Here is a 70,980-nt window from a genome sequence, read left to right on the forward strand (position 1 = left end):
AACTCAATTTTTTCATTTTCATTTTCAAAATAACGTGACTCATAATATTATTATAATAAAATTAAGAATAAAATATGTTTTAGATCATTATAAAATTTGAAAATTATTAATTTGATCATCCTAACAATTTAGGTATTAATTTGTTACCACAAAAATAAAATATTTTTAATAGTCTTCCGTGGTAACGAGAAAAAAAATACTTAAGAAGAGACAAAAAAAAAATAATTTTAAAAATTTTTAACCGTAAAAAATTATTTAATTCATTTGAGAATTTTATCGGTTACAAATTATTTAATTTATTTATAATTAAATTAAACATGTAAATCTATCATTAAATTATCGTCTAATGAAATTATTATTAAAAGATTATTAAAAATATATTTTATTTTTAGAAAGATGAAATTAATAATATTTGTTTTATGAGAATCAAATTAATATTTTTCAAATGTTAGAATATACTTTACCCTAAAATTAAATTAACGCCTGTCTTTTGTGTTTTTTACGGGTAACATAATCATCGGATTTTCACATTTGAACTTTTAAAATCATTTTATATATCATTTAAACCACGCTAGAATGGTTTTTTATCGCATCCACTAGTCGTAACATAAGTATATTTCTATTTGGCTTATTGGCTATGTTTGCGATAAAGTAACTGAGAGGAGATAGTCAACTGTGAACCACGGGAGCACACACTGGGCTCGAGGAACAGTTTTTGGGACTCGCACATCGCTCACCTCTCTCCTCATTCATGCAATGCTGCTGTCTGCTATGAGTTAACCACGCCCAAAAATTGAAAACAATTTGCAGTAAAAACTAAAAGCTGTCAAATTAGTTAAAATTTAAATTTGTTAATCATTATTTTTGGGATAGTAATTTTAAGAAAATTTTGAAATATTTAATATATAATAATTTTTTTACAATGATTTTAGTAAAGATTCTTTATCTGTTAATTTTTACCTTCATATTTAAGACATCAATTACTATTTTTTCTATAATTTAAACAATAATATATAAATGTGAGAGTGGGGCAATTGACCAAAATAAGTCTATTTAGACTATTGGAGAAAATTAAGTTCAAAAATTAGTTAAAAATTGAAAAATTAATTGCCAGTTTTAAAGTTGAAAAATTAATTTATTAAATTTTAATTATTTGATAAATTTTAGTTATTAAAATAATTAAAATATATAAAATGATAAAAAAATAATAAATTATAATTTATTTAAAAGAGTAATCTAGAAATTTGATATATATATATATATATATATATAAAGGATAAAAAATAAAAAAAAATACAAAAAATTAAGCGAAGTTAGGATATTTAAAAAAATATTATTTTAAATAAAATTTTAAAAAACATTAAAAGTTATTAAAAAAAAATATTTACTGAATAATTAAACAAGTTTTTCAATTATTAAAAAATAACATTTAGCTGAAATATCTTAAAAAAATATGGCCTTAATATACAAATTTATTTTAATAGTAACTTTAACTTATTTTTGTAAGTTTATTTGGCAGTATCTTATAAGTTTTTTTTTTTTTTTACTTCCCTCTAGTCCTTATTATTGGAATACTATACCAGTTTGAAATATATAATAGGTAAAAAAAATTCTCAAAACACCTTTGTTTAATGATAACTCTTAAAATAATCTCATATAAAATAACTATTTTAATGTATGTACATAGAGAACTGATACTTCTTTTCATTATATCATTATTATGTGTGGGGATTTTGATACATTTTGTGTGTGAATAAAAGTGGTATAATAGGGAGGCCATGCCCCTAGGCGTCGGGGAATATTTCTAAGGAGGGTTGTCAAATGTCAACCAAGCATAAGGGCACATGGAATCGGCATCTATGTAGGTATAGCAAGTAAATTCAAACTCCTAAGTACTCATTCCCTGTCTCGAATGTGACGGAAAAAAAATATATATTTTGATCGGAATCGAGGTTAGGTTTTCACTTATAAAATCGGGTTCCATGATATAACTCTCTGCCTTTAAATTTTTTGTATTAGAATACACACACATTAAAATCACATTGAATTTTTAATATTTGAATAATTTAAACTATTATAATAATTAATAACTAACTTGAAATTATACATTTAACAAAATATATATTTTTTAAAAATATTTTTGTTGTTTATTAATTTTTATATATTGTTTAAATTAAAATTTAATAAATATTTTAATTTATGCTTTATCTAAAATTTATTATTATATTATAAGTGTAAAAAGGGCGGCAAGTTTCCTACTAGTTTCTTTAAACCCTGATAAATTTTGACGGGAATGAAGTTGGATATTCAAAATTTAAATCTAAGCTATCATTTTTAAACCAACCATATTCATTCCTTTGTTATTTGGCCCCTACTATATAAATTTCGTCACCGTTTTGTCTATCTAATAAAAACATGTTGTAGATAACATGCCATCTGCATTCCACACGAGGGATATTTGACAATATTAAATTAGCAAGTGAGTCTACTTAATTGGCTTGTTCACGAATCGATTACTCTTTCATGCTACATGTTTAGATGAAACTCGATAATCTATTATTGAGTATCTTGTTGGGTGTCCATGTAACAAATTAAACCCTAAATACTTATCCAAATTAGGCGTAGATCTTATTTGGGTAATATAGTGATTTGTTTTTTCTTTATTCCCTGTCGCAACATGAGTACATAAGTTTGGGGTTTTTCCATGTTAACCTTCAAACTTGGAAGATAATAATTTTTTTTGAAGATGTTAGCTGCAACACTACCTGGCCTAAAAAAAAGCTGTAATACTACCTTGAGAAGGCTTGGCCTTAGTAAATAGTAGAACATCATCCACAGACATGAGTTTCGGAGTTGGGTACCATTTGTAGAGATATAACATGTAAAGGAAAAAAACTAACTCTGTATTGTCTAATTACATATCATATTTTAATTTAAATAAAAATAAAATAAGATGATAATTTTCATCCATTTATGAAAAATAATATAAAAAATTGATTTCACAACTAATTATGGATTTAAATTGTTGTAAATCTAAATTATGTCATTTTTATTTCAGATGATCACTCGATTTTTATTAAATAGGTGTATATTTTATGAGTGTCACATATTATCAGGAATAAAAAATAATAATTCAAATTTGGTGGATGAATTTTTTTATTTATAGAAATTAAAATAAAAATTAACTTATTTTATGGAAACTTAAAAACATACTTAAATCAATAAAAAAATCAATCAATCAATAAATATTTATATAATTGAGTTACTTAGAGTGATGTTACGGTGTGTAGTGTGTGTAGAGTGTAGAGGTTTCCTGGGTCCCAAAAGATGCCACCAATCCCAAAATTAACTAACTCTCTTCTAGTGACACAAAGCCAATTGCAGCAAATAACACAAGAATTGTCATGCATTTGGCTGGTTTGTTTGTATTAAGAAAACTTCTATATAAGGCAAACTCATCTCATTGCATTGTTGTATTGTATGTACGCGCCTTAATTTTCTTTTTTTCCCTTGGCAGTTCTGAGTCCCCCTCCCCACCCCACTTATATTTTTCCATAAACGAAGAGAGAGTAATGGCAATGGCAACTGTTGTTGTAAAGAGACCAAAGAGGTCACGCTCAGAGCCATAAATGAAGGGGGGGCTTTTGATGGGAACAGAACACAACAGCCGAACAAGCATGTGCTTTGTGGACAAGTCAAAATATGTAACCAAAACATTTACCTCGTCTTTCTTTCTTACATTCTCATTCTCCCTCCTTACCACTGTCTCTACTCCTTAAAAATATTTGCGGTAAACAAAAATAAAATAAAGAAAGTAAAAGTCTTGTTATTCATTGTCTTGAGACATTAGTTAAAAAATAGGAAAAATTATTTATTATAGAAATAGGAAAAAGTTAAAAAAAATATGAATAACATAATTTTGTGTATTTAAAAAAGAAATTGTTTTCTTAACTCATGTTTTATGGAAATCGATTAGCATTTGTGAAAAAGTAGAAGTTATCAGAATCTGACGCGTTCTTTGGAATTGGATTCGGTTTCAGATCAAAGAGATCTTTGATGCTTGAGTGCCAGGAAATGTAGCAAATAAGGACTTATGATAAGTAAGTAGATCACAATCACATGCACTCGCTTCGTTGGTCCCACCGCTCCTCGTCTTATCTCCTGCCATACAAACGCTGCACCATCTCTCATCTCAGTTAAATATTAAGGCTTAAATATTGTCTTATTTGCTGAATTTAGGACGTTTACTTTTTTTACTTTTTTAACTTTTAAGAATATTTTTTTTAGTTTTTAATATTCTGTTTCAATTTTAAAATATAAAATTTAGCCATTATAAAATAAAAATTAATTTATAACATTTAAAAAGTATCACAAAATATTAATTTATTACAAGAGACTGAAAAAAAATGACTTTTCAAAATATAAGAACTAAAAAAATATTTTTAAATTTTAGAAACTAATAATAATATATTCTCAAATAAACTAAAACAGTAATTAAGTCAAATATTAATAACCAATCTGCGCGTGGAAATGGATTCAAGGAATTGCTACTAGAGGCATGAGAGGAGAGGAGAGGAATTGGTGGGGCTTGGTTTGTTTGTTGTTCTATCGCTGTGCTATAAACACTATAAATTACTAACAGAACTAATTAATAACGTGCACAACGTGATTTTTATTAATTTTTCTTAAAGTAAGAAGTCAAAGTCAATTGATTGAATCTAGCTCATTTTTGAAGTGCAGGATTATGAGAAAGCGCGAGAGACATCAGATTATACGAAATGCAAGAGATCTCAAGTTACTCAGGATTTTTTTTATTATTTTATTAGCATAATATTTTAAAACTAATATATTTATTATTTAGATTTTAATATATTATTTCACTTAATTGTTAATAATATGGCGTTTATATCATTCACATGTGATTTATTTTGAAAAGAATGAACATTCTGTTATGTTTACATTTTCATAAAAAAAAAATATTTTACACCTAAGTCCTAGTGCATATGACCTAAACTTCTTACCACTAGATAATATTTTATTCCATATCTTTCATTATAGATATCTAAAAATAATATAATATTTTATATTGCGTGCTCTAGCTCCAACTTTATTGGTGCATGTCTAATTGTCTATTACGCTGATTTTTTTCTTCTTCTTTTGGCAAATATATACTCTGATCATGTATGATGGACATATACAGATTTTTATACTCAGCAAAGTACTATTATAAATACAGATTTTTATAATAATACAAAAACTGTTATTACAGGCAGAGTATTTTTTTTTATGAGATTTCAGGCAGAGTATATATTGCTTAATATGCTAACTCAAAAAAAAATTGCTTAGTATGTTAAACTATATAAAGGAAATTATAAATTTAGTTTGCAATTAACATTCTACAGTTTGTGTAGCCAACTAACTCAATTAACTAAACATATTGGTAGGAAATATTTGAATTGTATTCTTAAAAGGTAGATTTGTTGTTGATAAATTACTTACAAGAACTAATATAGGATTTTTTATAAAAAATTTGTAATATGATTAGACTTGAGAATGAAATGATTTTCAATTCTTAAACGTTATTGCCAAAATAAAAATCAAGATGTTCATCTTTTCATCAAAATCGCGTGTTACTTGTACCCATAAAAAAAAACCTGGATGTTAGTAATATGTAAAGTCAAAACAGCCTACGTTTGGCCACAAAATAAACTAGGTGTTTATGTGGCTGTCTTATATACTACTATATCATAGGCCATAGCTTAGATTGGCCTACAATCTAATACATAATTGGATATATGGGGAAGTAATGAAGCAAAAACCCAAAATTTTCATTTAAGAAATATTGGAACAATCCATTAATGTTGAAAGATAACAATTGCAAGAGTTAAATATTCGGGAAAAAAAATATATCATTCATAATAATTATATCTAACTTAAATATGATTATCTCTAATAAAATATACTTATGATCTCTAACAAAACAATTCAAACAAGCTCAAGTAATAATAAGATGTTAATTTTCAAATTTGAGATTGAATAGAAAACCTCTTGTGCTTGTTTATCTCATACGTGCAGATCATCCCGGCATCCCCAGTGCATGAAAACATGTAATGATCTGGACATCCACAACATAGCAAATCAATTAACTCAAATATTATTTTAACAGCTAGAACGGACCTCAAGTTTGAGAAAAAGTTATATGATTTGTGATTTAATCTATTTTTTCCTTGATGGATAGATACACACGCTAGAAGATTACAAATATTATTCGACATTCTTTTCTTATCTCCATCTTTCTTTATTATTTTAGTTCATTTCTCTCTACATATGTTTCAAATAGCATAAAGTGTCTACACTATACATCATTTTCCTTTCAAATGAAGTGCCCCTCTTAGACGACCTACGTAAGGATCAAGGCCTAACAACAGATGTCATTTGTGACTTTTATCGATGGAGATGGTAAGATAATGATAAATTTATTTCTATTGAAATAAAACAATTAATAGGAGCCAACATGAACAAACTGTTAATTCCTCAAAAAAGGAACTAGTAAAGGTACAATTAACAGCTTGTTTATGTTGACTCCTACTAATAAAGACCAATAATACCTTTTTTAAAGAGGAATACCAACAATACATTTTCTAATATATACTATATTTTTTTTTTAATGCACACTCTTTTTTTATTATTAAAATGCATTTAAAATTACAAAAAACCATAAGTCAGGTTCATTAAATAAGAAGCAAAACTTGTACAATTTTTATGTTTTGCAGCAACTTTCAACTAATAGTAAAAAAAATGTGATATAAAAAGAGCATGTTGGATGATGTATGTTAGTATGTGCACTTCACATCTTGCAGCCACTTGTAACTTTCATAAACGTTAAATTATTTAGTGCCTTCTATGCATAGCTTACCTAAAATTTCAAGATAACTTTAATGACGGGTTTTGAAAATTGTAGTTACAACTTACAATACTTGCATGACTTGTAGGCTAAGACGTAATTATTTGTGTAGAGACATAAAAATGTTATGAGTTTTGACCTAATTAATACTGCATCTTAGTAGTAATGTTTTACGAAATTGGTAAGCGATATAGTATGATTATGTTAATTTATTAGCTAGGTGAACTCTTTAGAACCAAACATTAAATATAAAACTTCTTTAAAAACTTTACATTCAATTACCTTTTAAGGAGAATTGTACGTCCTGTTTCTGCTAAAGGAATGCCCACAATACTAAACACTTAATGAAGCTTAAAGACTTGTTGGTGTCATTATTGACTTTCAAAAGTTTGAACTAATTAACTAAACTACTGACTAATTTTTGGACCAATTATGGTTTTGTGGACTCGATGATTTACCTTTTAGCTTTATGAAGATCAGCTCATTATAACTAGATTGATCAAGTGGGAAGCAACTTAAGAAAGTCGATGCAAATGTCACCGCAGGAACCAGGCTTTATTCAAAAGAACAAGAAGAGGAACTCGCCCTTTAGTTTCAATGATTCTTCCTACTTTGGAACATTATTGTTGCGCAGATCTGCCAAGGAGTGACGTATTTGTTAGCACTTAGCACATGCATCAAATATATTATAAGTAGGCATGACAATTCTCCCTACAATTTGGGGATCCCTGCGGGGACTGCTCCATTCCGAACTCTGCGATCGAGGAAAAATTTCCCACGGGACGGGGATGGGGATGAAAAATTCTCCCTAACTAATTCGGGGATGAGTACTATGCAGGGGATGAGAACTATGCTCCCGTCCTGCAGGGTCCCGTATCCTCACATATATAGAATTTTACTTGTATACTCTCATAACTTATAATATGTATAATATAAATATAAGAGTTAATATAATATTTTACTAGTAAAAAAATACAAAATAAAATTATCATATATATAAGTAATATAAGGATTAATATAGTATTTTACTTGTGTGATTTTATTATTATTATTATTATTATTATTATTGATTTATTTTGGTATTTTTAGTCATATTTTAAACTTAGAATTAAACCTTAAATTTATTATAGTTGAAAAATTGAGATAAAACAAAAAAATTGTATTTTTTTTATAATTTTTGATATTTTTTAATGTAAAATTGGGTCCTCGCGGGAAGTTTAGGACGGAGACAGGGAGCAGAGTAAGGTTCTGGGACGGACACAGGGACCCCCACCCCACGCAGATGTCATGTCTAATTATAAGAGAAAAAATAATGATTTAAATCGTATCTTATATATAAGCGTGTTTTGAAGAAAAGAAATAAGTACTAGTATCCAGTTATACTAGTGACAAACATAAATATAAAATCCTTGTAAAAACCTTAACTATTATTCTAACAATTATATATATATAAAAGGAGGAATTAAGTTATTACCAGAATAATTTTAAAAAAATTATTCTTTATTATTACCATTTGTTTTCTTGAAATCTAATAGTTATAATGAATTATTAATTTAAATTATTAAATTTTAAGAAAATAAATGATGACGATGAATTAGACAATCTCTTTGAGTAATTTGATCCCTCTTCTCTCTATATGTTATATATGTATATGTATGTATGCTGCAAATATATAAATAGGTATTAATACTATGACATACATGATTATATGGTCTTGCTATATACTTGTTATATACCCTCATTCACTCTCTAGTCTCTAGGATAAGTTACTTTTTGCTGCATTCCAAAACATATATAGATCATATAATGCTCCAATCAGTTGGAATCATTTTGGGGTTTAATAGACAAGATGGTATGGCGAATATTTTTGGGAGTGTCATGACCTAGCTAGCTCTCCGTGTACTTAACTAGAGTAGAGGCCATTGGATTTATAATGAGCCAAATAATAATTTAGATAGTTTTGTTTTGTTTGGTCGTACGTTAATAAAAAATAGAAAAAAAATGGAATAAATAATTTTGTAATCTCCTGACCCAATGTTTGAGCTATTATCAGACCAAAACCAGGTAAAGTGGTTTCCAAAAGGAAGATACATATGACTTAAGGGCTTTGAGTCCCATTTTTTTCCTATGTCCCAGTTCTTGTGTCCTGCCCCACAACCCTGAGATTTGTGAAACCAAAGGTCAGATTCAGTGTGCACTATATATATATATATAAAGAAGAAGACTACACAAACTAAAACAGTTTTCGGATCAAGATTCAAGTCCCTATTCAGTATCCACTACATTTAGATTTGGATGCACGCGTACGTACACATAATACATCACACATAACATAAGCAAGCCTAAATACTGTAATAGTATACATCCATCCTATGCACGAAAGGGGGAGAATCTTTTTAGATCATCAAATTGATCGTTATGGTTTCAAAAGTGCATAGTATCATTTTCGTATTAAAAGGCCTTAAATATTATCTTCAACTTGCGTTGGGTATTATCTACAATTAGCAATGTGTCGCCACTCGAGCTTTTCTCAAGAATTTTTATCTTTAAGAGATCCCTCAAATCATATAGTTTGATTATGTTCCTCGCATAAGCAAAAATGACTTAATTAACAATGAAAAACATAAGGAATAAATTCATTATTGGTTGGGAACGTGGTTGAGATATGTTTTATTTATGTGACCCTTCGGAATTTCCATCAATTTGAAGTTGCCACGATTGGACAAGCACCTTATTAGTACCATCCATATATACTCTGGTGTAATGCAATTTGAAAGTGATGCACCGCCCAAAATAGTAACATTGCAACATCAATCTTTTTTTTTTTTTTGAAAGGCGGCAACATCAATCTTTTGCATGTACCCTCCTTTGGATTATTTTATAAGATATGTGTGCTCAATATCGTCATAATGCCAATATGAAAGTTCTATATCTCAATGCCGTTCTCTTTTTAATGATTATATTCCTTTATTTAAACTTGCTTATTTAAAGGGTACACCGTTGTATCGAGCAAATTATTGCAAGACTTTAAGGACAAATCAATCTTCATATGTAGATTGAATTTAAGAGATGTTTGTGTCTCCCACTAATTGCTTGTTGGGACTAGGATCAAGTTTCGGATAGAAAAAGAAAAGGATGCTAGCTAGCTTTGAGAACCTAGCTAATAATAAGTTAATGACTAAACAATTTGGTGTAGCTACCTTTCCAATTATTATTTTCCTTTAACTTGCTCCTTTGTGTCCTTTCAAATTAAACTTTGACCTACAGTCAACTAATTTCGGGGTTCAAAGTAAGATGCTCTATGCACGGGTCTTGTAGCTGCTTTGCACTAAGTAAATACATTATACATTATTAGTAACATTTCAGTTTCGGTAATGACTGACCCCAAAGCTAGCCATATATATGTCTGGTTGATTACCATTAGGTCAATAACGCTTGTTTTTATTATTTTGTTGTTATTAAAAATGTTATATTCTTATAAAGCAATTTTCTACAATATTTTCAATAAATATTATTATTATATTTATTTTTTCCATTACAATATTTATACTATTTTATCTCTCTTTTTTCTATTTCTTTCTTTATTATAAAAAATTATATAAATGTAAATTCTGAATGTGAAAAAGAAGCTAGGAAAAAGAATTAAAGGGGAAGAATCTGCTCAAGCTTTGCATTGGATCAAGTTGGAAACCAGTTCATCAAATAGAACATGTTGTGGTTGTCACAGTTCAAAACAGCACAATGAAATTAAGTTTTTCTATTGGTCGTGGGCCATAAGATAGGAGCCTTTCTTTAAATCAATCATAGGACATGACTCTTGAAAGTGAAACGAGTTCCAACCGTGCCTCACCAGGCCTTTTTATGCCCACTCTGCTGCTCGCAGAATTCTGAAAAGTTTTCAATTTCAACTCTTCAAATTTAAAAAAACAACAACAAAATAAAGCTAATTAAGGATCAGATGTGAGATCACAGGCCTTTATTATTTATATACCATGCGTCTTGACACAAACTTTAAAGATTACTATGTCATAGCCTACATGCACGCACAACTTTTAAAAACTTAACTAGCAATTAGAATCTTAAGATCGGTACTATAGTATAGTGCTACTTCATGCAGCCAAATCAACTCTTTGTACATAGCTCATACATAGAGATACTATTTAATTAAAAGTGCTCTATAATAAAAAATACAATAAACTTGCGTATAATATCTTTCTATCGCGCGTGTACTTGGGTAGCATAATTTAAAAAGTATTTTTTTTTACCCTATTCACTAGGTGTATTAGTTTAAAAAGCAAGATATTTTTGTAGTCGGAAGCCATTAAATTGAATTAGAATTATGTGTGGAAATTGTTCCTGTTTATATATAAACACTTTGTGTCTATTCACATGTTTATAATTAACTAGTACGAAGCATTATTTATGACCATCGGATTGAAGAAAGACAACTCTTCAATTCTAATGAAGTAAAACAATTTTACAAATTGAATAAATTAACAGAACTCATGTTTTAATCTTAAATAAAATAAGACAATTACTAGATTGAAAGCAACAATACAACCTTTTGTGTTTTGAAAATAGATCATATTGGGCCCATAATCAATTAATAGAAGATTAGGTGGTTTCTGCAATTTGTGTTTTTAGTTGATTGAAATTAATTATAATAGTTGAATGCAGGAACGTACGTACTAATTAAATAAGTATCCCTTTGGTGACGTCTTAATATATACCACTATAACTATTACTTAATCAACGCAAAAATGAAAATGAACACTTGATTCGGTGGCTACGGGAGCTTTGTGCATGTGGTTTCTTCTTTTGCTTCTTGATTGAATTAATTTATTGGACGAATGAAAAATGGATAACGTCCCACCACTGAAGTAGCAATGGCTTCTGAAAGAGAAAGGTTCGTAGGAATAGCCATATACAGAGGAAGCAATGGAGGAATGCCTCACATTCAATTATTCATTATTATTCAATTTGAAGCCAAAAAGCACTTAGTTAGTCCGTTATCTTCATGTATGGGACAAATTACTCTTTTTGTCCTTATAGATATTCACTTTTTCCTTCACTTAAAAATATAATTTAGAACCTAATTCAGGTCCTTGTTTGCCCCGACTCTACCAATCGCTTTAAACGGGGAAAATAAACATAGTACCCAGCCACACTTGCATTTTGGAAATTTCTCACACACATCTGATCCTTGTCATCATTTAATAATAATGATGATGAGATGTCCACGGAGTTTGGAACATTGGTGTTGTCTTTTTCTTCTTATTTATATGTATACAAGAAAAAAGTACAGCATTTCTAAAACATGTGAGGTATATTTATTTTTAATTTTTTTTAGTTTTCTTTTTGGTACTGAAATTTTCATTTTTGAATGTTAAGAACTTGATATAGTTTGAATTAAATTTAAAATAACTATATTATTACTTGCGTACTTGAAAATAAATTTCGCTTCGGAAGCCTTTTAAATGATGCGCCATTTAGAAATGGGCTCTAATGAACTAAAATATCCATAGTCATTTGGGTTTGGCTCCCTTAAAACCTACTGCAGCGTTACAGTCCACTATATTTAAGAAGCTGCTATTGTATTCTATTTACACTCTCATTTTGTCTCTTCACACCTCACTCCTTGTTTTGTATTTTTTAGTAACATAAATAAATAATAAATATACTAAAAATCAGAAACAGAAATGGATAAAATAAAATAAGGAAAATTAATAAATAATATATAAACAATCAAACAAAAAATAAATAAAGTAAATAAAAATCATTAAGTAAATAGATATAACTAATCTAAACTTCTTCCCTGAATATTCTGAGTGTGTGCGTCTGCCTCAAAAAAAAAAAAATTATGAGTGTGTATGAGTGTTTATTTTGTTTCCTTTCACTAATAAGTTTTATTTCTAATTTTAAGGTGTGTTCTCTTTTGGGATATTACATGTTTCAGCAATTTAATAAAGTTTTATTTATTTATTTTTTGACTGGCTCTTGAAACTATTTTCATTTTTCAACCATGAAAGGAAGCCATATAATCTTTCGAAACAAAAAAATATAATGTACCAAAAAAACAACAACATTAATTTGATGCATCATATCATTTGAAAAAAAAAACTAAAATTCACGCTGTAATAGGATCCTTCTCACTCCCTACACGTTATTTTGTAGGGGCAAAAAAACCTTCAATTTATTTTGAAACTGCAATTAAATTAGTTTTCTGTTAAAAACTAAAAGAACTCCTGAAAGAAAGGCCAGATTATGGTTGAAATGTAAGAAGAGACTAAAGCCTCACGTAGTTTCTTTATGTTGTCAAATTCCTAACATATCAACCAAACTTTCTTAACAAATTCCCTACTACTACTCTTTTGGATCATCCCCACATTCCAACTTCCAATTACAATATTTCCTATTCTTTCTCACCATCTTCACTTTTACAAACTTCAATTTCAATCTCTTTTAACTCCATGCAGAGTCACTTTCAACATCATCTTAATTCACCCAACACTGTTCTGATATGGCACTGTTTCAGACACGGAAGAAGTCTTCTTCACCTTCTTACGTATCAACCTTGACAATATTAGTATTCATCGCACTATGTGTTTTTGGCGTGTGGATGCTAACCTCCAACTCAGTAGTGCCACCTCAAACACAGAGCGATGAAGACACCTCAACTCGAACAGCTATAGATACCTCTGCAACCACCAATGATGAACTCTCTTCCTCCGAAGATTCTCATGAAACCACCTCGAAAAGCGGAGAAAAAGAAAAGGACAATCCTACTGCTGTGTATGGAGACAACCCTGGTCATCTTCCTGATGATGCCATTAAAGCCGATGATAATAATTCCAACAATGAGCCACAAAAGCAACAAGTTGACATTAGTGACTCACAGCTTTCTGAGGAAAGCTCGTTAACTCAAAAAGATCAAGTCACAGCTGTGATACATGAAGCTGGTTCAGACAGTGATGTGAAAATTTCTGAGCCTGAGAAACAGGATGAAGAGAATCAAGAGCAACAAGATGTCCAAAGTTTTGGCACTCGAGGAGGGTCTAAAACGGAGGAAGATGAAGCAAATAAGGAACAACTGAGGGAGGACAAAGGTGTGGTTGAAGTGGCAAAGAAATATGAAAAGGTACCAGCAGACACGTCACAACAGGATTCTGATGCGGCTTCAAAGGGCACAAGCTCTCAGGAAGAGGAAACTCAAAACCCAAAAGCAGAGAAGAAAGGTGGAAAGTCAAAGAAGCCGTGGTCAACACAAGTTGATCAATCGCAACAAGAGAACAAGAGACAGACGGTTGAATCCAACAGCGATGAGAAACTTGAAGATCACACGTGGTATCTCTGCAATGTCACTGCAGGTGCTGATTATATACCGTGTTTGGACAACGAAAAGGCTTTGAAACAGTTGCGTAGCACAAAACACTATGAACACAGGGAAAGGCATTGTCCTGAGGACCCTCCTACTTGCCTTGTGCCGATTCCTAAAGGTTACAAAACACCCATCGAGTGGCCTAGCAGCAGAGATAAGGTGATTTTTTTATTTATTGATACGTCCAACACACTTATATAGTGGCTCCTTTTATATATCTTCATGGTTAATAATTTTGCATGATTGTATTTTAAAATAGATATGGTACCACAACGTACCACACAAGCTGCTAGCAGAGGTGAAGGGACACCAGAACTGGGTGAAAGTGGCTGGAGAGTTCTTGACATTCCCTGGAGGTGGCACTCAGTTTATTCATGGAGCTCTCCACTATATTGATTTTGTTCAACAGGTAATCACAACTTTATTTTGAGGAGTGTTTGCAACTCTTTTTTTCTAATTCATTCTTTATTATTGGCTAAAATTTATTAAAAACTAAAAAATTGTAAGAATGTTAAATATTGTTGAAAAAAGAAAGACATGAAAACAAAACGCAACATGGAAGCAGCATGACTGCAGTCATATTAGACATGCAGCCTGGTTTTTCATATATTATGAAGCTGTCATATTAGATCAGCAACATACATAAAGGTGGTGTCAAAACTGATAAGATATGATATATTTCTGGTTTGTATTTTGGTTTTGCACACTTTGAACTTATTACAACAAGGCTTTAATAGAAAACTTACAAGTTCCTGATTGGGTAAAACAAACAGCACGTTATGGCTACCTAAAACTAGGCATCATTGGCTTACAGCTTCAAGTTGTTTTTTCTGAGCACAAGTAACATTTAACCAATTTCAAAGTAATCACAAAATCTTCAAAGATATCATATGGCAGTAGAAAAATCTCAACTGCCAACAAATATAAAGTGAGACTACAAAATCTTATTATTTTTTAAAAATTTCAATTAATGGTAGAGAATGTATTAAAAAAAGGTATGTTAGAAAATATACTGTTAATATTTTTCTTATTTTCATAACTGTGCCATTTGTTAGAACTTAATACCCATCAGGCAACATTTATTTTGTAATACAAAGGCCAAAATATGCATTTCATACACTGACATTGCTAAAAAATCATAATTTCTATTTATAATTTCACTCGTGCAGGCTGAACCTAATATTGCATGGGGAAAGCGCACTCGGGTGATCTTGGATGTTGGGTGTGGGGTTGGTAGTTTTGGAGGTTTTCTATTTGAAAGAGATGTTATTGCAATGTCTTTTGCACCTAAAGATGAACATGAAGCACAAGTGCAATTTGCTCTTGAAAGAGGGATTCCTGCCATATCTGCTGTCATGGGTTCTCAAAGGCTACCATTTCCCAGCAGTGTCTTTGATCTTGTACATTGTGCACGTTGTAGAGTACCTTGGCATCTAGATGGTTGGTCTTACTAACACTTCTCTCGAATTTGGATTTTTCAATTCATATTGAATCTTCATAATGGCTTAGCTTTGTGTTAACCATAGTTACTTAGAAATGTGAAACTCTTTTCCAGGTGGCATGTTGCTTTTGGAATTGAATCGAGTTTTGCGTCCAGGAGGTTATTTTGTTTGGTCTGCTACTCCTGTGTACCAGAAGCTTGAGGAAGATGTAGAGATATGGAAGGGTAGGATTACATATCTTTGATTTTGAGAAGATAATTAACTTAGTAATAGTCACTGACCTGTTGTAATTTTGCCCCCTAGAAATGACCTCGCTAACTAAGTCCATTTGTTGGGAGCTTGTGACTATCAACAAGGATGGACTGAACAAAGTTGGTGCTGCCGTTTACCGCAAACCCACTTCCAACGAATGCTACGAGCAAAGGGAGAAAAATGAACCTCCATTGTGTAAGGATGATGATGATCCAAATGCTGCCTGGTAAATAATCTCTTCCATGGGAAATGGACAAAGTGGCGTTTTGACATGTTTTGCATAGTTGATTTGAGCAGTAAAATATATAACATTGCTTCTAATATTGACTGGCCAAATATATTATATTTTCAGGTATGTACCTCTGCAGGCATGCATACACAAGGTGCCTGTAGACCAGGCTGAGAGAGGAGCCAAATGGCCTGAAACTTGGCCTCGTCGACTGCAGAAACCCCCATATTGGTTAAACAAGTCGCAAATTGGGATCTATGGAAAACCAGCTCCTCAAGATTTTGTAGCAGACAATGAACGATGGAAAAACGTTGTGGAAGAGTTGAGCAACGCTGGAATAAGTTTGTCTAACGTGAGAAATGTCATGGACATGCGAGCTGTCTATGGAGGGTACTAATTCAACTTGGTATACAACCACTATACATTTTTATTTGATACGCAATACTCAATATTAGTAATGTGAATGCAGATTTGCAGCTGCTCTGAGGGATCTTCCCGTCTGGGTGTTCAACGTGGTGAATGTAGATTCTCCTGACACACTTCCCATCATCTTTGAGAGAGGTCTTTTCGGAATATATCATGATTGGTGTGAATCCTTCAACACGTATCCACGAACTTTTGATATACTGCATGCAGATAACCTTTTCTCAAAGCTAAAAGATAGGTATGGATGGAAGTAGTGTGATCCTTCAACAATTTTCACTTATACTAGAGAAGTTGCATTATGTTGATTTGGTTCTGCTGTTTTGGCTTCTCAGGTGCAAACTAGTTGCTGTTATGGCAGAGGTGGATAGAATAATCAGACCGGGAGGCAAGTTGATTGTCCGTGATGAATCTACCACCCTCGGTGAAGTGGAAACTTTGTTGAAGTCTCTTCATTGGGAAATAATCTATAGCAAAATACAAGAGGGTATGCTCTGTGCAAAGAGAGGCAAATGGCGGCCTGATTCTGTAGCTTTGTGATGAAGTGGTACTGAACAAAACAGTAAGTGGTTTAATTCAAGGTGTGCTTTGAAACAAAGCTGCGCAGTGGCAGTAACATGTATTTGGTCTCTCATCCACCACCTTCAATGGCACAAAAGTTGTCCTGAAAACATCACGCTATTACTTGCCATATACGACATGACATAGATGATGCACCTCCAAGAAGATTTAGATTTTTAGTTGTCAATATAACCTGCCTTGTTATTCTGTTCTGTGCTTACATTCAGAACTAGTAAATAATCACTTAATTAAGTTATTCAAAACAGAACTATTTTGTTGAATAGCTCTTACGCCCCTAATTTTTCTGTTGGAAGCAATATTTCAGACACCTCGATGTCATCATGCCATGATTTAAGATTTGAGATCGATTCAACAAAACAATAATGAAGGAGAAATATTGCTTAACCATTACCTTCATTTATAAATTGGATTTCTCTTTTTTCTATTTATAAATTTATAAGATACGAGCAAGAACATTGAAATTCACTATTAATCAACTGTTAAACCAAAAATAGAGAGCCAAATCTACCAATTAGAGCTCAAATTCTATGTTTTAGAGCTCATCATTTTCAAGAGTCCTACATTTCTAGGTGAAGAATTCAAGTGGATTTTAAGCAGAATGGCATCCTATTCCTCTAAAGAATAGGCACTGTCGCCTAAATACCCAGAAAACTAAAAGGGCAACAAAACATATTATGCTTCTAAATGCTTGAAAACTTCATTATCCATGAAGGATGTCAGTGCTCGTAAATCTCTAGTACACCATCAACTTGCACTGAGAAGTTTCTGCAATTCACCACTTTGGACGGCAGCACTGAGATCTGAATTGCAAAAACAGTAGCCAGACTATGTGAGTGGTACAAACAAAGGGTATGCAAAGTGAAAACAGAATGAAGGTTAACGGTGAACCTTAGGTTATAAGACAGTGTGGGTTAGCGTGAGTGTTTGCAAAACTGATTTTAAAATGAATTTGTTATTGTAAAGTTGATTTTGAAGCAACATGATTTATGTTTGAATATTTTTATTCTAAAAGCAAGTTAACAGTAAAACTTGGTATATCTAACACAAGATCAGTATGTAAACATTTATCTAAAATTACATAAATTAGTATTTCAATGTGATTGCGAGTGATCCAAAGTGAATTTAAACAGCCACATAGATAAAAGCAGGAAAGCTAAGAACTAACTAACCATCCGATCCACCAATATGCTTGCCATTCACAAACACTTGCGGGACTGTCCTTCTACCTATCAAATCCAGAAGAACACTCTGAATTTGAAACCCATCATCTGCAGGAAAAAAAAACCACCGTGACCCACGTGAAAAGGTTGAACAATGATAACATTTGAACAGGACACAGAAATTGGGTAGCCACGAATACCTCGCAAATCGAGCTCCACCACAAAAGGTTTTTCATTGAGTTCAGCAAGCAAGCGTTTGGCGCGCAAACAGTAGCTATCAACACGAAACAGAGAGTAGGAAAACCCTAATTATTAAGGTAGTATTAATTTAATCTAAATGAAATGAAATGAAGTTGTAATTTGATGCAATAGGGGGAAAGTAGAAGGATCGTACGGGCAATAGGATTTGGAGAAAACGGCGATTCTGTTGGAGTAGATGGCGTTTTGAACGAAGGCGGAAACAGAATTAGAGGCTTTGACTTGCAGGGGTCCAAGCCAAAACAGAGAAACAGCGAACGTGACCATTACGAGTACACTCCACCTTAACCTCATCATCCTTCTCTTTCTCCACGCTCGATGCGTTTCTTCCCGTCAAATACAAAGAAGAAGGAAGGGGGTTTCTTAAACAAAAAGAGGTGTAAAACGCAACGCAAACCCTTCGTTTCCGAATAAAGTTTAAAATATCAAATTCTTATTACTCTTTAAAAAAATGCATTTACTTCATCCAAAAAAATGAGTAAAAACACTAATTTAGTTTATAGTGGTACTTACTATCATCAATTTAACGAATAAGTTTTTTTTTAAAGATTAATTGCACTTTTAATTCTTTAACTCAATTTGTATGCGATTTTGTTTTTCTGAGTTTTTTTAGGCTAAATAGTTTTTTTTTTCTATTTTAAAATTAGGTATGTTTAGTATTACTATTAATTTTCTTCTTCTTTAAATGTTTAATTTTTTTTATTTAAATACTCACAAATTAAATTGATTAAATTATTTTAAGTTTTCTTTTATTTATGTATCGCTAACTTGGAAGAAAATTTTCACACAACATAAAAAAATTCAAAATTTTCCTTTTAATTAAATTATTCAATTTTTATTTATTTTTTGTTAAATTTCCATCTTATCTATTTTTAAATCTATTTCATATTTAAAAAGATTATATTTATATTTTTTTTACAATAGAGAGATAAAAATAATATAAAGTTAAGATGATTAATGACAAAAAAATAATAAATATTATAATAGACTTAAATACGTTTTTATTGTCTATAAAATGAGTGGATTTTAATTTTAATTCTTTTATTATTATTTTTATTCCTCTAGAATTTGAAATTATCATTTTTAATCTCAGTAAATAGAGTGAATTTTAGTTTTAATTCCTATTTTATTTTATTTTATTTTCATCCATTCAATATTTTAATTTACTAAATTTTGTTACTGAAATTTATTTTAATATAATTAAATAATATTTGTTTTAAGTGATTATAAATTTTTTAGAAATGTGACATGCTTATACATTATCACAAACATTAGTGGATTGCCATTTGTAATAATCACATGACCTTGTGTAAAACACATAAGAAAAGCCTTGTGAATCAAAAAATATAATTGGAAGAAGAAATCTTATAAAAAATAATTAGTTAAATTTTTTGATAGAATCTTTTTAAAGTTGGTGAATTTTTTATACTAATAATTTATAACAGAAAAAAAAAACAGAAATTGTTAACTAGTGACACGAGACAATATAAAAAAGTGATTTCATATTTTTAATTTTATGAAAATAAAAAAAAACCCTATTTATTTTATAAGAATTTAAAGCATACTTCAAATTAAATAATATAATTATTTAAAAGAATGAGGTTTTCTTCATTTTGACCAGAACCTTAAATTTGACTACAACTATTGTCCAGGTCCAACGGTTAATAGAACGTAATTCGTTATTTGTAAGTCAAACTTCTGTGGGAAATAAAAGTTAACAAAGTCGCAGTTGATTGAAGGAAGCTTCTCATCACCACACACGAAAGAAGTGGAACAGAAACCCCCGTTTGCAGAAGATCTAGTCTTGTTGGGAGAAACAGAGCAGAGAAGAAGACAACATAAGATGGCCGAGGTTGCTGTGTCAACGGTCGTTACCAAGCTGACGGAGCTGCTGGTGGAACAAGCAGCAGTGGCGGCGGTGTCGGTTTCACAGCTGGCAGGGGTGAGAGAGCAAGTGGAGAACCTGAAGAACGAATTGGGGTGGATGCAGAGCTTTCTGAGGGACGCAGATGCAAAACAAGAAGGCAACGACCGCGTTCGCATGTGGGTGTCGGAAATCCGAGACGTGGCTTTCGAAGCAGAGGAGCTCATAGAAACCTACGTGTACAAGACCACCATGCAGAGCAGCTTAGACAAGGTGTTCAGACCCTTTCATCTCTACAAGGTGAGGACCAGAATCGACAAGATCCTGTCCAAGATCAAGAGCATATCCGACCGGCGCGAAACATACGGCGTCGTTGTAATGACCCGTGATGATGGCAACAACAGTAACGAAAGGTTGAGGCACTGGAGACAGCCTTCTCCTTATTCTGAAGAGGAGTATGTTATTGAGCTTGAGGATGACATGCGGCTGCTTTTTACCCAGTTGCTTGCAGTGGAGCCAACGCCTCATGTGGTTTCTATTGTTGGTATGGGTGGTTTGGGGAAAACCACTTTGGCTAAGAAGCTCTACAATCACACCAGAATCACCAACCATTTTGAGTGCAAAGCGTGGGTGTATGTATCTAAGGAGTATAGGAGGAGGGATGTGTTGCAAGGGATTCTCAGGGATGTGGATGCTCTCACCAGAGATGAAATGGAGAAAATACCCGAGGAAGAGTTGGTCAACAAGCTCCGCAATGTGTTGAGTGAGAAACGGTATTTGGTGGTGCTTGATGACATATGGGGCATGGAGGTTTGGGATGGTTTAAAATCTGCATTTCCCAGAGGGAAGATGGGAAGTAAGATATTGCTCACCACAAGGAATGGGGATGTTGCTTTACATGCTGATGCTTGTAGCAATCCTCATCAGTTGAGGACTTTGACAGAAGATGAGAGTTTCAGATTGCTCTGCAACAAAGCGTTCCCCGGAGCGAACGGCATCCCGTTAGAGTTGGTTCAGTTGAAGAGTCTTGCAAAGGAGATTGTGGTTAAATGTGGAGGTTTGCCTTTGGCTGTGGTAGTGGTTGGTGGTTTGCTGTCTAGGAAACTCAAGTCAAGTGGGGAATGGAAGCGGGTGCTGCAAAATATCAGCTGGCACTTGCTAGAAGAGCAAGAGAAGATAGCTAGAATTTTGGCCCTTAGCTACAATGATCTGCCTCCTCATTTGAAGTCTTGCTTTCTATATTTGGGTCTTTTCCCAGAGGGTGTGAACATTCAGACGAAAAAATTGATCAGACTATGGGTGGCGGAGGGATTTCTACTGCAAGAAGGAGAAGAAACTGCAGAAGGTGTTGCTCAGAAATACTTGAATGAATTGATTGGTAGGTGCATGATTCAAGTGGGAACAGTAAGCTCATTAGGAAGAGTCAAAACAATTCGCATCCACCATCTTCTTAGAGATCTTTCACTCTCTAAAGGAAAAGAAGAATATTTTCTCAAAATATTTCAGGGTGATGTGGCAGGTCAATCGACTAAAGCCCGGCGCCATTCCATGCATTCTTGCCATGACAGGTATGACTCCTTAAAACACAATGCTGGTCATTCACGTTCCCTGCTGTTCTTCAACAGAGAATATAATGATATAGTGAGGAAACTCTGGCATCCTTTGAATTTTCAGCAAGAAAAGAAATTGAATTTCATCTACAGGAAATTTAAGCTGCTCAGGGTATTAGAATTAGATGGTGTTCGGGTAGTTAGCCTGCCAAGTTTGATAGGGGACTTGATTCAATTGAGGTATCTAGGATTGAGGAAGACTAATCTAGAAGAAGAACTTCCACCTTCCATTGGAAACTTGCAAAACCTACAGACACTTGATTTAAGGTATTGTTGTTTTTTGATGAAAATACCAAACGTAATTTGGAAGATGGTGAACTTGAGACATCTCCTCCTGTACACTCCATTTGATTCTCCAGATAGCAGCCATCTACGGATGGATACATTAACCAATCTACAAACCCTACCGCACATTGAGGCTGGAAACTGGATAGTAGATGGTGGTTTAGCGAATATGATCAACCTCAGGCAATTGGGGATTTGTGAATTATCAGGACAAATGGTGAATTCTGTTCTTTCTACTGTACAAGGATTACACAACCTCCATTCACTGTCACTATCACTTCAATCTGAAGAGGATGAATTTCCAATCTTTATGCAGCTGTCTCAGTGCACTCATCTTCAGAAACTCTCTTTAAATGGAAAGATCAAGAAGCTACCTGATCCACACGAATTCCCACCAAACCTCTTAAAACTAACTCTGCATAACTCCCACCTACAGAAGGAGTCTATTGCCAAACTGGAGAGATTGCCAAACCTTAAAGTGCTCATTTTGGGTAAAGGGGCATACAATTGGCCGGAACTGAACTTCAATGGTGAAGGGTTTCCACAACTGCATATTTTGCGACTTGTTCTTTTGAAAGAATTGGAGGAGTGGACAGTTGAGGAAAATGCAATGCCAAGGCTTGAGAACATGGTTATTGACCGCTGTGAGAAGCTGAAAAAGATTCCAGAAGGACTGAAAGCTATCACTTCTCTGAAGAAATTAAAAATTATAGGAATGCCAGTAGAATTTGAACATAAACTTCGGACTAAAGATTTGTTCGACTTCACAAATACTCCAGTAATTGAATCAACTACAGACATTTTGGCAATTGGTAAGCTACTTTATTCACCAAACAAATACAAAATTTGATATGAAGTACATTGTATGTGAAGACAAGAATTTAGAAAACTTACTTTCGTTACTGCAGATTAGTTTCTGGCACAATGTTAGTGGGTGACACATGCCTTCAGCTATGGAATGGAAGCATTTTCAAGTATTGGCACTCCAATTTTCAGCATGCCTGCTTTAGTTTATTGTTGACAAAATACATACTGCTTGATGAAGTGTCAAGCACTGATAACTTTTTCCACTTCTATGCACCCAGGATGTTACTCCCTTTCATCCTTTGGGAATGGCTTCCAATAACTAATTGTGAATGCCATTAGATGTGGAACTTGTGTGAGCAGTACATAGAGCATTTCTCTGAGATTGAACAGCTATGCCAAATTCAACAGAAACCTTTTGCTCACAAAAGGATATCTCAATTACAGGTAAATGGCCAATATTTTTTCAATTTTTTTTTAAATTTATGGTTTAAATTTTAAATGTGGCCAAAAAAGGGTCCCGGATATTCTTTGTCCTGTGTTTTGTTTCTTTCATTCCAACACAACTGAACATCACTAGACACTTACCAAGTTTTGTAATTATATATCTACTAGATTTTGCTATATCTCTTGCAATCCTTTTTTCATTTACAGCAAGTGTTGGTGCAGTATAAAGAATTTCATTGTTATGTAATGCAACCTTCTCGCAGTAACTACAGAAAAAACTTGTCATTATTAATCTCAGTAATCAAGTAAGTTCTGTACCTCATTCCGTTTTGCCTTTGCATCAACCTTCTCGCCCATGAACGGGCATAATGCATTATTCTGTTTTGCACCTCCATTCATTGTTCTACCTCAGACTATAAAAAGCCTGAAACAAGGTAACTTCTTTTTCTTCATAAAAAAAGGAAAAGGCAGCACCTTCTATTGCACTAGATTTTTTGGTTTTCCTTCTTTTGCATTAGATTATTAGTGTGATTAGATTAAGTTCATGCTGAGAAATAATCAATTATGTTTTCACGGTGAGCACGCTAGTACCTATTTTTGTTTTTTTATTAGTTTTTTTTTTTATAGAGTTTAAAAATATAAATAATTGTTTTTAAGAAATTATTCTTTTCTACTCCTGTACTTAATTTCAAAAGAAATTAATTTGCATTTGGAAATAAATTTTAAAAACAGTTTATAGTATTTGAACAATAGATTAAGTATTTTTAAATATATTTATGCTTTTCAACAATTTGAGTCTTGTAGAATAATTAGTTATAGAGTAAATAATTTATGAGTTGATAGTATAAAAGATTTTTATATTATCATTGCAAGTTATTGTATAAGATAACTTTATTTATTTTTATAATAATTATTTTAAAAATTATATTAATTGTGATTTCTTGTTATATCATAGTATTATACATTGACAGTAGTCAGTAGTACATAACTAGACATTAGATTATATATATATATATATATATATATATATATATATATATATATATATATATATTGATTTCATTTAAAAGGTAAATTCAAAAAGAAACATAACACAACATTTTATTTTGCATATGAAGCATAACTCAAAGAAAAGGGAGTTCAATAAAAATTTATTGGAATTCTATTTTATTCAACATGAAAGGTGATACAAATTTTATTTAAACTTGAATACCTACATAAATTCCTACTACTTGAACAATCAATTCTAATTTCAAGCCTGACCTTGAAACATCCAATTACATAAATTTAATTAAACACACAACAACGCTATCAAAAGGATATTCAAGGCACATCACGACACTGCTAATGACTTGCTCAACTCACCACAGAATAGATCAATGGACACTCCTTTTTTTAATGCGGTAAACAAAGTAAAGAAAAGTAAACTGTAGGTGCAACTATCACACGTGCAACATGACAATGATATCACTTCATCACTTGTTAATTCTTCTGCAGTTCTTTCTGATCTCACCCCTTGACCCTGTTAAAGGAGTAATGTTTCCCATCTTAACCATGGACTTGGCAAATTGTTCAAAGAAAATATCGTTGTTTTCTGCATACTGCTTCACTAAATCCGCGGATACTTTATTCTTTGTCAAGAGAATTTCGTCAGAACTTAAGAGACCCTTGTTAGCCAGCAAGTTCTTGTAATAGAAGTTGTCAAATTTAATTGGGGTAACAAAGTCTAGGACAAAGAGATTCTGGTCCCCACCAGATCTTGGACACCTAGTGCGCAATTCAGCAGCATACACTTGATCAAGAGTGAAGTCTGCTTTTCCATTGCCTGTTTGGTTGTATAGTCTTTGCCTGAAGCTGGTGCATCGGGAATTTCCTATAGTGTGGCTCCCTATAACATTACAAATATTGTTTATGCTGGAAATGCAGCTTTAAAATACCAATAATTGAAACTATCAAACGCACGCTGATATAGTCCAAATGGGATTTCACAACAAAATATCATGTTTGATTGTATTTTGTCAAAGTCAAAGTTTGCTCCCAAAGCCCATTTGTTTGAAAGTGAAAAAAAAAAGTAACTTCTGCGTTGGGTAAAATTTTCATACAATGCTAATATATACCTGAGTTTAAGATACAATTTGTTAATTAAAAAAATACAAATTTTTAAATATAAATCACTTCACTCCAAATTGACTTCTAACCAAAATTAATTTTATAAAATCAAGTTTATTTAAAATTGAATTTACAAATTCTCATCCAAACATATATTGGTCTCAAGAAAATAAAGGTGGATGGCGATTTAGAATTGCAGAGTTGGAGAGCAATAGTATAAGGGATAAATTTATGCCTTGTTTACAAATGTTATTACAAAATAGACTTTTAAACAAGTGTTCAAAAGGTGAAATTAGACATAAAAAATAAATTTGTATCATATAAATATATTAGACTAGACTTTTATAAAATCTAATCTACTATTTGCACATTTGTCTCATCATTGCTTTGAGTATCAATCATTTTAATTTTATAAATTATAGTTTTATTTATGTAGAATTTTTTTCGATTGGCCTATGAGCTTATTAGCTCATGTAGAAAGAAGACCTTTGTAAAAACTTTAATATCAAATAAGTTTTTAGATAGGTTTATAGGTCAAATCAAACTTAGATTAAACCTAAAATAAAGTTTATAATATGTAATAGACCAAATTTAGACTAAATTTTTTAAATAATCAAGTCCATTTTTTTTCCAGCTAGACCTAGTCCATTTAAACAAAATTTTGTTCAACCCAACCTATTTTCACTTCCATTGAAAATCAATGAGACTCTCTCGCTTACTTTTGAAGCACAAAAACATGTTTTGCAAAATTTGTGTATGTCTCATTACATTAAAATAAAATCAAGTTTGTTTCCAAAAGTGCATTTAACTAAAAAAAATGTATTCTGTAAAAAAAATAAAAAAATGTAATTATTGTGTTTAGTTGAAAATTGTATAGTAAATTTTACTGCAAAGTTGATTTTGGAATAAAAGTTTTGAAATATACATGATTTTGCTTTAAACTCAATTTTAACCGCATCTAAGGTTAAGTTTGTAAATACTCATCAAAACAAATTATAACCATAAACCTACATGCTTTGAAGGCAAAAAACCATAGACAAATAAAGTACTGGGAGTCTTACCAGATAGAGCAACTAGATCAACAATGTCAAGCCCCTTAAGCTTGAACTTAGTTAAAATGGTCTGGAATGTGTTGTTGGGAGCAGGAATGTTGTTATTTGAGCCACTAATACTCGCACCAAGAGAGTCCCTTCTGCCCAAAGGTACTCCCCAGCTTGGTCCCCCCGTCTGCAGAGATTATAAATAAGGCTTGATAATAAAGTTTTGATAGTCAAATATCAAGATAAGGGTATTAGAGTGCAAAAAAAAAAAAAAGATACTTACAAGAACAGTTGAATCTCTAGCAGCTAGAGCCAAAATGTCAGCACATGACACTGTATGTGGGCATTCCTTCTCTAGTGCAGATTTAATTTCATCAATGACTTCAAATCCTCGGGCTGAATCACGGTTGGGATTTGACCTCTTCTCACTGATAATAGTTCCACTGCTATCTAGCAGCACCGATGCATCACAGCCCTGAAACATTAAACTTTGAGTCATGCATTTGAGCCATATAAGTTCTACAAAAATAATTCATGTACACTCGTGCTCATAGACACAATACACATGTAATAAGTGATATAACGTGACAAAAAAAGATAGAAGAATAAAAGGTGTCAACTAGGTGTATAAACTGTGTAGCTGTCAATATATCATTATACTAAATTCTATAATATGCACATAAGCAAGACTCATAGATCAGATAGTTATGCCACTACTATGAATTTTCTATTTATATTAACTAAGTTATGGGGTTTGTTATCTGTTATATATAGAGACCTTGACAAAACAATCATGGAAATGTAGTCTGAGCAACGAAGCAGCCATGCGGGGTTCTTTTGCCACTGCCTTGGCAACGATGGATTGGACAATCTCTTGAGCTCTGGGGCATGAACCGTCGTAGAATTGAGGGTAGAGGTAACCTCCTATTTTCTTTTTACAGTGACATAAGGGAGCAAAGGCTAGTAGAGACAGAAGTAGGAGAAAGTTTATAGACTTCACCATTGTTGTTCCCTCCTTTCAAGATCACTTGCACAGATCAAAAGAAGGGTTGTTGAAGAAGAGTTTTCAAGTTGGATTGAATGAGCACCGTGATGGGGTATGGTATTTATAGAGAAGAACTTGATAGAAGATTATTGCATGACAGAGAACGAGTTTGAAAAAAGGCCCAATGGAAGGGTTGAAAAAAGGTGGAGTTGGTAACTAACTAGTTTTCAAATCCGTATAAAAGATGAAGAGTAGTTAGCTCTTGGTTCTTGTCATGTTAAATCACCCAAAGCTCCAGTATTTACAAATTGGGTTCGTAGTCTAAATGCAGAGCAACATGCTTTCAGTTTGGTATAAAGCAAAAACACTTGATGCAGAAAGAATAATGCCGTTTTTCAAGTAAATTTCTCAATAATTTTTACAAGGAGATAAAAGATAAGATCAAGAATTATGAGGTAAGATGAATGACACGATCAATGGAAATTAAAAAAATATTATGAAAAGGCAAAATAGTGCAGTATTATATATGTAAAAAGGCCTTAGCTATGGACCCGGTTCCTTTGACATTGTTACGGTATCCTTTCTTTGAAAGTTATACTGGTCTTTTTATTTTAACATCAGCATCAATTCCTTTGTTTAGTTCTTTTTTTAAGCAATATCTTTTGCTTTTCACTAGACAAAATCATGATTAAGGCTAATAAAGTATTACCACCATGGTAAAATAACTTTCATTTTAGTAAACTATTTTAAGGTTTGATTAGTTATTTGTTTTTTCAGTCCCCATGCTTATAAATTCTACATTCTAGTGCCTACATGATCAATTTTTTTTGTGTGTTAGTCACTATTTTTTTTTGCACAGTATAAAACTGACACAAAATGAAGATATAAAAAATTAAATAATTATATTTTATCGTTAAAAAAGGACTAAAACATATAAAAATTACTTGTGTAATAACCAAAATATAGAGACTAAAACATAAAATGAGGACAAATGTAGAAATCAAATGATTAAACTATTTTTTTTACTTGAATTAGTTCTCATTTTAAAATATCAAAGACATATTGATTATATCATTTTTTTTCTTGAAAGGCTTTTGATTATATCGTTTTAACTTTGTCTTTCTCGTTTTTTCTCCTAAATAATCATAAATTTATATTTTTTTCCTTTTATGAATTAAATTATTAAAAAAATAAAGGTATTTTAGTCCCATAGTTTTTCTTTCTTCTAAATCTTATAAAAGTTTATTAATTTCATCAATCATTGCACAAGACTTTAAAGCTACATTTTAAAATAGAGATATTACATCATTGACACGTTATTTTCTGAAAATAATATTTTAATAGTTTTTCTCTAAAATATTTTTTTCCATCATTCATATTTTTTTTATAAATATCAATCATGTTTGACATATAATTAGTGAATGCTTCTTTAGCGGACAGAAATTTAATTGTATTTTTTTTACTGTGTAAATCTAAACAAAAATTATACCCAACTATGGTTGATTAACATAATCTAGTCTATCATTATTTTAGTGAATTTAATAATCTTTCCAAAAAGAAGTATATTTTAAATGAAATTTAATGAAGGCTAGCTATAATCTCACTCGTTCACTTTTAAGACATTCAATCTGAAGGGCTTTATCCCACATTTTCTATTCAAAAGGCACGGACTTCATTAGTACTACCTCACGCGTACGTTTGGAATCGAAGTTTAAAGTTAAAGGAATGGATTGAGACGGAATGAAAACATCATAATCTTTATTTTTTTTTTCATAGTTTTTTTCCCTGTACAATGATTGTAATAAAGTTTAAACTTATGAGTTTATGTATATTATACTAACTCCTACCATTCTATCTAAGCTAACGAACTACTTTGTACATAATTTAGAGTAGAGGACGGAAGAAAATATAAATCGTACGTACTACAATAGTTACTCCTTTTTATTATTATTATTTAGACTATCTTTTTTATATTATATTTCATTTTTCATTTAAGATAGTTATGTCATTTTATATAATTTTTCTTTCATTTCTCTTTCTATATGTTAATCGAGTGAGAAGTGCGCCAAATTATTTCAAGTAATAAAGTAAAACGGAAGTTCGAGTTAAGTCCAGATAAACTTTGTTTGTACTTAGATTGATATACTTTTAATTTCAAGAAATTAATAAATTCAATTAAAGATTTGAGAGATTGGAGATTGAAAGTAAATTGATATAAAGTTAAAATAATTACCTAAAATAGACAAGGACAAGAAAAACAAATACTTTCGGGGCTCTCATGTTAAGATTGACTCAGAATGTAAATATGTTGGAGTCTAGCCTACTAAAACTATTCTTGATGTAATATTAATGATTTTTTTATTTAATATCATTTCAATTATCACCTACATCTACTTGTTTATCCTTATCATGATCCTTCAAGTAAAAGAGTCTACTTTACCTAATCCATCTCTTAATCCCTTAATAGAATAAATCAGTTAAATTACATTATGAACAAAGAAACAATATCATTCTATTCCTAGATATGAATCATTTAGATGTTCTTTCCTAGTTCTAAGAAGATAAACATTTCTCAATGCCTAAATCCTAAAACACATACATGAATATGGGTGATCAGTTCACAATCAATGAAATTAAGCACAAAAAGAGACAATAATAATTAAAATAACATTAAATAGATAATAGGAAATAAATTACATCACCAACATTTGGTTGTTAGACTCTCAACATTGAGGGTTTTAATCTCCATTGTCACGAGAGACTTTACAATTGCAATGAGTTGATGGGAAGAGAAGAAGAATCAATATATGGGGGAGAAATAACTCCTAATGGTTGATTCCCCGTATTCATACACAAATTCTAGCCTTTGCTCTCTATAAGAAGCTCTAATCTTATGGATCTTCAGTGTGTAGCCATATGTCTTTTTTCCTTTGTCTTCTCCTCCTTTTATAGGCATAATTTAACTTAATTTTTATGCAACATCGCACTAAGCGCAACTGCTGCATGGAGCGAGTGAGGCGGTGGTCATGCGCTTAGTGTACGACTCGCGCTAAGCGCATTTGACTTCTTTGCGCTGAGCGAGTGCTACTCGTTGAGCGACTGCGTTGCACTGAGCGTGTATGACGCGCTTAGTGAAAGTCTTCAAATCTTCAACTTCTCTTCCAAGTTTTCTTTTATGTTTCTGTAACAAATATACCATCAAAAGAGTTTAAATTGACCAATTTAACACTTATTGGACAAAATTTCATATGGTGTTAAAAACTCTAATTATTCGCATAAAAAGAAACAATAAAAAAAGAAAAATCTAATAATTTTTATATCATCTAATCGTAAAATATATCTATGCGTAGCATTTATCACTTTACAACCAAGAAGGATGAAAGAAATATTTTATCTTTTTCTTTTCATTTTCTCTTCTATCAAATAACTTACAAAAATTATTTCATTTTCTACTCATTTTTTCATATTTTCATTTCACTTTATTTCATTAACCAAATAAAACTGAGGCCGAAGACTAGTAATTCAATGGAAATAAAAGGTTGGTAGGTGGTTAAGAAAAAAGAAAATAAAAGAAAGGTCACATGTTTTAGCTCTCCTACTAACAAAAAATTAAAAAATTAATAATTAATATTTATTGATAAAAAACTATTTCTATCAGCCAAGCAAATTACAGTTTGGATCCTTCAGTTGCTTGCACTATAACTGAGTCTTGAGTTTAGAAGGCTTCCATTCAACTATCACAACATCGAAAACCTTGCAGTACGTTCTTGTTCTCTGTGTCTTATTAGATGGAGTCTATGAAGTTGGCTTCAGCTGCTCAAGTTGACTTCATCGTAGCTCTTGATATTGTTGACTAAATTTTCCTAGCAATTCAAAAATGGTATCTGCAACGTGATAACTGAGAAGTGTGAAGGATACCAGCGCCAGCTATAAATAACCATTCCATCGCCTTGGATTGATTCTTTCAAATGCAATTCTTGCATATCTTTCCTTTTGTTGATATTTTCTTTTTCACATTTTTTTCATTGGAAAATGGCTACCTCGGGTATAATAAAAAAGAAGGAAGAGTGATTTTAATACGGTGGAATGGTGGACAGAATGATATATTATTATATTATAATAAACAATTGTATCCACGTTAGCATTCTTAATTTATTCTCCTTTTCTAATTGTGTCGGTGAAAATTAAAGAAGCTACAAAGGCTACTGTCTGCTAATGCTCAACCTTTTATGAGTTAAATGTGAATAACTTCTTCAATTTTGAAACCCGTAACATTGTAACAACCTTCATTTAGAGTTTTGCAGCTGTTTATATCTGTAAGGATATAAAATACTAATGTTGATAAGGGCTAAAAATAAATAATAAAGACTATTATTAGATGATTCATATATGATGCAATGTAATGAAGGAACAGGTATGGTTGGATACCTGCCCCTCTCTACGTTTCAACTTTCAATTAGTCTATATCTCAAACTAAAGTTGTCTTCTCTTGATTTAACATTATATTCTTAGCATTACTTCTTTTCGTTTATTTTTGGGTAGTGTATATGATTATTGGGTATATAGTATATGTGCTTATCTTTGATTCCAATGAAATCGACAACTTGGCTACTAAAAAATTAGGGAGTTGTAGACGTACGGAGTGGGATATATAGGATCACTTTCTTCCCCTCTTTCCATTATTATTTTTTTATCAATTTTTTATTTTATAAGATAAGATAACATCAAGTTTAGACATGTAGCAATGAGCATTAAAGTTGTAAAGATAACTAAGGATTATTACATAAATGCAACATTATTCAAACCAAAATCAATAAAGTGAAGTTACATGCTCTGTCTCTTACTCTCTTAATTAATAATGCTTCATAGGTGCACTTGCTTTACTTTTAAGTCTTCCAAGCTCCACGTTCACGGACCACGTACAGTCCTCGGAATACCCACATAATATAAGGACAAGATTACTTTATCGCATGAAAAAGTAATTCTCGCACACGATGAATCCAAAAAAGTTAAGAAATAACATTAAATAAACCTTAATAAGTGCTCTTTTCTGTTCATTATTAAATTTTAAATTATTAAACTTATTAGACACTAATTGTAATCTACAAAAAAGTACTCTACTTATTAGGCAAAAAAAATTCTGTTCATATAGAAATTGTATTTGTATATATTTAATATATTTATAGAACAAAAAGAAATAGAAAGAGAAGAGAACGTGCACAACATAAATTAATTGATATAATAAAAAAAAGTAAAGAAAAATTAATGATAAAAGTATTGTTTCTTTTTTATGATTTGGAACGAAAACAGATGAAAGTAACTTTGTGTGTATATGTTGTTACAAGTATTATGTATGCTTATATTTGTACTCGATCACACATAAAGCTTTGCAGCTTGAATGTAAGGAAGATATCAAAGTAACTCGATCGGAAGTAATTTTGTATGCATTTGTTGTTAGGAGTATTATGTATGCTTATATCTCTACTCGATCGGACATAAAGCTTTGCCGTTGGAATGTGAAGAAGATATCAAAATAATTCGGGAATGAAACATTAGAAAGCTGTAAAGAAAGGTTCTGAGATACTTATAAAGAACAAATGATCACATGCTCATATATAAGAGGTCTAATCACCTTTAGGTGGTTGGGTATTCAAACTCAGACCTTGTTGGATGTGTGGGTACAAGAAAATCTATCCATTGGTTATGTATTTCTTTTAGCCAAAGGAGCAATATCATGGAAGAGTGCAAAATAATTTGTTGTTACATCCACTATGAAAGTTGGATTTGTAGCTTATTTTGAGGATATAGTTCGAACTAATTGGATGCATAACTTTATTTCAAGACTAGGAATTGTCAACAATATTTCCAAACCACTAAAAATGTATTATGGTAACTCCACAATAGGTTTTTCTCTAAGAACGACAAGTACTCTAAAGGTGTTAAACATATGGAATTAAACTACTTTGTTGTGAAAGAAAAAATTCATAAACAAAGAGTGTCAATAAAAAATATTAACATAAATCTCATGATAGCTGATCCTTTGATAAATGGATTATTGCCCAAGATATTTATTGAGCATGTTGAAAATATGAACATTATTGTTATTAAAGATCGTTGAGTGTAATGTTTACTTTTGTTTTGGATTGTTGACACTTTGAGCTCATTTATGATATGTTTTTAATTACATGTTCTCTATGTCTGCATGTATGTTTCTATTAGAGTAACACAAACAAGCATTGTCTTAAATAAAGGCATTGTGTTGGACTATTATGTGCTTCTAATTATGTTTATATTAAGGAGAAGTCTAAACTGTGGTACATGAAAGGAATTATGCTGATTAAGTAATGTAAAATCGCTATGACTTAGATACGTATTCTTAATTATGAAATTATGATGTGTTCAATGTATGAAATAATTTAGTCATTTCAATGTGCATTTGTAAGTTTAATTAATTTATTTGTTTGCCCATGATGTTAGGTAATGTCACATAAGCCAAGTGGAAGAATGTAATATTTAATATCTCATGTGAGAAGTATGTGACTTATTGAAAATTAATAAATAAATGATTAATTGTTGTGGATTAAGTTGAGTAGTTTTTAGAGATAACTAATATTTGATGAGTGTAGTGATTATAAAATGGTTAATACTTACTAACTAATGTGAAATAAGGTCTCTAGCTTGATATTAGAGTATTCTCTTAACCCTAACTACCATCACGAAAAATAAAGAGAATAAAAAGAGTCAAAGGAAGTGAAATCTTGTTATCTCCTCTTTCAAGGAATTAAAGTGCACCAGACAAAAGTCTTATTATGGAAAAAAATATACATTGTTATACTTGATCTATTATTATGAAAACGTAGGATTATATAATGAATATATGTTGAAGATAACTTAAAATTAGGGTTTAAAGAATAATAAAAATATGATGAAAATAAGATTTTAGATAGAATTTAAAGAATACTAATGATATTATAAAAATAAGATTAACAAGCATGGGTATAAAATAAATATTTATCATCTTTTTTTAAATTTCTCGTCAACCATCTTAGTTCTTAAGTGATATTTTATTGAAAAATATATATTATTCCGAAAGTATATCTCTAGAATTATGAAACATAGTTTCAGAGATACATTTCTGGAATAAGTATATATAATTCTGAAAATACATTTCAAGAAAGGAAAAATGGTGTATTTCTTTAAGTAAAAGAATATAATGGGTAGGTAGAAGGGTGTACTTAGCAAAACTGGGGTGTAAATAGCAAGAGCCCAAGATTAATCTATCATTGGGCTAAAGGCAAAACCGTACTTAGCGAAAAGGGTCCTATATACAGGAAGCCCTTTTGTCACTGTTTTTTTGTTGTTAGACCGGAAAAGAGAGCTCTTTTTGTGGGTTAGCTTATACTTCATATATATAATATGCCAAACATACTCTCTAATTTTGTACTAGATATTGATTTATTCTGTACGGACATAATAATAGGACAGGCTTTGCATAATGTGCAGAGCGCCATAGCCCTATATATACTATACATAGAGAGTAAGTCCTATCCTAATAGAGACCAAAATTCTGATCAGCATAATTTATATATTTTGAGCATTATGCTTTTCTTCTGGTCGTTTTGAATATTTACTAGTTCGCATATTGAACATTTTTGTAAGAGGGCATTTGGGAAGTCTCCTGAAAGGCAGAAACTAAAATCTAATTCCCCGTTAATGTCTGGACCTCTTGTTAGGGCATCCACGGATTTGCTCTTTAAAAGAAGAACTGCATTACAAAAAGCAAAGTGTTATACAAAAATCCTTCAGTAACCAAATAATTCTGTAGCAAATAGCAAAGTTAAGGTAATATGGTATAATATTCTATTGTTGGGGTACATACAAATCTCTTCTTCTTCTTCTTCTTCTTTTTGTCAAGATAAGCCGAAAGCTCTTCTTGCTTAACAAGTGAAGCCTCCAGAGCCTGACAATGCAGAACCATTAACAAGACACATCCGAAGGAAAATGAGAGAGAACCTCGGTTTTTAAAACAAAAACAATCAGAAATAGTAAGCACTTTGGCTTAAATAATGGAGACGGTTAAAACAAGTTATTTGGTACTGTGGAAGTGACTTGTGATTTTTTATTTTATTTTTAATTTCAATAAACTTTGCAATGAAACTAATAACTGATTTGGTTCTTCTTATAAGTTGTAATTTAATGGAAACAGTTACATGTACAAGTTAGTATAATGAATTTACCTTCTTGGTAGCCAAAAGTTGTTTCTCCAAGTCATCGGCTCGAGTTATAGTTGCATTCAGCATTTGCTCCTTCTCAGGTGGCATGGCAGTAGGCTGATTGTTGATGGTGACCATTTTCTCCTCCAACTCAGCCATGCGTTTCATCACAGTCGAAAACTCTGCACGAGACAAGGCAGTTCCAGGCAAATTGATACAGACACACCAAACGACATGAACACATTCCGACATAATTATAACTAATGCTTAAAATATAGGACACTGAGACACTCACAAGTCGCGACCTTCTTACTTTTGCATACTTGTTGCTAAAAAGAAATATTCTTGGCATAGATAATAAAGGAAATCAATTCTTAAAAGAAATAAAATTCCATCCTCCGTGTGTACCTGTTGATGCTGCAGTTTTATCAGGCGTGTTCTGAGGCTTGGAAGCTTTCTCATCAACTTTTTTCACAGCAGATTTATCAGCCATCGGGGATAAGTCCTTAGGCTGGGAAGCTTTAGTAGCAGGGACCTGTGAGCTTATGTTTTTCAGAAAGTTAAAAGTAAGGAAACAAAAACTAGAATAACATGATGATGAGGGAGCTCAATGGATCTACAAAACTACTAATGCTCAGAAGGACCTACGTGTTGTGAGATCTCCTCATAACGTATAAACTATACTAATGAATATCTAAAAGTACAGCTGTGCAGGTTAAAGAATTAATGAATAAAAAAATTAATTAAAAATCACGCTGGAAGTGCATTGAAAGTCATACTTGATTTGTATTAATAATACTTTTAAAATAAAAACATTTCATTTTTAATTCCTTAACATGGCCCTAACATTTGCCATAAGTTTATGGCCATATGAAACTACCAAAAGATACTACACAATATCTGCATAATGGTGCACAGCATTCCAAAGGAAGTAGCCCACGTCTAAAAGCCAGTCACATAAAACAGAACACTTAAAATGTTCATGAAACTAGCGGAAGAGGAAAGGCACATGCATGATCAGTTGACATGTTTAGTTTTACAATTTATCGTTTGAATAATCAAGTTTAATAAGCGTTAGTGTAAAAAAAAATACTTATTAATAAATAAACTTATAGATTGAATGTTCTCTTAATTTGTATTTACATTAGAAGTATACTATCTAGAACTTTACATCCGCCATTACGTCCTGAAAGTTGTCTTATTTTTAAATAGATTTAGCATGGATATTTAACATACCTCTTCAACAACTGGAGAAAGGTGAGGGGTGTGATTTGCCTCCAATTTGGAAGTCTTGTGTTCCTAGAAATGTATGCTCATTTATTAGTCCAAAATTTCATAAATGACAGAAAGCACTGATAGTCTCTAAAATATCAAAATGATATGCGAAAAGCTAATAGCATTTGAAGAGGCACAACTAAATGAAAATGAAATGTATTATCAAAGAGCTTAGGAAGAGCTATCTCACCTCAGAATTTTCTTTCTCTTCCTTGCCTTGTGACACACTTTTTTTTGAACATTTGTGGTCACCATTCTGAACCATCTGCATTTGCATAACAGTAAGTTTAGGAATCCGGATCCATACATGGTACATGAATTATCAACTAAAGTTCTAAGTTGAGAAGCAAGGGGAAAAAACGAAAAATAAAATGGATTGTAGGCCTACCCTCATAATTTCTGCATCCTTCCAAGGGCCCTTATCAGAGCGCATGCAGCCTCCTTGATCAGCACATGTACAAGTACCTCCTAAAAATTCAGGCAACTCACTGGCAAAGCAAAACCAAGAACCTTCTCAATAACCTTTTGTCAATTTTATATGAAGACTTTAACATGGAGAATGAAATCAGAGGAAAGGAGGGAAAATCAACGAGATTAAAAGTACTTGTAAAATAAGGAAAACCAAATGCTGAGATATTCCACCTATTCATGAACTCACCTTGCATCAATGATTTCTAGCAATTTGGTGTCATACTTGTTGCCAAGAACCTGAAAATTTATGTTCGAGCGACATAATTATATTTTTCTGACCAAAAAAGTAGATTTAGGATAAGGTTTATATGCTCACGTTGATTTTTGCGGTGGTCTTAGGATCAAGGAATGATTTTACGGTGTTCCACAGTATCCTAAATCCAGAACCTGCATTGATGATGAACATGCGATTCAAGGTCTGCAATGAAGCAATCAAGAACATAATATTACTCACTAATCCATAATTCATTCACAATAAAATTCAACTTAAGTACAAAAACTAAAAAAAACACCTCTGGATAGTTGTCACCGTCAATCTTCTGAAGGCGAGTAACGAGTTCCCTAGCATGTTTGTTGAAGTTTTTAAGCCCCTGCGGCATTGATACAATATTAAAGTTTTAGCAACTTCTCATATTTTCCAATTTTTCCTTTATTAGTGATATCAGGATTAATTGTGTCCACTAAAATACCATCTCTAAGCTTTTGTACATTTTGTCATTTTAAGCTAAGCCATGTTCAAATGTACAATTATATTTATAAATTATGACTTCATTCTTGGCATATACAATTAACTATTTCTCTTACCACTCCCTGCACATCCAGGATAGTTGTACTTTGATCGATGTGCTTCTTTGCAGCAATTGAACAGGCTGCAAACTTTACATCAAATGTCCTCTCAAATTCCCTTACGTGGTATTTGATATAGCGATCCATGGTTGTGACTTGCATCATCTTCGTGGCATCGACTTGGCCTAATCTCTCTATGTACACAGGTCTTCCATCTTTGTCCACTCCATGATGTCCTTGGGGATAATATTGCAATACTTCATCAATTTCTTTGAATTCAAAATCCTGGTATAAAGGGCACAAAAGAGTTAAAAAGAGAAAATAAACTTGCTAAAAAAAAAAACTGCCAACAAGAAAAGCAATAGGATACAATAATATAATAAACAAATCCCCTCAAGCCCCACAAAATATTGTCGTTACAAGTACCTCCGTGATGGTGTCGGCACCAAACTCCTTCCTCCATTTGAGCATTTCAGACCACATTTGCTTTGTTTTCTCAATATCAAATTTCCTGGCCTTCAGGAATCTATACAAGAAAATACAAAATTAGTGTAAGAAAAGTTTCAGGTTCTTATTTTAATCAATGACATGACATGATATGCAAGTACACACCCATTCTAGGACAAGGAACCAATAACCATGCAACATGCAAGCCATATGATAAATGGAAACCGGATTCAGTGTAATCATTTTTGCACGCATGTATAACCGTTAGATGAAGATTGGACAACAAAGATTTCCAATGTTTAAATAGCATGTTTGTAAATATCTTGAGAATAGAAAAATCACATTTAAGATGTGGAAGCTATAACTATTAGCTTCTGAAAATCACATTTGAAACGTGAAACCGAACACACTATAAGTTGATTGAATGAGATAAAATATGAGTCGTCCATTTTTCATCTTAATGTGTGAATGCGTTGAGATGCGAATGCAGAGAATCCGGATCAATCACGAACGAAAAACATAGGAAGGAAACAAGACCTAAGCATCATATGATAATCATCGTGTTTTGCAGGAAGAAGTTCGTCCAAAATAAGAGCTTGACGGAACTCATCAACTATTTTCAACTCCTCAGCATCGTGGACATCCTCAATTTCAACGGACATGACCTTACTGCTTCGCCTACCCTTTCTGGTCAAAGAATTCCTCAGCATGTTAGAGGCATTGATTGCTTTCTTCTTGAAAGAACCTACAAAAACACATGACAATATTCAAGAGCCGGCCGCATCCATCACACTAAAGATAATAATTATTAATAACATTCAAAAGCTAAATATGTTGGTATTTAGAAAGATGGGCAAGGATAAGGAATCGACGTGAAAAGGAAAACGCAAGGCCTACAATAAATAAGTTAACCTTTAGGAGACATAGTTCCAGACATGGTGTCGTTTGAGTTGATTGCTTCCTCTGGCCTTGCAGGATTTGAAGACAACGAATCAAGCACTCATATCATACAGGGCAAGAAAGGAAACAAAGACACTCCCAAATGCCCTGCCTGCAACCCCACCAACCAACAATTCATTAGACACACACGACACCACCTTTTTTCTATTTACCATTGTCCTACGTTGCATTAAGGATAAACCAAAAGCGAAAAACAAGACAACAAAAAATGTTGCAATGAAACGGTACCCGACAAGACTAGCGTTAGTTATGAAAGAAGAAGAAGAAGAAGAAGAAGAAGAAGAAGAGAAAGATGTATTTACCTATTGAAAACGAAGAGAAGCAGGGAGAAAGAAAGAGAGGTTATAGAGAAGATGGAGGGTTAACTAAATCCATAATCCTGAAAATAGTTGGTTTTGGAAAAATGGGTAAGAGACAGTGTGGCACCATTGACAATGCTGACCAAGTCTCAGCAAAACCGTGAACTTCTCTGCTATTTCAGAATTAGAAAATAAGATAGATAGATATAACAACGACGGGTTTGGTTTGGGCGAAATGCAAGGTTGTTCCATTCCATTCATATATGTATCATTATCGTATCATATGTCATTCTCATATCACAATCTATAGTTGATCGCCACGTGCTTCTTCCTTCTTCTCACTGCCCATAACTCAACAGTCAAACTCAACTATTATTCTATCTCATTTTCATATTTTTAATTTCAATTTTTGGTAACTAGTATTCTGTATATTATACAGGATAAATATTTACTTTTATATAATAAATAAATATTTATCCAATGAATATGTTTATGAATCCAACCCAGTTTTTTTTTTTAAATGGATAACTCATTTTGAAAACTTTAATAAAAAGAACTTATTTTAATAAAATTATTCAAAAAACTTATTGAAATAAGTTTTCAAAAACTTCTATAAAAATTACAAATAAATTATTTAAGTTTAAATAAGTTTTTTCCATACTCTTCCAAACATCTCCTTCACTCATTCTTGAAATTAAAAATAGAAATATTTAATAAAAACACATCTATTATATTAAAAATATATTTAATAATTAATTTTGAATAATAAAAAATGGTGAAAATATATATTAAATATATTACTTCAAAACATTTGACAACCCTTTAATAAGAACTCCCTTCCTCATAATTCCAATCCTACGAAACGAAACAGCCCTATTAACTCTTCCACTCCTAATCAATGAATTGGAAAAGAATTGCTATGCGGGTTAATCTATGTTCTATGAATTCATACTTTTCTCAAGATCATTCATTGTTTAGAAAATTCAACAAATACTTTGATTTGATGATATGACTTATATTAGGCATTTTCTCCTGTCCCTCCTTGTTGCACTCACTTTACTGGTTCACCCGAGTATCTTATATCATATATGTGTTGGTCATGTCCATATCCACAAGTCACTCCATGTTTCCAATTGGATAACTTGCAATAGGGTTACTGATAATCGTGTAAAGGGAGAGTGTATGAAACTACCGGATTACAGGGTACAAGAGAGAAAGAACATGAGGAAAAATTGTGGATAATGGTGTGCTGAATTGATGTTATGATGAGAAATGAGGCAAGGAACCAGGGACGCCAAATTTTTAGTGTTAAACTATAATTACATGAACAAACACATGTCATGCTGATAGCACAGAGGAAGCAGAAATCGCAAAAACAAAGAAAAGCAACAGGATAGCAGAAACAGGGGTACAAGCAGTAAGTGGTAAAAGGAAAATTAGTAAGCCTACATACCTTGATGAGTATGTGTGAAGACTGAAGATTGAAATGCTGAGTTGGCAGGTGAAAGATTTGCTGAGATCTTCGTAGAAGCAATTCCTATCCAATTCCGTTAGCAAGGAATATTCCTAAGAATAGGCATAGGAATTCTGTTAGGCAATTTACTATATATACATGTAATAATCAGTGAATCAATAAGAATAATATACATTCCTGTCTTTTTCCCAGTTCTTCGTTCTAGGAGGCACTGGCCCTCGAAGCCAGTATTCCCTTTTGATTCCCTTTCTGTATCAACTTTTGGTGCTCTCGTTGCCCTAATGCCTGATTCTGAGAAGAATCCAGGCCCCTCTGACCGCTTGGAGGATGCCCTGCTTCGCCTTACTACCCAGAATATGTATTTGGGCGAATCTGTTCATGCCCTGACCCTTCAACTCAAGGAGCTTCTTCAGCGTACGAACACCACACCACAATCGAGTCCGATTCCGATTCCTCTTTCTCCTACGTCACCTACACCTGCGTCACAACATCATATGAAGTTAGATATTCCACGGTTCGATGGTTCAGAGCCTCAGGGTTGGATCTTTAAGATCAACCAATTTTTTGAGTACCATAGTACTCCAGAACAAGATAAACTCACCGTGGCTTCGTTTTATATGGAAGGTCGCGCATTGGCTTGGTATCAATGGATGAAGGCGAACAACCATTTCACCTCTTGGTCATCCTTCATTCAGGCCTTGCGTGCTCGTTTCGCTCCGACCCCGTACGATGACCCTACTGGTGTTTTGTTCAAGCTTACGCAGAAGGGGACAGTGGCCCAATATCTGACTGAGTTTGAGGATCTTGCGACTCGTGTGGTGGGCATATCCCCTCCGCTTTTATTGAGTTGCTTTATCTCGGGCCTTTCCCCTGAGATTCGCCGAGAAGTTCAAGCGCATCATCCCCTTTCTATGGTGCAAGCTGCTGGGCTTGCGCGTTTACAGGCAGAGAAGGTCCTTGACCAACGTCCGTCTCCGCGGTCACGACCACCCAACCCAACTCCCTTTCCGCCTCAGCTTGGCCCTCCTCCTTCCCTCCCCGCGCCTACCCTACCTCCGTTATTGAACCCACCCCCACCCCCTCGTCCTCCAACCACTCCCATGTCCACCCCAACCCTCAAACGGGTCTCCCCCGATGAAATGGCTCTCCGCCGCGAGAAAGGGCTTTGTTTCAACTGTGATGAGAAGTATCACAGGGGACACAAATGCTCCTCTCGATTTTTCATTCTCATTTCAGATGACCTAGAACCCATACCCTCTCATATACCCATTCCAGACCTAACCCATCACCCACCACCCGACCCGCCCGATAACTTGGATTTATACCCGACCCAAATCTCCCTTAACTCTTTAGCAGGCCATATTGCCCCGGAGACCCTCCGTTTTGTAGGCCAGCTTTCCGGCCAGCCCATGCTCATTTTAGTTGATGGGGTTAGTACCCACAACTTCATTCAACTGCAGATGGTCACGAAATTGGGCCTCTTGTGCCACGAAACAAAGCCATTACAGGTGCTAGTAGGAAATGGTCAGCATCTGACCTGCAACTATGTTTGCGAAGCAATTCCTGTTGAAATACAAGGCCTTACCTTCCCCATTGATTTGTATGTCTTGGCGATTTCGGGCGCCAACATAGTCTTGGGCGTTCAATGGCTCAGAACCTTAGGGCCCGTTCTTACGGATTATACCAAGCTCTGTATGCAATTCTTTTTTCAAGATCAGTTGGTGACATTACAAGGCGACACAGAGGATACCCTGGGGATGTTATCTTCCTCACAATTCTGGCGTCTTCTCCGGCGACAAAGTCCTGGTTTATATTTCCACATTACCGTCGCACCATCTGATACGAACCTGATTTCTAGTGCTGATTTTCCGGAGGACATTCGTTCCTTACTTACTAAGTTTGATTCTCTGTTTCATCCCCTTCAGGACATGCCTCCGGCGAGGGAAACCGATCATCATATACACTTGTTACCCCAAGCTACTCCCGTAAATGTGAGACCATATCGATACCCATACTTCCAAAAACAGGAAATAGAAGCGCAAGTGGCCTCAATGCTGCAAAAGGGGTTGATCCAACCCAGCACTAGTCCGTTTTCGTCCCCCGTCTTACTTGTGAAGAAGCACGATGGTTCATGGCGCTTCTGTGTCGATTATAGAGCCTTAAATGCGATCACAATTAAGGATCGATTTCCGATACCCACGATTGACGAACTTCTCGATGAATTGGGCAGTGCTCAGTGCTTCTCCAAGCTCGACTTGTTGCAGGGCTACCACCAAATACGCATGCATTCCGGCGACATTCCGAAGACAGCTTTTCGGACACATCACGGCCACTTTGAGTTCAAAGTGATGCCGTTCGGGCTTTGCAATGCCTCGTCTTCCTTTCAGGCTACTATGAATCTCATTTTCCGGCCCTACCTCCGCCGCTTTGTCATCGTCTTCTTCGACGATATCCTGATTTACAGCCCTTCTTTCTCTGACCATCTGAAACATCTGGAACTTACTTTTCAGGTACTCCTTGACAACAATTTTATTCTCAAGCTGTCTAAGTGCTCCTTTGCACAGTCGCAGGTGGAATATTTGGGGCATTTAGTTTCCTCACGGGGGGTAGAACCTGTCGCGTCCAAAGTTGCCGACGTGGTCCAGTGGCCAATCCCTCAGTCACCACGAGCTCTACACAGCTTTCTAGGTTTAGCTGGATTCTACAGACGTTTTATCAAAGGTTATGCTATGATCGCCGACCCCCTGGTCAAGGCTACAACAATGGAGCCCTTCCAATGGTCTTCTCAGGCACAAATGGCATTTGATCAACTTAAGCATGCGTTGTCCACGGCTCCGGTCCTTGCATTACCAGACTTCCACCTACCATTCACGGTGGAGACGGATGCTTCTGGTATTGGAATGGGGGCAGTGTTGTCCCAACAGGGGCATCCCATTGCATACTTCAGTAAGCCCTTCACGGCCAAGCTTCTTCGATCTTCAACCTATGTACGGGAGTTGTTTGCAATCACAGCAGCAGTGAAAAAGTGGAGGCAATACTTGTTAGGCCATCCATTTACAATTGTCACCGACCATAGGAGCCTTAAGGAATTGCTTACACAGGTCATACAGACCCCAGAACAGCATACCTATTTGGCTCGTTTAATGGGGTACAATTACACAATTCAATATCGTTCGGGCTCACATAATCAAGCTGCTGACGCGCTGTCTCGACTACCAGAGCACATGCCACACACTGCCACGATGTCCCTGCTCCTTTCAGTCCCATGTTTGACTTTTTTAGATGAATTGCACAAGAAATTACGCCAAAATCCCCAATATATTCAGCAGTTCCAGGAGGTTGCTAACAGCTCTGAGTCACATCCTGATTTCACTATTGCAAAGGACCTGTTATTATATAAAGGTCGTATCTGGTTGCCACGTAATATTCCACTAATTCACTCTTTTCTCACAGAGTATCATGCTATTCCAACCGGAGGACACATGGGAGTCGCGAAAACTGTTGCTCGTTTATCTGAGAATTTTCAATGGCAGGGACTCCGACAAGATGTCGCTGAATTTGTGGCTCGATGTATGGAGTGCCAGCAAACTAAATGCGAGACCAAACGTGTTGCGGGATTACTGTGTCCGTTACCGGTACCGGCGCGGCCATGGGAGGATCTATCCTTAGATTTCATTACAGGGCTGCCGCCGTGTCAAGGAAAGACCGTTATTCTTGTGGTGGTTGACAGATTTTCAAAGGGAATCCATTTAGGTTCATTACCAACGACACATACGGCACATATGGTGGCATCATTATTTGTCGACATCGTCGTTAAGCTGCATGGTATTCCAAGGAGTCTCGTTTCCGACAGAGATCCTTTATTTGTCAGTCATTTTTGGCAAAATCTTTTCCACCTGAGTGGCACGAAGCTGCGGATGAGTTCCGCGTATCACCCTCAGAGTGATGGACAAACTGAGGTGATGAATCGAATTATCGAGCAGTACCTGCGTTCTTTCGTTCACCACCGGCCGGGAACTTAGGGCAAATTGCTTCCGTGGGTTGAATGGTCCCACAATACTTCGTGGAACGTGGGCACGGGATCGACTCCATATGAGGTGACATTTGGGCGGAAGCCCTTTAATTTTCCTGATTACCTTGCCGGATCTTCCCAAATAGCTGCCGTCGATGACATATTGACGAACCGTGATGAAGTATTTCAGAGCATTCGAAAGAAACTGTTAAAGGCACAGGAGTCAATGAAACGACAAGCAGATGCTAAACGAAGAGAGTTATCCTTCCAAATCGGGGATTGGGTCCTTCTGAAACTCAGGCCGTACCGGCAGCGATCTGCGAGGGGAACACAGTCAACTTCTGGCAAGTTGGCTAAAAGATATTACGGCCCATTTCAGATAATTGACAAGGTGGGAGCAGTGGCCTATCGTTTGAGGTTACCGGAGGGAACTCGGATTCACTCAGTTTTTCACTGTTCCCTACTTAAACCATTTCGCGGTGAACCTGATGTAGTTCGTATAGCTGACTTTCCAGAACAATTCCTCAATGACCAACCTTTAATAACTCCATTGGCTATTTTGGATTATCGGAAAGCTGCAGATAACCAGAATGCTCCGTGGGAAGTATTGGTTCAATGGCAGGGGTTATCCCCAGATGAGACATCCTGGGAAAATTGGGATCAACTTAAACAGGAGTATCACCTTGAGGACAAGGTGATTCTCCAAGGGCCTCGGGAAGTTGATAGCACAGAGGAAGCAGAAATCACAAAAACAAAGAAAAGCAATAGGATAGCAGAAACAGGGGTACAAGCAGTAAGTGGTAAAAGGAAAATTAGTAAGCCTGCATACCTTGATGAGTATGTGTGAAGACTGAAGATTGAAATGCTGAGTTGGCAGGTGAAAGATTTGCTCAGATCTTCGTAGAAGCAATTCCTATCCAATTCCGTTAGCAAGGAATATTCCTAAGAATAGGCATAGGAATTCTGTTAGGCAATTTACTATATATACATGTAATAATCAGTGAATCAATAAGAATAATATACATTCCTGCCTTTTTCCCTGTTCTTCGTTCTAGGAGGCATTGGCCCTCGAAGCCAGTATTCCCTTTTGATTCCCTTTCTGTATCACATGCAGTTTTAAAGTTTCTTGCATCCAAATCATGGACTTTTCCACTCAAACAAAGGCATGATACTATATTCTTAATAAATGCTATCCGATGATATAAAAAAAATCCACATATTGTTGTTTTATAATTGAGAAATTGATGAAAATCATATGAGAAATATTATCTCAGTTTTGTAATTGTAAAGAAAGGGAAAAGAATGAAATACATTTGATATGAAAGTTGGAACTTGGAACACAGCAATATTTCCCATTGAATCTGCGTGACTTAATAAAGTAAATGACTGAATAGGCTGTAAACGGACATCTGATCTTTCTGAAAAACCAATTCAAAAGATTCCGATATTAAATACACCTTGAAATAACTTTTCCTTACAATTCAGGTTCCTTATCAACAGAAACAGGAAACAGCATTTCAATGAATCATCTTATTACTTTAACAGGAAAGTTGAATACAGCAAAAGTCCCTACTCACTAGTCCCTCTTAACTCTAAGTGGCAATTACTATCCTTGTCCATTTCTTTGAGAAATGTAACAAATGTTTCCAAAGCATCATCAGGATCCTCATTTCTCATCAGTTGCTCTGCTACTACTGCAGGGGTGACTTCTAATTTCTCCAATAGTCCATCAATTTCTTCAAAGAGTGGATGATCTCCTTCAATATTCAAATAATTGGTAGCCAAGACTCGAAAGGCCTTGCCTTTGAGGAAGGACAAGTGAATGTGCATGTCCATACGACCAGGGCGCAACAACGCAGGGTCTATTTTTTCTTTGTGGTTAGTAGTGAATATTATAATTCGCTCCTCTCCACCACTTGACCACAAACCATCCATGTAGTTAAGCAGACCCGACAGAGTAAACCTATTTGTCTTAACCTGTGCATCAATTAAAAAGAAAATTGTCATTACTTGAATGTGTTTTGCTTATAATGATCAATTAATGAGTAGTACTAATATATACAATACAGAACATGAAAACAAACCTTGGCAGCCTCATTGTCAGGGACTGAATCTTGATCGTCTGAAAGACCACTTGATCTAGCCTGCACCTCTTTGTTGCAGTCTATGTCTTCAATCACAACGATGGAACGGTTAGATGCTTCCTTCATGGATCGCATGAGGTCCGAGTTAGAATAAATAGAAGTAAGCTCCAAATCATACACATCGAATTTCAAGTAGTTCGCCATCGCCGCAATAAGGCTGGATTTTCCAGTTCCAGGAGGTCCATACAACAAGTAGCCACGTTTCCAAGGCTTCCCCACTTTCTTGTAATGTTCCTTCCTCCTCTGGAACCGTTCCAAATCATCAATGATATCTTTCTTCAACTCGGGACTCAGGGCCAGTGAGTCGAATGTGGCAGGATGCGATAACTCGCTATCGTTCCAATACCCATCTAACCTGGAATAGATCCTTACGATCCTCCTCTCAGCTTTTATGGCTTCATATGTTTTAAGCACATGTGGAATATACAGATCCAATGCTTTCTCTCTATGCTTCTCATTGAAGGTTAATTCAAAGCTATACTTCTTGTTGTGATTATTAGAGTCCTCTTTGGACCCTTCATCCAGCTTCCAAGTGAATTTGGTGCCTTCAAATTCGTCCACAACGTCTTCACTTCCATCCACTGCGAGCTCAATGTGCTTCTCGTCTTGCAGTTTCCCAACTTTGAGCGACTTGTAGGTGTGAGAAATCCTGGTGGGGAGGTACTCCTGGGCAGCATCGAAAAGTTCATTGCGGTCTCCCGAATTTTCGTCCCAAAATTGGTTAATTTTGAGACGGATTTCGTTATTTGGTTGGTATTTGGTGAAGAAGGACTCTAGCTTTGAGACAATGAGGGATCGGAATTGCTGGGGAATGAGGTCATGGAATGCTGTTCTGAGGAGCATCATGAATGTGGAGAAGGCAGCGTACACCTCGAACCATGATGAAGCTGAGGTGAAAGAAGAAAAAAGGTTCTGTGTGTAGAATCCCATGGTGTATTATATTACTATGAACTGAAATGTTAAGTGAAGGAAGATGGGAGATGACTCAGATGAGGCAAGGATGAATCAGATTGTGTGGAAACCCACTACTTATTTATAATAATTTCAAAGCTTGCAGACTAAGCTATACTTTTCTTATTATTTTTATATTTTGATTATTATTGACTATTGATGAATAGTTGTGCTGAAACTTCCTCTGCACACTCTCGGAAAGTCAGAGTTGTTTGGGACAACTGAAATTTTAACATTTTAGCTATGTCTTTTTCTATAAAAAAAAAGATTGTTCAAAATATAATCTGCTTATTTAGGACATTAACAAAAATGTATTAACAACCTTTAAAAGAATAAAGCTTTTTCATGTCTTTGAAAATTTATAGGATTTTTGTGAACAACTTTTTTTTCCCCTTTAAAATAATATTCCCAAACTTTTCAACTAATTTTTTTTCCTTTACACCTTCATAACACCATTTTTTAAAATTTTATTAAATAAAAGTTTTTTTTTTTTATTTTTGTACTCAAACAAAATTGATTATCTTAAACTTGCTTTTTAGCAAACTTACCATAATAAAAATTGATTATAATTATAATCAACTACAATAATAATAATTTAATTTTCACGGTTATCCAAAATACTTGAGACTAAAATTATGATGTACTTTGCCACCTTCATATAAAAAAAGAATTCAAGACTTATATAAGTTTATATCTCTTCTTATTATATGACTTTTTTTAATAAAAATTATACTATGTAAATAGAATTTTTAACTTTTTATTTTTTTTTCACGGAAGAGCAATGTGATGACATTAAATATTTTCTTTTTTCAAAATGATGAACCTTTTTTCCTTCTAAGGATTTTTTTTTAAAAAAAAATAAATGCTGAATTTTGGTTTATAAGGACTTTGGTCTAATTGAAGTGGGACCTCTCAAACCAGTCCATATCAAAATAAGGATTTTTTTTACAAGAAAAAAAAAATCCTTATTCCTAAGCATGATCAGGCCTCCCAGGTTAACCATTTTAGACCCATATCTTGCTGTAATTTGTTATACAAGATTGTATCTAAAATTCTGGCCAACCGCATAGCTCCAGAGCTTGAAACTATTATTGGGGAAACTCAAACTGCTTTCATTAAGAACAGAAAGATGATGGACAACATCTTCCTAGTTCAAGAGATTTTGCGCAAATATGCCCGGAAAAGTTCCTCTCCGAGATGCCTCCTGAAAATTGACTTGCATAAAGCTTATGATTCCATTTCCTGAAAATTCTTGGATTGGATGCTTAAGTCCATTGGCTTCCCAGCCCAGTTCTGTACTTGGATCATGGAATGTGTTTCTTTCACTTCCTTTAGTGTGACAGTCAATGGATCCATTTATGGTCACTTCAAAGGGCAGCGGGGTCTTAGACAAGGGGATCCTCTCTCCCCTTATCTGTTTGTGCTCTGTTTGGAGTACTTTTTCAGAGATATGAGCAGCCTCAAGGATGATGTCAATTTTAAATTTCATCCCAACTGTGCAAGTATTCAGCTATCTCATTTGGCTTTTGCAGATGATATTATGCTTCTATTTAGAGGAGATATCCCTTCTGTGTCAACTATGTTTGCCAAGCTTCAGCACTTCTATAGGGTTTCAAGGCTTTCCATCAGCTCTGATAAATCTGCCATATACTCAGCCGGTATTAGGCCTCATGAGCTTTCTCATATTCAGCAGCTTACTGGATTTAGCTTGGGTGACTTCCCTTTCAGATACTTGGGTGTTCCCCTTTTATCATCTAGATTAAATGTATGTCATTATGCTCCCTTGCTTTCCAAGATTATTGGCCTGATTCAGGGATGGAGGAAAAAGTCTTTATCTTATGCAGGTAAGTTAGAGTTTATCAAAGCGGTTATTCAAGGAATTGTGAATTTCTGGATGGGGATTTTTCCTTTGCCGCAATCTGTTCTGGACCGGATAAATGCTTCGTGCCGTAATTTTCTGTGGGGCAAAACGGATATTGGCAAAAACAAGCCCTTGGTTGCTTGGTCAGTAGTTTGTTCTCCGAAAAAAGAAGGGGGTTTAGGCCTTTTTAATCTCAAGGACTGGAACCTTGCGCTTCTTTCCCTTATCCTGTGGGACTTTCATTGTAAGAAAGATTTTCTATTGGTTCGGTGGGTTCACCATTACTATTTCAGAGGGAGCGATGTGTGGAATTACAATACTTCTTCATCAGATTCAGTTTTGATAAAGAAAATCATTCAAATAAGAGACTTTATTATCTCTAAAGAGTTAAGTACGGAAGAGGCCAAAAAGAGGATTCAATCTTGGAGCACCAATGAACAATTGTTTGTTGACAAAGTCTATGAATACATTAGAGGTGTCAAGCCTACTGTTAGTTGGTGTTCTGTTATATGGAACCCAGCAATCCCCCCTAAGATGTCTTTCATTTTGTGGCTTGCTAAAAGGAATTGGCTGCTTACTCTTGACAAAGTTGCTTTTTTGAACAAGGGTTCCCTCTGCCCTTTATGTTCAAATGAGCCTGAGTCAAATGCTTATTTGTTCTTTTCTTGCAGGAAATCTCTCCAAGTTTGGGCTCACATTCGTGATTTGACTCCTTTCCGCAGGCGTTTCACTTCTTTACAGCGCATTACTGACTCTTTAATTAGGGGCAGATCCACATCAGGTGTTCAAGGAAAATTACGTTGTCTGGCTATAGCAATTACAGTCTACTGCATTTGGCTGTCTAGGAACAAACTGATTTTTGATTTTTGAAGATTATCAATTTTCTGTAATAGAGGTTATTAGCAAAATTAAATTTCTTATGTATAGACAAGCGCACCTGTTGCATTTGTTTTAACATCTTGATATATGTCTTCTTGTATTAGGGAGACTTTTAATTTTCTTTAACAGCGGGGTATGCCCCATTTATTATTGTATCATTTTTGGTTCGTTTAGGCCGCTGAACATACGCGTAAACTTGGCAAGCACGCACACCCGCCCACAGGGAAAGCAAACGATTTCGTTCGTTGATTCATGATTCATGTTATAGTAATAACTTTTACAATTTCTTCTATAAATTTTCTTAATATTTTTATATAGAAACTATTAAATGATAATATAAATATATATATAGCCTTTTCTGAGAAATATAAAAAGTAATATATCTATTGATAGTGTAAAGATCTTTTTCACTTTCCAATATGTCATTTATTTATAAATCAAACCATAAATTTATTAATTTTTATAATAAATATTTTAAAAGTTATATAAGGAATACTATAGGACCCTATTTAAATCTTGATCATTGTCATTCCTATTTATGTATAGCTGTCATTTCATTTCTGCAAAAGAAAAATAGAAATATTAGATTTTTGAAATAACACGTAAAGTAAAAGATTTGACTTTTTCAATTTCATACAGGGTAATTTTTTTTAAAAAAAATTGAAAATGATTTTATCATTTTAGAATAAATATTTATTTTGATTTTTGGAAGATTTTATTCATATTAAAGCTTAAAACAAGTAATATTAATTAGGTTTTTCTATTTTTAAAACATGAGATTAAATAAATAATATTAATGAAATTAAAAATTTACCAAAATAATTGTTATTATCTTATCTATACATATATTTACTACTACTAAATAAACAATACAAACTGTAAAAAAAAACAATATATACTGTATATACTAATATCATTAAAATTAATATTGATAATTTAAAAATTAATTACACATTTTATCTCCTAGCTTTCTTTTATAATTTTGAAAAATTTGCCATCTTATTTTCAATATTTTGCAAAAAAAAAATTTACCCATTAGTTGAATATCCATTGTCATTAATTGTCATTAAGTAGTGCACCTTATTTGACACTAACATTGGATTGCGGACACGAGCACTTAGGTGCAAGTAGAAACAATATATGCAAAACTTTGAAAGTAGGAGGTATAAGCAACGTAATTAAACAATTTTTTTGTTGATTAGATTAAAGTAATGTCTTAGAATCATCTCTGTAGATGAAAAAAGAAGTGATTAATATAAGAAATCTCATTAAAAAGGTTAGTTGGATTGCTAGTAGATATTAATTATTAAAAAAATTTATAAATATTTCATATTAATACCATGTGATTAAAAAACAATGTAATTGAGCCTTTAAAAAATAATAAAGATGTTATAAGCAAGATTTGAATGCTAGTCATCTTCCCTTCTCACTATCACCATATTTGCCAAGACATTTAACTTATTTTATTTATAAATAAATAAAATTATATATGACATTATTGTTTATGTTAATTACATTTTTTCTTTCCCAAAATAATATTAAAACTTTATTACTTTCATTTAAAACATTGTGTGAATTTAATTATGCAAATTTAATATTATCTTTATTATTTTTCAATCATATTAATTATAATTTAACATGACATTAATTATATTTTAATTGTAAGAATTTAAATTTTTATATGACATTTAATTGTAATAATTTAACGTATCTCAATCATGAACTTGTTTAATTACATTAATTATAAATATGACATTAGTTATTCGTTAATTGTAAGAATTTAATATTTTATTATGAAATTTTAATTGTGAGAATTTAATATTCTGACATTTAATTGTGTAAAATTCTGATACTGGAGTTTAATTTATATAAATAAATAAAAACATAAATTATTCTTAAATAAATTTATAAGCTTAATTCCTTACGTACGTTAACGTGCTAAACATTAAAAGAATAACAAATGTATGATTTTGATGGATTTTAAATTTTTTAATATAATAATACTACTGAAAAAAAAATGAGTTAAAAAGGTTTATAAGGTTTTTTTTAATGACTTAAAGTATGAGTTTTTTTTTACCAAATAGAGTTTTATACGAGTCTTAACCTAATTTATTTCATTAAAAAAAACTAATTTGACCTTGTGCTTGAAATAAGTTAGATTAAAAATATTTCATAAAAAAAAATCTAATTTGATTTCATAAACCCTTGTTAAACAGCTTGGTCAATTCCCATCTCTAAGCATGTACAAACACAAGTTTATGCCTTTCCATATTAGTTTTTATTTCAATTATTTTAATTTTACGGGTCATTACACTTGTTTATATAAATAAAATAAAAACAGAAACAAACCTCTCATGTCAAACAGATCCAAGCTTTCCGGTTATGGGAAAAGATGAACCTTGTGTTTGAATATGCTGGGCAGTGACCATTGTTACGACTACAACTATATACGCAATTACATGTACATACTGATATTGTTCATCTACTGATACTAGCAATCACACTCTGCCCTTTCAATCTCTTCTTCTCCTCATACACATCGAGGAAAGTTCAAGCACAAAGTTTGGATAGGAAATGCATGTAGCTAGCTAGCCTCTTAGCAATTGATTAATAGTAACAAAAGCCTGAAAGCCTACATCAGAAACTTTAATTTCTAGAGACAAATAGTAGCTCCAACAATCTTATTTTACCACATTCTGAGACCAGGTGATTACAAACTACACCCTCTCATTCTTCTTGTCCTTATTTGAGTGACACCACTAATGCTCTTGTTAATTCCAACACCTCGTTTTTGCTTGCAACCAACCTTGCGCCTCTTAGATTGCTGATGAGTAGGTTCTGCTTTATCAGGAGTAGAGTTCTCACACACATCACCTTCCATCTTCTTCCTCTTAAGTAGCTTCACGAATCCTTCAAGTGTGGCCTCAGGGTCTTCGTTCTTCATCAGCTCCTCTGCCACTTGCGCAGGGGTTATTTGTATGTCCTCTATTAGCCCCTCTACCTCACCAAAGAGGGGGTGATCAGAGGGAGTTTCTAAGTAGTTTGAGGCCAAAATCTTGAAGCCTTGGTAGGAGCAATAGGACATGTGAATGTGCATGTCCATTCTTCCTGGCCTCAACAGTGCTGGGTCTAGCCTCTCCTTGTGGTTGGTGGTGAATATGATGATTCTCTCGTCTCCACAACTAGACCATAACCCGTCTATGAAGTTCAGTAATCCAGACAAGGTCAACTGCATCCATCCATCAGATGCACGGTTAGCTTATGATCAATTTCAGCATTCAAATTTGAACAATGACAGTGATGATTTTGTACCAACAATATTGAACTTGAAAAATGAGCAAGTATATGCATGGGTTTTATTTTGTAGTGTGAGAAATTATTTATGTTATTTCACTTGATCAACTCATTGAGATGAGAAAAAATAAATAACTGAAGGTGTTAATTTTTTTTTCTTAAAAATCAATATAAAATATTTCGACAACATCTTAGCACACGCGGGTTAAAGAAAATTGAAGGCGTCACTAACATGGTCTTGCTTTTTATAAATGGATGGTGTTAAATTCTCATGAAAATAAGCAATGTAAAATATTCCGATAACATGTCCTACTAAAATAAACTAAAATACGATAGCAACACCAGTCCATAATAGAAGCTTTACACGGAAGATCATCCTATTTGGCATCCACTATCCAATGACATTTAACAACGACCTTCGAACCACAGGTACGTTGTACTCACTTTCTCTCGCTATTTGTCAAACAGAAAACAACAAACAAGAGGAAAAGAACTGAAATATTGCGTGGATTGATAGTGATATGCCCTTTTGGATCTTTGGAAGTGGCGTTTTGACGATGTGGCAAAATGCTTTGGATGGTTTTATATTAACTTCACTGTCAATTTATTAAATTACCGGCAAGACCCAATTTCTTAACCAATTATCAACTGCAAGGTAGTCCCACGGTCCCCACTTACCAATTCAGGGCGTGCTTTTAAAAACGGCATGTTTCCACTAGCAGGAAAAAAGGTAGAAAAAGGTTTCTCCACTAATGAGAAAATGACTCCAAAGAGACACACACGCTAAAGTAATGAACCTATCGCCTATCAGGTTCTATAACAGGAGCACGATCAATACTCTATTGTACTACTTTGCATAGTTCAATCAGAAGCCACGTGGTTGGCTTCGCATTTGCAAAACAACCATTTTAGGCCAAGAATTCGCATTTTTTTTTGGTACATGGCCATAGCCTCAACCGTCTTTAGCCTAACTCTTATTTGTTTTAAGGAAAAATGTATTACATGAACACCAAAATGCTAGTTGACATTTAGAAATAACAAAAAAAGATAAAAATGTATAAATATGATAAATAATATTTTTTTTATTTATAGACAATGAATATCTCTTAATCTATTAAATTATATATTAATCTTGCTGGTAGTAATTGACTCTCAATTTTTTTTTTACATATATAAATATGATAAGTAATATGATATAACAAGAAGATAAATAAAAAAAATATTGATGATCTATTCAAGATATATATGACATGATGTTTAAATATCATTATTCTTATTTTAATTAATGTTTTATTTTTTAAAATTCATGTAAACAAGTGTTTATATTTTTCATTAATAAAAAATCATGATGGTATAAGATTTAATAAATTAACCATTAAAAGAAAAGTTGGTAGATGACAATATTTGATTGAATACAGTCTACGAATATAAACTAGTATTTTTTTTTTCTAATAATTCATTGAAGACAATAATTAGCAAAACAACATCTATTGAGTAAAAATAGCAAAATAGAATTTAGTTGGGAAAGGGGCATGATAGTGACTAAGAATTACTAACCTGTACGTCAGTTTGTTTACGTCCATGATCACCATGGCGACGCTCTGGCAGATCCACACTGCAATCAATGTCTTCAATGACCAAAATGGATCTATTAGCAGTCGCCAGAAGCAGTTTCCTGAGGTCAGAATCCCTTACTATGTTCCCAAGTTGGAGGTCAAAGATGTCAAACTTCAAGTAATTGGCCATAGCAGCTATCAAGCTAGACTTGCCAGTACCAGGAGGGCCATAGAGCAAGTAGCCACGTTTCCACGCCCTCCCAACCCTCTTATAAAACTCCTTCCTCTTCACGAACCTATCCAAGTCCTCAATCACCGCATTCTTCAACTCCGGCTCCATCGCCAGCGTCTCAAAAGTTGAAGGATGCTCGAGATTTATAGAGTCCCATTTGACCCCACTGTAACAATACGAGGTGTTGAGAGTGTGCATCTTCAGAACCCTTTCCTCGTCTTTCATCTCCTTGGCCTTTTCGAGAATGAAGGGCAGGTAAGAGTCCAGAACCATTTCCTTGTACTTCTTCGGGAAGCTCAGCTCAAAAGACCGCTTTTCGGACCGTACGGAGATGCTGTTATTGTTGCTGTGGTCGTTGGGGTTGTTCTTCTCGGATTCCGCGCAGATGAATCTCCACTTGAAGCACGCGCCGTCGAAGCAGTCGACTACCTTCTCGCCCTTCTCCAACCGAACGGTTAATTTCTTCTCCTTTGCGCTCTTGCTGATTTTGAGCCTCTCGTTTTCGGGGCTGACACGGGTGGAGAGGTACGCTTCTGCAGCGTCGTAGACTTGGTTACGGGCTATGCCGGTGGACTCTTCGATGATGAGGGTGAGGGTTGGGGAGCGAGGCTTTATGAGGTAACGGAACGTGCTGTAAAGGTAGCCACGGATTGGTTGGGGAACGAGGTCGTTGGCCATGGAACGTAGGAGCATGATGGAGGCTGTCATGGAGGCGTAGGCAGAAAAGATTGAGGATGGAGAAGGCATGTCTCTTGGGGAAAACATTGTTTTGTGGCTAAGGCTAATCAATATTGGAGACAGGGGAGGGAATGTTATGTCTTTTGAGGATCATCACATCTATCGGTTTTTATTGGGAATTACAAGGTGCATGTATGTGTGGAAAACCCGAAATCCCATTGTGTATGTCTTTTCCTTTTTGCTCCTTTTTCATTCAATAATGTCATTCACATCTTTCTTTAAATTGTTTTTACGGGCAAAAGGTAGGGTATGTGTTTCTCTCTGTTTTTCTTATAATAGAATGTAACAATTATAAAGAATGTGAGTCAGCTCGGACTAGATTTATCTCCGGTTCATTCTTAACTTTTGATTGGGTTAATTTTTTATTTATTTATTTTAACTCAAGTTCATCTTTAAATTTAAATGAATTAGATGACATTCGCGTTTAATTAAGATAAATACTTTAAGCAAGATTAAATTAACCCAATTTGACACAGTTAATGAATAAGATAATGATATAAATAAACATTACTATTTTTTTTTTATTTTAAATCTATAATATAGGCAAGCAATTGACTTTGTTTTCCATTAACTTACGTGAAAATAGGTGGTTGGGTTAAATTTTTGAATGAAAACTTTTTGTTTTCTATAATAATCTTAACTTAAACATGATTGCCTTTTGTAAAATATATTTGTGTTCTAAAATAACATGATGTAAAATATATATTTGTGTTCTAAAAAAATAATAATTAATTTTGTTGGTTGCTTGAAATAGGGTGTTTATTGTTAAAATAACATGATGTATGATTCTTTTTAAAGTTTTAGGATTTTATATAAAAAAATTATTTTCATTTTTAACCTAAAAGGATTGGATGAAGAGAAAATTAGTGACAATTCTTAAGTATATTTTGTTTTACTCTACGAATGAATAAAGTATGAATTAATGAGGATTAAGAATTTCATTAGAATATTGTTGACATATTTTTTTATATTATTATTTAATCATAAATTATAAATTATTTTGTAATTAAAAAATTATTGATCTTATAAATAATTATTTTATAAATCACATCTAAGATGATTTTCATTTAGTTAATAGTATATAAATCTTTATACTAAATATATTAAAATAAAATTTTAAATTATAATATACATGATAAATTATGATTAAATGATTATATAAAAAAAAATTGAATGCATAATTTTTTTTTCTCTTAAAATATTATATATAAGTTAGGCTGAGGGACCAAAGTATTGATTGACTCGGATGGGTCATTACCTAGACTTATGAGATTTTAAATATTATCAAAACTTTTTTCCATTTGTAGGACACCACGAGACTTATAAAAAAATGTTCAGGTTGCTTTAAGCAGAGGGACATGGTTGAATTTTAAACATGTTTAAGGCAAAGATTTACTTTTTATAGTGTGATATTCGTTGTTTTGAAAGAATAAGATTGAGAAGGTGCATGTGCATAGGGTAGGAGTAGGGACAAAAGAGAATTGGAGTGAGTCCTGCCACGTAAAACGATGGAACACTGACCAAAATCAGTGGCAGATTCCCCTCAGCCGTCTCAACCAATGTGCGGGCGACACTGCCCTAACCCTTGCTCCAGCGTCACTCCCCTGCCTAAAGCAGAGTGCCAGAGTACTTTGGATTTTAGTTGTTGCGTGCAGTACAATTTCAGCCCCCAAAAATATTCTGTGATCCCATGCAGATATAGTCTTTTTTAAGCACTTCCATGCCTCCCAACTTTTTTCTGAAAACAAATCAAATCACCTTTCGTTTTGCTTATGAAGCCACACCAATGACAAGATGTCTACAACTAACCAGAACCATGCGCTGCGTTACAGTTCACTTCACAAAAGATTGGCTCTCTCTCTTTTGAATGCACTAATAAAATCTATGCATATCTTCATAACCTCGCAAACAAGCATTTCTAGCTGTAACGAACTTGGTGTTGTGAACACATTACCAACAGAAATTAAATACTACAATTTAAGATCTCAATAATCATAGTTACCCAATGAATATTTTCAATGAAATTTTATGAATTTTGATACAAGGAGGAATCTTAAGACAATTTGATAATTCAAAGCCTTCAATGAATTATTGCCTATTTTTTTTCCGTCAACTTTATGTGCAACGCATGACGCATCATTAGGTGTTACCTATATAGTATTTTACTTTTTGGTTGCTCGCATATGATATGAACCAATGTCTCCACGCATAACAATTTTCGGCGTGTTAAATTGAAATTGGCTCTCAACTCTGAAGTGATTCAATTATCTGTGAATAATTAATTAATAAAAGGGAGGAGTGGCTAGGAGAAGCATGCGAGCTAGTCCTTGTATACTGTGACTACTGCCTATTGTCGAATTTTCAAGAAATAATTCCACGACGTGTCGAGTACTCAAAACACACAAATATATGCCTGGTGAAAGTGAGAGCTGAGATTACTTAAATAATGGATATCTTTTGTCTTGTTCCTACCAAAGAAATGGTGCTTATGTACGATGCTTTGTGTAATTAATGAGCGGAATTTCAAGATATTGAGAGACAAAATTAAGTGATGCTTCACTAGCTATCCATTACATACTTTATGTGTCCCGGTACATGCTTAATGTTCTGTTAGTTTGGGTCTAACGAAGAACACCTAAATTCATAAGGCCCAACCTGTTTAAGGTCTTTATTATTACCCTTTGGAATTGTATTTGTATAAAAAGATTGCACATGAGAAAGTTAGACTAGCTAGCTAGGTACAAAGTGGGTTTATAAAAAAGTATGAGTTTAAAGTAACACTTTTTCTACATGAAAATCCAGTTAAGGCACGGAATAATTGAAGAGCTAGCACAGAGATATAGCAATGCATTGGCTCCGAAGGGAATCCGCAAATTGCTATAGTCCGGTGGATCAGTAAATGCCATAGAAAAGAGACAACTCTTTGCCATTATGATCCTCTAGATCTGCTTGTTTCTTCTGCCAACCCATGAATCACTATTTTTATATCACCAAGAAATGCTAATCCGATTCACGTAAGTGAAGATAACTTGTCACTGGATAATGACTAAATTAAATTACAATAATTTATCTATATACTTTTTGTTTTAAGAATTTTTTTATCTATTTACTTTTCCTGACCTCACTCATGAAATTCTGACAACTTGCCGACTAGCCACTAGTCCATCACTAGTCAGCCTTACAGTTTCGTAGCCGTAGGCTGTAACTAGGAAATAACACTGCTTTTATTACTCTCTTCACTTTAGTCAACCTGTCTATATTTTAAAAAATAACAGAGTAAATCATTAATTTGATTACTCAAGCATATATATTTTTTTTAAAAAAAATTGTTTAAAGTAATGAAATTACATAAACAATTCTTAAAATATTAAATATTCATCACTTTAATATCTAAATTTTTAACTTTATCAATATTTAGGAACTAATTAATTAGAATAATTTTTTGTATGTAAAAATCATAATTGATTGACAATATTAAAAATTTACAATGAGTGTATAATTATTAAATTCTTATTTATATATAATTTTTTTACTTTAGAAACTATTTAAAAGAAAGAGTAATACTTTAGGAATAAAAATAATTATTTATTCAAAAGAAAATATTTTTATTTGAAATATATTTTTTCATAATTACATTTTTATTTAAAATAACATATTGAATTATGTGCAAAATATTTATTGTGTTAAATTAAAAAAAATGAAATAACATAGTGCTTTAAATAAATAAATAAAAGCTGAATTTTATTTTACAAAAACAAAAGTGATTGGATCATGAGGATTTACCAAAGTTAAGGTGTCTCAATGTTCACCAAGCATTTACATAATTATTTATAAATTATTCACTAATAGGATCCTCAAATCGACATAAGATTTGAACTCATTCTTATGAAATATGAGTTTAATTCTTATCAATTGGATCAACTTTTATTGACAATTAAAACTAATTATGCAGAGGATATCCATGGTATTTCTCTAAAAAAAAAGGGAAACTAAAAAAAGCAACTTCTTAAAAAATTATAAGTAATTTTAATTTAAACAATAAAAAAGTTCAAAATTAATTTAACCCCAAAATAAGGCAATAGAGAGGGATTAGTCTAACCTTATTAAGAATATTTTAGTTATACTTCCAAGAACATACTGCATCTTCATTTTTGAAAGAGTACAAACTTAAAAATCTTAAATAAAGACTTAAAATGCGTAATATAGAAAATACAAAGTGTTAGTACGAGTTTTCTTATAATGTGTCATGATAGTATGGACCAACAAAAGAAGGAGAAATTGATTCTTGCAAGCCATGTGAAAAAGGTTAGGAATCTTGATCTCATAATTGGAATAAAACAAAGACACATGAGTTATATAATTAACTGGTTATGTTTAAGCTCATTCAGTGTCGTTTTTGGTCCAAAATAACTTTCTAGACATTTTGACATGAGTTAGACTTTTAAGAACCATGAGCCAATAGAAGATATATGTAACCTGTTGATTTGGTCGAATTAGGTATGGGAGTTTGTTCAAGACAAGGTTATTCGGCAACATCGACGTATTAATTTGTTCAAAGTTCTGAAGGTGCAAGGTCAATTTGTGCTAATGAATTTTTCAATTTAACAAGGTTTATGTAAAAACAATGGCAGATGCAGTGGGAGAGAAAAACCTATTATCTGAACCGTTCTCCACAACATCATATCTCTATTTGCATTTGTCACTGAATTTGGCTAAATGTTGTGTGGAAGGCTACAAAAGCTAAAAGAAAGTGGAAAAAAATTTCAAGTAGCTGGACTTCAGTATGAAGGTAAAAACTAGATGTCACCCATTCCTTATGTTGTCTGCTTTGCAAGGATAATTCTATAAAAATCTGTTAAGCAATTAAATTAACATGGACGTATTCTAACTCCTAAATGATGACATTTGATTCAATTTGTGATATGCTGATGGGTATCACGGAGGATTCATTGCCACAACAGATTATAGAAAGTATGCACGTACTGCTGTCTCTGATGCCACGTTGTCCTTTCTTATCACGATTCCTGACACTATACATTGTGGTAAGTTAATTATATTTGCGCAAATAATATGTTGTACAAGTCCTTTATGAAAATGGTTGTCTAAATTCATTTGGCCATCCGGAATCAAATGCAAGTGGGGTCAGTTAAAAATATGGCTAGCCAATGATATGGATACATGACAACAGTGTAGCAAAAAACATACTCAGATTAAGATACTGTGCATATTCTAATAAAACTGTGAACTTAAGTACTCAACTGAACTAGTTATTATCAACATAGCTGTTATTATTATGTTAAACAACTAACAACTAAGTAATGTAATTTGGAGAGTAAGAACTAAGGAGTGAGTGGATCCGAGAGAAATTCATGTATTGGCCAATGTTGTTCATCTGGAGTCTGGACTTACAGGACGAACAATTTTCATCAAAGTAAAGAAGCCAAGCATCCGAGAAAAATTCACTTGCTCATTAAGATCTCAATAAAATGCATTATGGTTTGAGGGTTAGAACTTTTAGACTTCAACCTAAGAAATTATTCAAAAGCTGTGAAATGATGACTATGTGAAATAAAATAACAATCAAATTACGTAAATGTTATTTTAGAAGGTAAACACTAATGAATATTTCTTGGTGTTCTGCATGCTAGTTTGTTCTGTATGTCTCATTCTACACAAACACTATATATACAGCAGCGTAGAAAGAAATACGTACTTGATTAATCTCACATTCGCTCGTGGCTTCGTGTATTAAATGCAGGAGAATAATCGAATTGCCTAAATCAATTTTACCATATATATGTACACACATAAATAATAGACCTAAGACTTAAAATTTTTGTACCTGACTCTTGGTGATGATTCATCCTTCATTTTTCTTCCAAGTGTTAGTACATAATTGCTAAGAAAAAGAAAGAGGACTGTAGATTTTACTGCAAAAGTACTTTTGTATCCATCAACAGTCTCAACATATCTATATTATAAACCCAAACTCCAAATATACCTAAAACAATAATAATTCTTCCTAAAAATCAGCCAAGACAATTTTTCTCAAAATTTTCCCACAGGCTGTGCCTTTTATATTTCTCTCCATTTTAGCTGAAAATTGAAATCCCCCTCATTCCTTTTCCTGAGAACCGCTAAGTATTTTCTATTCCCAAATTCTCAATTAACCGTGATAAAACGTCTCTCTTTATTCTTCTGTCCTCATCTAGCAAGAGCCTAGATGCAGTAATTATTGTTTTTAGTTTCTATAATTTTAACGGTAGCTACTGAAAAGATCCAAGGACGAAATTACAAGTTTCTCGCAAATGAGCACTCTGCTGCACTGGTGTACATGGTCACAAATCACAATATAGTGCAAGATGGATTGGTAAGGAGGATAGTAATATGGCATGTGGATACTGGACTGAGTGGACTCCTCAGATTTTTCATTGGAGGTTGCAACTCACCCAGCATAATTGCTGGTACACCCAGAAAACAGCAAAATTTCTTTTTTATCCTTCGGTAAAGCTGACACGGATTGGTGAATCTGTAAATTCAATACGGATTGACCAACCCGTATTGGACTTACCGATTCATCAATCAGTATGAGGCCCAAACTATGCCATACTGGAGGGTCCCGGGGAGGCCCAACACTCACAACTTCAGCATGTTTGCCAGCTTTCCTTATGCGAACTATTATTTCATATGGGTCTGCATCCCCTGTCACGGTCAACGTACCCTTTCCTTCATCAGCTTCAATTTTATCCACCCCTGCAATTCAATCAAAATCAGAGGTTAATTTAATCAAAACAATACGTGAAGCAGAATCGTATAATTTTAAATCCTAATATATATACCTATAGCATAATGCATTTTGAATTTTAATTCAACTCATCAAACAAAGCTTAATTAAGGACTAGTGTTGTTGTTACCTTGAAGGGAAGAGACAATTTTGAGGAGCTTCGTTTTGCATTTGAGACAACTGATGTCAACCTTCAACACTGTCTTCTTAACCATGGAGAAATAATCACTCACCTGGTTCTGATCACACTAGAACGATAGAATGTTAAGTAAATAATCCAACCGGCTTTGTGAACTTAACAACAACGTTGTTGATGTTCAGATATTAAGAGATTATTATTTCAGGTGAACCACGCAAAACAAGGAGGAAATAACAGTCTCTCTCTTTTGACATCTTTTTCTTGTATGGTTTTTTACCGCTCTCAGCAAAACTTGAAGAATATTTTGTCTTTTGTTTTGTTGGCGCCTATAATCCTTACATGAGGTTTCTCTTGTATGTTGGTTTTGCCGTCTGCGATTTGTTGCAACTTGCATTATCCTTGTGAAATGACATAGCATGAAAACGACGGGATTGGAATTATGCATAGATTTCATAGGAATAGTCGAATAGAGAAAACACCAATCGTCAAATGATTGATCGGAGTTATGTTAGTTTCTTCAACTTAATTAGATGAACTAACCAAGAATCGATTGGAGCCAATGAGCTTTTTATTAGCTTTTTTGTTGATATTTGGTGAAGTATATTGACATTGTCAACTCTCTAACGTAAATGAACAGCTCTACCGAAGTCTTTTTTTCTTTTTACAATGTAGAGCCATTATCCTTTCGTAGAGTCATTCTTTATTTTTCAAGGTATAGATCGAGTGACATAGTGCGTATTTGATTTTTCATATGTTAGCTAGGGATTCACATCCAACACTACTTTTTTTTTTTTAAGATAAGAGCTGGGATTTATTGATTCGCAGAAATAATGTTAGATACATAATCTGATATGATTTGGTCCAATTGATAAGAAATCCTCTTTATCCAGCAATTATCTAGATAAGTAAAAGACAATGATGTTAAACAATGAATATCAATATTTCTGGTTCTCTTTGTAAATCTTGCACAATGGCATGAAAAAGTGAACGTCCAAATTTTTTTATGTTATTCCTCGGTTGAAAGGAGCAAAATATAATTCGACCGCATAGGTGTGGTTGTGTATGCTTTCGAAGAGGAATGGTTCTACCTTTGGAAAGTCAGGCGAAGGATTCGATAAGATTTTGGATTTGGTGATGGGATCGATTCCGTATGAGGGACGAGAATGGTTTCGGGGTGAGGGTCAAGAATGTGTGAGCGACTTAAGGTGATAAGGTAAACTCAATAGCTATTTTGAAATAGGAAAATTATATTTTATAATAGATTTCTGGATTATTTATCCCTGTTTCGAAATAGTTATTCTGAAATATAAAATTATATTTCAAAATAACTATTCTAAAATAGGGATATGTAATCTAAAAATTTGAAATATGATTTTCATGTTCTAAATCAGGGATACACTTTTGGAATGGTTATTTTGGAATAAAGGAAGAGGGAATTTTAAAACATTTAGAGGAGCAGGAAGCAAAAAAGGGGGCTGTAGGAAGCAATTTCCCGCGAGCCTCATTGTTCTTGTTTTTTTTTCCCTGGGCTGTGACCCAAAAAAGTTTTAAGCTTCTATCTGTTTGACTAACAAAGTAAATGAATAATGTATTGTCACTTGTTTAAAATATTATCAAAATCTCTTATAATGATGTAAAGATTTCTTTTAAGAAAAAATAATTTATTGAATTATTCTTTATACATATTAAATTTACTCTCGGGTTTTTTTAAAAAAAAATCTAATTAACCAATTCATTATGATTATAAAAAATAATTAATTTAGTTAGTAGTAATATTAAATTTACTCTAAATTTATATATTTTTAAAAATATCCCTTATATTAATATATTATTTTAAAAAAAATATTTTTATTAGTTTTAGTTCTTTTAGTTTATCATCATTAATATATTTATTACTTTTATTATTTTTGCTAGGTATGTGAGTAGTTAAAGTAAGTTTTTCCAAATATTCTTTATACAAGAAAAACTTAAATTTTCAAAGAAATTAATATATTCTCTATTTTTTATTTATTGAACAAAAAAAACTGACTCATAATTAAAAGTATTTTTTGTAAAAAAAATTAATAAAAAATATTATAGATTGATTCTTCTAGATATAATACCAAGCCAAACTCTTATAAAAACCATAAGAGGAATACTATTAACATTTAGGCTAAAAATATTAAATAAAACTTAAACCGAGATTTTTGTGTTTTTTTCAAATCAAGTAAACAATGCATGTGGAAGAATAATAATACATTAACACTTAGTTTTTTAAAACACTTAATCAACACTCATATATTATTTTTTTTTATCTCTCACCTTCTATTACATCATATAACCTATAAAACATATACATTTATGAGTTTTGATTTATCTCTTTTTTTCCTCTCTCACAACGTGTCATATAACATACTGGTATCCATAAATTATTAATTTTCTGTGCGGGAAATAATGAAATAATGACTCGGCTTGGGTGTGGATCAAGGGACACGTTTTGGCGGACAACAACACCCAGAGCAATGCCTGATCACGACTGGTAAAAGATTCAAGGGCCTCCTCAGTAACAATATTTCCAAATGCCTGATCATGACTAAATAGTATCCAATCTTTTTCAATTGCCGCAGCCACGCCCATCCACCAAAGAAGGAAGCATAGCTTCTTTCTCCATGCTTGAGATATGCTCATATTCATTGTTGTCCCATAACACATGACTTTTTTCTTTTCTTTTTTTTTTTAAATATGATTTTAATTCTTGATATATATTCATTTTTTATTTGGTTTTTAATAAAGTTTTATTTTGCGATAAGTCCCTAATATTTGAAAAAATTTATGTCAAATCTCTACCATTAGAAGAGATCCATTAATTGTTGATGTGAGTGTTAACTCGGCACGTCAACAAACTACCTGTGATAACATGTCAGATTAAATGTGTCATCTAAGTTGATCACGTGTCGTTTAATATGACATCATATTTTAATTAAATTAAAATGAAAAAAATAGAAGATTAGAGTTTCTTATAATGAAAACGTTGTCATTTGAGAATAGAAGGAGGCTTGTGTCTTCTTCCCCTAGCGCTAGTTAGTTATCGATCGTGATAAAGAAGAAGAGTATGACGGTCTAAGATTTGCAGTGGTGCACCTTCGTATAGTGTTGTATTGACTTTGTTGAGGGGTGTTTGTGTGAGTTGAATGTTCTCCAGTTTAGAGAAGAGAATGACATCCACGAGAGTTTCTTCTTCATCGTGTGAGTCCTTTTCTATTCATTGTTAGTGCGACAAGACGACGATTCAACTAGCATCTCCTTTTAAGAAAGATGGTGTCGAATGTCAAATTCTAGATCAACCTGGACACGATGGTGAAAGACGAGGTTTTGGGTGGTGGTGCTAATTTTGGGATTATGGGAAATGGGTTGGTGAAAAATTGAACTTGTATGAAGTTCCCTCAGTGTTTATTTGCCCAATTTTCCTTGAGCCAATGTTGGACCTCTTAATCTTAATTTAAATTTTTATCCTAAATAATATTTGTTAATTACTTTTTTAAAAAAATCTATTTCCTACATGAAATTTCAACTTAGACATAAAGTACATGTGGTATCATAGATATTTTATTAACATATTGAGTTAACGGTCACATCAACTATTAACAAATTCTTTCTAACCATAGAGACTTTACACACAACTTTTCAAATATTAGAGACTCTTGGCAAAATAAAAATTTATTGAAATCAAATGTAAAAAATAAATATATATCAAGAATAAAAAATATATTTAAATTTTTTTTAATCGATAAATATTAGTCATTCATATTGTTAGTTTTTGTTAACAAAAAGATTCAAACTCCGATCTCTTTTTCATTTCCTTCTTTCTTCACCACTATATCAATTTTATATCTCTCAAACCCATGGCCTTCTTGATCATCGAGAGCATCTGCACCTAACATTTTCAACATTACTGAAACGAAATCAGAGTGTAGTGTACGATGAAGACATGTGATGAATCACTCTAGTTCATGCACACAAACTGTCAAGCCTGCATCTAAATAACATTATGATCTTTTCCTGTGTCATTTTTCCGTATGAATTAATTCTCCATTAAAATCACCCCAATCAGACCTACATGACCTATTTTGGTCGGTACCTACATGACATATTTCTGTAATTAGGCATCTAAATTAAAACTAGCTTTATCGCTTTAATTTATATATATAGTTATCTGCAGATGATGTTATACTTGCATATTAATGGGGTGGAGCTAACTAGCCAATAATGGAAATGGGCCAAATGATAGAAAAACAAATTAAGTTTCTCCTCAGAGTAATTATATTCTTTTAAATATTTCATTGTAAAATTAATGAAAATTTTGGAGGGGCCAAGGTTGCCCTCAGAGTTAATTAATGATTTCCCAACCTTCTACATTTGCATGTGATAAAAGATTTGTATAAGTTATAACTTTGGTCGCCTTTGTGGAAAATCTTTTAAGTATCAATATGTTAGATATGACTCGATTGGTGAAAGTGAAGTAGTATTTCTCTTCGAAAAAACACTTTTTTTTTTACCATTATTAAAAAAAGAAAAGTTTTTTATAAAATTAAAAGTTCATTTTGCACAAAACCATTTTTGAGCGAGGTATAAGTTCACTTTCATGTAACGTAAGAGAACTAGTTATCATAATATCCATAAATCACTAATTAATAATCACAAGCCAGAGGTACAACATAATCAATAGATATTAGTTTATAGTAACAGAATACTTCCCAGTTTTAATGAGAAACCACACATGCATGAATACTTTTAGTTTTGTTACAGGAGATACCACACACGAATACTTCCTACAATTAAACACACAACAACCACGATGAAGAAAGTTTTTTGGGGTAGGCTTTAATGAGAAACCACATAAATATGCAAACATATGCAACTTCTTATTCATGCTCTTCTAATCATTGATATGGTCACGTTAACAAATTCGGTTTTCTCCTTAGACATTCGTTCAGTTAAGATTTGTTGATACCGGCTAAAAACCTCTTCAATGATTGCTTCTCCAAAGTGACTAACCAACAAAGGTTCTGCTACGGCCCTCATGCACTTTGTAACGTTGTACCCTCCATTACTGAGTGATTTAGACAAACCACATTCAGAATCAAAAGCATTCCCGTTATCGTAGGCATTCCAAGGTACTACCGTTACCTCCAGACTAGTAATGCTAAATGAACCTTCCTTTTGAACCTCAAATTTCACTTCAGATGGGGATGGCGTGTATTGAGGGATGTTGAAAGTATCCATTTGCTCTTCTTTTATGATTCCCTATAGGACCAGGAAAAAGTTTCAGGTATTTCTCTTTGGGAAAATTTAACCATAAGTCTCAACGAAGAATTCTACTTTCTATAAATTAGTATTATTTATAGTTCAAAAAGATTTTTTTTTTCTTTCAAACAATATATTTTTCAATATTTTTTCTCTTTAATTTGATATTCTCAAGATTTTTTTTTTCTCAACTGTTTCTTTGGTGTGAATTAAAAATAATTCATACTATAACATATATATTATCCAATCATAGAATATTAGATAACTTATATTATCATATCAGACAATTCATTTAATCAAATTTAATAAATATTATCTTATAAATATTAAATTTATCTAATAAAAAAATATAATCTAATCATATCTAATAAATTGATCTCATAAATATATTTTCTTTAATATTAAAACAATTATATCTTTTATCAAGATTAAAACAAGTATATCTAATAAAAAATTAATTTAATTATATTTAATATAATTAATATGTAATTAAAAATATAATTAATCTTTTTACCTAATTGTAATGTAATTAGATTTAATATGATACTAAATATTTTAATATTAATTTATTAAATATATTTTATTACAAAAATATTACATAAGAAATAATATCATAAATTAAATTAATTGTTATAATGTTAAATTTTGTACGTAAATACATTTAAATAAATTACATAAAATTTATTTCTCATATTTGTTTTCTTTTATTATAATAAAAATTTAAAATACTTGTAATTACCTTGATTAAAACATATACATGTGTGATAATAATTAATTTGTTCAAATTTTAAGCATAACATATACTTGTTATAATTGTCTGAATTATATTTAAATGATTTTTATGAACTAAAAATAGAAAAAAAAATATCATTTATAATTTTTTCTATCAAATGCATAATATTTTTTTAACTTATTTACAATAAAAAAAATCAAGATAAAGATAAAATATGCATATTTCAAAATTTTATTACATCCAGTTATTGGTAAAAGATATATTTATTCTAAAGTTGGATAAAAGATAAATACAAGATCAATTTATTATATATAATTAGATCATATCATTTTATTAGATAATATTTAATTACAATTTATTAATTTAAAATTAATTAGATAATATTTTATTGAATTTGACTAAATAATATACGATGTAAGTCACATTACAATATATGATTAGATAATATATAATTCACACTATTGTAGTAATGGGCTACTTTTTATATGTGAGAGTTGCTTTTGCTCACTATTGTAGTAATTAAAAAAAAATTTCTTAGTCATCTTAAATTACAAGTCTTTTATCTTTATTTGAATATTTAATTTCTTAACCGCTCATTCGTTTTAATTTAAAAATAATTAAATATCACAATTGAAATTATTGTTATAAAGCTAAAATATAATTTATATATTAAAATA

General features: G+C 32.9%; 9 protein-coding genes and 1 long non-coding RNA gene across 12 annotated transcripts in view; 3 read left to right on the top strand and 7 right to left on the bottom strand.

Annotated features, from left to right (window-relative positions):
- The first annotated feature begins 12,603 nt into the window (after positions 1–12,603).
- LOC100815117 (probable methyltransferase PMT27) lies at positions 12,604–17,523 on the top strand. Its single transcript, XM_003516512.5, has 8 exons — positions 12,604–14,441; positions 14,542–14,691; positions 15,452–15,722; positions 15,838–15,948; positions 16,028–16,202; positions 16,329–16,595; positions 16,675–16,869; positions 16,964–17,523. Exons 1-8 carry the CDS (start codon positions 13,425–13,427, stop codon positions 17,166–17,168), a joined length of 2,391 nt encoding a protein of 796 aa, XP_003516560.1. The 5' UTR covers positions 12,604–13,424; the 3' UTR covers positions 17,169–17,523.
- Positions 17,524–17,651: 128 nt separating this feature from the next.
- LOC100527634 (uncharacterized) lies at positions 17,652–18,963 on the bottom strand. Its single transcript, NM_001248302.2, is given in 4 exon segments — positions 17,652–18,010; positions 18,380–18,478; positions 18,571–18,644; positions 18,765–18,963. Coding segments are annotated over 4 exon segments (390 nt in total). The 5' UTR covers positions 18,926–18,963; the 3' UTR covers positions 17,652–17,954.
- A 1,323-nt stretch (positions 18,964–20,286) lies between these two features.
- LOC100788025 (disease resistance RPP8-like protein 3) lies at positions 20,287–24,247 on the top strand. Of its 3 annotated transcripts, none has more exons than XR_005891917.1 (3): positions 20,287–23,199; positions 23,296–23,638; positions 23,846–24,247. XR_005891917.1 is itself a non-coding variant. In XM_003517157.5 (2 exons), exons 1-2 carry the CDS (start codon positions 20,472–20,474, stop codon positions 23,298–23,300), a joined length of 2,733 nt encoding a protein of 910 aa, XP_003517205.1. In that variant the 5' UTR covers positions 20,287–20,471; the 3' UTR covers positions 23,301–23,815. The 3 variants fall into 3 exon arrangements, 1 of the variants encoding a protein (XP_003517205.1); XR_412916.4 differs by lacking the exon at positions 23,846–24,247 and having other exon boundaries at positions 23,296–23,361; positions 23,473–23,815; XM_003517157.5 differs by lacking the exon at positions 23,846–24,247 and having other exon boundaries at positions 23,296–23,815.
- A 541-nt stretch (positions 24,248–24,788) lies between these two features.
- Positions 24,789–28,189, bottom strand: LOC100788562 (peroxidase 72). Its single transcript, XM_003517158.5, has 4 exons — positions 27,566–28,189; positions 27,071–27,262; positions 26,809–26,974; positions 24,789–25,526 (listed from the first exon to the last, which is right to left on the bottom strand). The coding sequence occupies exons 1-4, from the start codon at positions 27,788–27,790 to the stop codon at positions 25,114–25,116; spliced, it is 996 nt and encodes a 331-aa protein (XP_003517206.1). The 5' UTR covers positions 27,791–28,189; the 3' UTR covers positions 24,789–25,113.
- A 2,236-nt stretch (positions 28,190–30,425) lies between these two features.
- LOC121175031 (uncharacterized) lies at positions 30,426–31,803 on the bottom strand. Its single transcript, XR_005891921.1, has 2 exons — positions 31,444–31,803; positions 30,426–30,953 (listed from the first exon to the last, which is right to left on the bottom strand). It is a non-coding gene; the product is annotated as an uncharacterized lncRNA (long non-coding RNA).
- A 3,395-nt stretch (positions 31,804–35,198) lies between these two features.
- On the bottom strand, positions 35,199–40,411 carry LOC100527533 (phosphatidylinositol/phosphatidylcholine transfer protein SFH12-like). The gene is made up of 15 exons (XM_006572777.4): positions 40,227–40,411; positions 39,877–40,015; positions 39,502–39,709; positions 38,944–39,043; positions 38,536–38,802; positions 38,244–38,321; positions 38,048–38,149; positions 37,919–37,968; positions 37,649–37,748; positions 37,451–37,525; positions 37,222–37,284; positions 36,394–36,520; positions 36,010–36,167; positions 35,652–35,732; positions 35,199–35,537 (listed from the first exon to the last, which is right to left on the bottom strand). The coding sequence occupies exons 2-15, from the start codon at positions 39,899–39,901 to the stop codon at positions 35,526–35,528; spliced, it is 1,446 nt and encodes a 481-aa protein (XP_006572840.1). The 5' UTR covers positions 39,902–40,015; positions 40,227–40,411; the 3' UTR covers positions 35,199–35,525.
- Positions 40,217–46,556, top strand: LOC121172731 (uncharacterized). The gene is made up of 5 exons (XM_041015041.1): positions 40,217–40,369; positions 41,574–41,640; positions 41,725–41,772; positions 41,890–45,687; positions 45,856–46,556. Exons 1-5 carry the CDS (start codon positions 40,217–40,219, stop codon positions 46,554–46,556), a joined length of 4,767 nt encoding a protein of 1,588 aa, XP_040870975.1.
- A 652-nt stretch (positions 46,557–47,208) lies between these two features.
- Positions 47,209–48,860, bottom strand: LOC100789094 (AAA-ATPase At2g18193). The gene is made up of 2 exons (XM_003517159.5): positions 47,794–48,860; positions 47,209–47,686 (listed from the first exon to the last, which is right to left on the bottom strand). Exons 1-2 carry the CDS (start codon positions 48,781–48,783, stop codon positions 47,279–47,281), a joined length of 1,398 nt encoding a protein of 465 aa, XP_003517207.1. The 5' UTR covers positions 48,784–48,860; the 3' UTR covers positions 47,209–47,278.
- A 5,039-nt stretch (positions 48,861–53,899) lies between these two features.
- Positions 53,900–57,621, bottom strand: LOC100789621 (AAA-ATPase At3g50940). The gene is made up of 2 exons (XM_003517160.5): positions 56,396–57,621; positions 53,900–54,773 (listed from the first exon to the last, which is right to left on the bottom strand). The coding sequence occupies exons 1-2, from the start codon at positions 57,389–57,391 to the stop codon at positions 54,255–54,257; spliced, it is 1,515 nt and encodes a 504-aa protein (XP_003517208.1). The 5' UTR covers positions 57,392–57,621; the 3' UTR covers positions 53,900–54,254.
- An 11,353-nt stretch (positions 57,622–68,974) lies between these two features.
- Positions 68,975–70,980, bottom strand: part of LOC100815647 (S-adenosyl-L-methionine:benzoic acid/salicylic acid carboxyl methyltransferase 3) — a 4,241-nt gene continuing 2,235 nt past the window's right edge. The window contains exon 4 of the mRNA XM_041016216.1: positions 68,975–69,570. Within this exon, the coding sequence (XP_040872150.1) occupies positions 69,193–69,570 (378 nt within the window). The 3' untranslated portion in view covers positions 68,975–69,192. The remainder of the gene's footprint in view (positions 69,571–70,980) is intronic.

This window comes from Glycine max, chromosome 1 (assembly GCF_000004515.6).
Source record: "Glycine max cultivar Williams 82 chromosome 1, Glycine_max_v4.0, whole genome shotgun sequence".
Taxonomy (NCBI): Eukaryota; Viridiplantae; Streptophyta; class Magnoliopsida; order Fabales; family Fabaceae; genus Glycine; species Glycine max.

Coding starts and splice junctions, on each gene's coding strand:
- LOC100815117 (XM_003516512.5), top strand. CDS start 13,425: ATGGCACTGTTTCAGACACGGAAGAAGTCTTCTTCACCTTCTTACGTA. Junction 14,692..15,451: donor ATATTGATTTTGTTCAACAG/GTAATCACAACT, acceptor TCACTCGTGCAG/GCTGAACCTAATATTGCATG. Junction 16,596..16,674: donor ATGCGAGCTGTCTATGGAGG/GTACTAATTCAA, acceptor ATGTGAATGCAG/ATTTGCAGCTGCTCTGAGGG.
- LOC100788025 (XM_003517157.5), top strand. CDS start 20,472: ATGGCCGAGGTTGCTGTGTCAACGGTCGTTACCAAGCTGACGGAGCTG.
- LOC100788562 (XM_003517158.5), bottom strand. CDS start 27,790: ATGGTGAAGTCTATAAACTTTCTCCTACTTCTGTCTCTACTAGCCTTT. Junction 27,263..27,565: donor TCCATGATTGTTTTGTCAAG/GTCTCTATATAT, acceptor TTAATGTTTCAG/GGCTGTGATGCATCGGTGCT. Junction 25,527..26,808: donor TGATCTAGTTGCTCTATCTG/GTAAGACTCCCA, acceptor GTAATGTTATAG/GGAGCCACACTATAGGAAAT.
- LOC100527533 (XM_006572777.4), bottom strand. CDS start 39,901: ATGTCTGGAACTATGTCTCCTAAAG. Junction 39,710..39,876: donor TGGAACTATGTCTCCTAAAG/GTTAACTTATTT, acceptor GTGTTTTTGTAG/GTTCTTTCAAGAAGAAAGCA. Junction 37,285..37,450: donor AAGAGAAAGAAAATTCTGAG/GTGAGATAGCTC, acceptor ATACATTTCTAG/GAACACAAGACTTCCAAATT.
- LOC121172731 (XM_041015041.1), top strand. CDS start 40,217: ATGTATTTACCTATTGAAAACGAAGAGAAGCAGGGAGAAAGAAAGAGA. Junction 40,370..41,573: donor CCATTGACAATGCTGACCAA/GTCTCAGCAAAA, acceptor TCATGCTGATAG/CACAGAGGAAGCAGAAATCG. Junction 45,688..45,855: donor AATTATCGAGCAGTACCTGC/GTTCTTTCGTTC, acceptor CTTCCCAAATAG/CTGCCGTCGATGACATATTG.
- LOC100789094 (XM_003517159.5), bottom strand. CDS start 48,783: ATGGGATTCTACACACAGAACCTTTTTTCTTCTTTCACCTCAGCTTCA. Junction 47,687..47,793: donor CTGACAATGAGGCTGCCAAG/GTTTGTTTTCAT, acceptor ATTGATGCACAG/GTTAAGACAAATAGGTTTAC.
- LOC100789621 (XM_003517160.5), bottom strand. CDS start 57,391: ATGTTTTCCCCAAGAGACATGCCTTCTCCATCCTCAATCTTTTCTGCC. Junction 54,774..56,395: donor GTAAACAAACTGACGTACAG/GTTAGTAATTCT, acceptor GGATGGATGCAG/TTGACCTTGTCTGGATTACT.